At 45.4% G+C, this 71,241-nt stretch overlaps 4 protein-coding genes and 1 pseudogene across 5 annotated transcripts; 4 read left to right on the top strand and 1 right to left on the bottom strand.

Annotated features, from left to right (window-relative positions):
* Positions 1 to 9,361: 9,361 nt before the first annotated feature.
* LOC147957238 (disease resistance protein PIK6-NP-like) lies at positions 9,362 to 10,343 on the bottom strand (annotated as a pseudogene).
* Positions 10,344 to 25,806: 15,463 nt separating this feature from the next.
* Positions 25,807 to 30,645, top strand: LOC125525669 (protein FAR1-RELATED SEQUENCE 9). Its single transcript, XM_048690665.2, has 4 exons — positions 25,807 to 26,054; positions 26,281 to 28,625; positions 29,469 to 29,577; positions 29,670 to 30,645. The coding sequence occupies exon 2, from the start codon at positions 26,284 to 26,286 to the stop codon at positions 28,459 to 28,461; it is 2,178 nt and encodes a 725-aa protein (XP_048546622.2). The 5' UTR covers positions 25,807 to 26,054; positions 26,281 to 26,283; the 3' UTR covers positions 28,462 to 28,625; positions 29,469 to 29,577; positions 29,670 to 30,645.
* A 2,313-nt stretch (positions 30,646 to 32,958) lies between these two features.
* Positions 32,959 to 41,016, top strand: LOC125523166 (protein argonaute 1B). The gene is made up of 23 exons (XM_048688223.2): positions 32,959 to 33,197; positions 34,513 to 35,522; positions 35,603 to 35,823; positions 35,897 to 36,046; positions 36,129 to 36,262; positions 36,474 to 36,583; positions 36,663 to 36,769; positions 36,859 to 36,997; positions 37,086 to 37,202; positions 37,642 to 37,749; positions 37,832 to 37,903; positions 38,350 to 38,472; positions 38,569 to 38,734; positions 38,812 to 38,933; positions 39,006 to 39,143; positions 39,260 to 39,402; positions 39,485 to 39,547; positions 39,617 to 39,680; positions 39,783 to 39,918; positions 39,997 to 40,070; positions 40,144 to 40,238; positions 40,330 to 40,361; positions 40,469 to 41,016. The coding sequence occupies exons 2-23, from the start codon at positions 34,521 to 34,523 to the stop codon at positions 40,675 to 40,677; spliced, it is 3,525 nt and encodes a 1,174-aa protein (XP_048544180.2). The 5' UTR covers positions 32,959 to 33,197; positions 34,513 to 34,520; the 3' UTR covers positions 40,678 to 41,016.
* A 1,191-nt stretch (positions 41,017 to 42,207) lies between these two features.
* Positions 42,208 to 44,493, top strand: LOC125525770 (transcription initiation factor TFIID subunit 8). The gene is made up of 5 exons (XM_048690781.2): positions 42,208 to 43,715; positions 43,787 to 43,867; positions 43,941 to 44,036; positions 44,125 to 44,156; positions 44,241 to 44,493. Exon 1 carries the CDS (start codon positions 42,501 to 42,503, stop codon positions 43,551 to 43,553), a length of 1,053 nt encoding a protein of 350 aa, XP_048546738.2. The 5' UTR covers positions 42,208 to 42,500; the 3' UTR covers positions 43,554 to 43,715; positions 43,787 to 43,867; positions 43,941 to 44,036; positions 44,125 to 44,156; positions 44,241 to 44,493.
* Positions 44,494 to 45,137: 644 nt separating this feature from the next.
* On the top strand, positions 45,138 to 51,193 carry LOC125525769 (putative disease resistance RPP13-like protein 3). 2 transcript variants are annotated; one of them, XM_087537787.1, is made up of 5 exons: positions 45,138 to 45,324; positions 45,922 to 47,492; positions 47,728 to 50,603; positions 50,731 to 50,923; positions 51,056 to 51,193. In XM_087537787.1, exons 2-4 carry the CDS (start codon positions 47,377 to 47,379, stop codon positions 50,820 to 50,822), a joined length of 3,084 nt encoding a protein of 1,027 aa, XP_087393913.1. In that variant the 5' UTR covers positions 45,138 to 45,324; positions 45,922 to 47,376; the 3' UTR covers positions 50,823 to 50,923; positions 51,056 to 51,193. The 2 variants fall into 2 exon arrangements, with proteins under 2 accessions (XP_087393913.1, XP_048546737.2); XM_048690780.2 differs by having other exon boundaries at positions 45,138 to 47,492.
* The last annotated feature ends 20,048 nt before the right edge of the window (positions 51,194 to 71,241 follow it).

Genomic DNA, 71,241 nt, shown 5'->3' with positions numbered 1-71,241 from the left:
GAAAATATGAGCAAATTACTACGAGATTTAATCCGAATAAATAGGAAATAGATCATGACAGCAATAGCAGAGATTAAACTAATCATGCGAACTAGCATAGTAGATGAACAGATCACATCTAGGGCACATACTAGAAACATGAATTCTACCACGATCTCGAATAAGAAGGATAGAATCACACACGGTGCAGCGGGTGTAGCACTGCCGGCGTTGACGTTGTCGCCCATGTCGTCGAGGATGAGGTTGCCGAGGTCGGGGAAGAAGTCGTCGTTCGCGAAGTCATCGCTGCCAGCAGTCGCGCGAATGCGCTCCCCAAAAACCTGATCGCCCCTCTCCCGTACAAGATCATGAGAGGCGGGGTTCCGGAGGCCTGCTGTCCCTTCTCCCGGTGACAACGTGCATAGCTCTGTCCTCGGCTCGGCTCAATCCCGCAACCCGCGGCGCGGCGCGGCGCGTCGTGACGAGGCGAGGCGAGGCGAGGCGTGGCATGGCGAGGCGAGCGAGGAGGAGGAGCGCGCGTGTAGGTCTCCTCTTCTCATGCTCATACAAGTGGTAGAAGAGCTCACCTTATAAAGAGGTGCAACTCTCTCTCAACTTCCGGGGTGGGGCTAAACTTTAGCCTCACTCACTCCACTCACATGTGTGCATGAATGGGCCAAGAGAATTTCAGAATTTTAGTTGGGCTTTGGGCCAAAGGTCTACTAGCAAAATTTCAACAATCCCCCACAAAGTCTCATTGGCACATCTTATCATTTAGTTCCAAAACATTGTTTATATACCAGTGCTTAGTGGAGACTGTGAAGTTGAGCTTCCACTTAGAGATTTATGCTACACTAGATCACAACTTGAATAGTGGACTATGCCTTGAACTACAAGTTTTCTACGAGACTAGTTTCACACAAATTTTTGACCGATACTGGGCTGCCGCAAGGCTTCCCCGCGGGTGGAGCGTATACGTCATACTCCAGGGCCTTTTCATGAATTTATTAAAGAACACCCAATTCTCACAGACTGCGAAGTTAACAGTCAAATTCATATAGGTGTGTTCCTCAGAAGATGTTCTGCAGGACAACATCTCTGCTTACCCAAATAAGCCACTTGGAACACATTAAGATAAGTATCAACCTGCCATGCAGATCAGGAGAGTATTGCATCTTCATGGAGTGGGATAGGTAATATAGGGATACTCTCCTCTCAACTGACCAACAGCTTGTCTCCCACTTCTACTTCACGGGATCTCCGATCACATAGATTGGGTTACCACTATGGACAACTCACGCGGTGGGTCTCAGACCCATCTCCATCGATGAATTATCTATCACATTACGTGATAGACCCTTTTTGAAGGGATCTGCCAAATTTTTCGACGTTTGGATATAATCCAACGTAATAACTCCGGAGTTCCTCAATTTTCTGACAGATTTCAGTCTCCTCTTCACATGCCTTGAGGACTTCATATTGTCCTTTGAACTGTTTATCTTGACGATCACAGTTTGATTATCACAGTTCATCGGGATAGGGGGTATTGGTTTTTCAACCATAGGTAAGTCCATCAAGAGTTCACGAAGCCACTCTACTTCAACAGTGGCATTGTCTAATGCTGTGAGTTCTGCTTCCATAGTTGACCTCGTTAAGATGGTCTGCTTGCAAGACTTCCAGGAAACAGCGCCACCACCAAGTGTAAAAACATAACCACTTGTGGCCTTAATCTCATCAGCATCAGATATCCAATTTGAGTCACTATAACCCTCCAGTACCCTTGGATACCCGGTGTAGTGAATCCCATAGCTCGCGGTGCCTTTCAAATAGCGCATAACTCTTTCAAGCGCGTGCCAATGATCATCTCCCGGTTTTGACACAAACCGACTCAGCTTGCTCACAGCAAAAGAGATGTCAGGCCTCGTGGCACTCACCAAATACATAAGCGAGCCAATAATCTGAGAATACCTCGGTTGATCTCTAGCAATCCGTCGATTCTTTCAAAGCAACACACTAGCATCATATGGAGTTGGAGAAGGCATGCAGTCTCTATACCCAAAATGACTCAAGACCTTTTCCACATGGTGAGACTGAAGCAGTGTGATCCCACCATTCTCATCTCTCAACAGCTTGATGTTTAAGATAACATCAGCTACTCCTAGATCCTTCATCTCAAAACAGCGAGATAAGAAATCCTTAACCTCCTTGATTAAATCAAGTTTGGTTCCAAAGATCAGTATGTCGTCGACATACAGACAAAGCATAACTCCTTCGCCCCCACCATAGCGATAGTACACGCACTTGTCACCATCGTTTACTACAAAGCCAGCAGTAGTTAATGTTCTTTCGAACTTCTCATGCCACTCCTTAGGAGCTTGTTTAAGGCCATATAAAGACTTTAATAACTTGCACACCTTTCCTTCCTCACCAGGTACTACAAAACCATCTGGCTGATTCATGTAAATTTCCTCCTTCAACTCTCCATTGAGGAAAGCCGTCTTAACGTCCATTTGATGAACGAGAAGACCATGTGAGGCAGCCAGTGATAGTAGCACCCGAATTGTGGTCAGTCTAGCCACGGGTGAGTAAGTGTCAAAGAAGTCTTCACCTTCTTTCTGGGTATAACCCTTGGCCACAAGTCGTGCCTTGTACTTTTCAATCGTACCATCAGGTCTAAGCTTCTTCTTGAACACCCACTTACATCCTACAGGTTTGCACCCATAAGGACGGTCAGTGATCTCCCAGGTACCGTTAGCTAAGATGGAATCCATCTCGCTACATACAGCTTCCTTCCAGTAGTCAGCATCAGGAGATGCATAGGCTTCTGAAATAGTCCTGGGTGTGTCATCCACAAGGTAGACAATGAAATCATCACCAAAGGACTTTGCAGTCCTCTGTCTCTTACTCCTCACAGGAGTTCCATTGTCACCATCAACAGGATTCTCAACGTGTTCCATCGCAATGGTGGGTTCAGGAATTACAGTGAATTCCTCACTAGATGGAGTAGGTATCTCCTGATTTGATGAACTCGACATATCCTTCATAGGAAATATGTCCTCAAAGAAAGTTGCATCATTCGACTCCATAATCATACCAACATGCATTTCAGATACCTCAGATTTTATTATCAAAAATCTATAGCCGATGCTATGAAAAGCATAGCCTAGAAGAACACAATCCACGGTTTTTGGTCCAAGCTTGCGCTTCTTGGAAATTGGTATATTGACTTTCGCCAAACAACCCCAAGTACGTAGGTAAGAGAGTTTCAATCTTTTCCTTTCCCATTCCTCAAACGGAGTCATGGTCTTATGCTTTGTGGGAACTCGGTTTAGGACATGACACGCAGTCATTAGCGCCTCCCCCCACCATTCCTTGGAAAGACACGATGTGTCTAACATGGTGTTAACCATATCAGTTAGAGTTCGGTTCTTTCTTTCGGCTACCCCATTTGACTGAGGTGAGTAGGGAGGCGTCCTCTCATGGATTATACCATGTTCCGCACAAAACAGATCAAATTCATTGGAAAAATACTCTCCACCATGATCAGACGTAAGCCGTTTAATTTTTCGATCAAGTTGATTATCTGCCTCAGCTTTTATAGTTTTTGAAGAAAGTTAAAGCCTCATCTTTTGATTTCAGGAGATACACATAACAGTATCTAGTGGAGTCATCAATCAACGTCATGAAGTATCTATTTCCACCTTTTGTCAACACGCCATTCATCTCACAAAGATCAGAATGTACAAGCTCTAGTGGCGCCAAGTCTCTTGCCTCTGCAGTCTTATGGGACTTGCGAGGTTGCTTAGCTTGCACACATACTTGGCACTTAGGGCCTTTGATAGTAGAGATTTTCGGAATTAAATTCATAGTGGCTAGCCGCGTCATGCAACCAAAGTTAATGTGGCAAAGTCGTGAATGCCAAATATCAGACTCATTGTTGTGGCAAACATTATTAATAATTTTAGTGCAAATATCTGACAAAGACAGGCGGAACAAGCCTCCGCTTTCATAGCCTTTCCAACAAATTGTCCATACTTAGAAATTACAATTTTATTGGATTCGAAAACCAACTTAAAACCATATCGGCATAAACGAGAACCGCTAACGAGATTTTTATTGATGGACGGCACATGATGAACGTTCTTCAGACGCACGGTCTTCCCCGAAGTAAACTTCAGATCGACCGTACCAACACCTCGAACGATGGCATGTGACCCGTTCATCAGCACGGGTGAAGTCCTTGTTGCCTGGTAAGAAGAAAACATGGAGGCATCAGCACAAACATGTACATTGGCACCGGTATCAATTAACCAATCAGGAGATTGGAATACTGAAAGGATGGTAGGAAAAATACCGTACCCTAATTCCTTCATATCAGTATCACCGATGACAACATTAGCGGACTTGCCGCTCTTCTCATGTTCACGCTCCTCAAAGCGGTTAGGACACTTCGGAGCCCAGTGATTAGGATCACCGCAGACATGGCAAAGTCCCTTCCCCTTCTTATGAGAATTCTTCTTGAAGTTGGTAGAATGTGATGGCTTGTTCTTTGTATCAAATTTGCCTTTGCCCTGAGTTTTGTTCTTGTTATTTTTGAACTTGTTGGGCTGGGAGTTCTTCTTCTGTACCATGTGGGCACTAGAACCTCCCTCAGCAACTCAAGCACGTGTGTCCTTTGCTCTCACCTTCTCTTCAACATCAAGGGTACCAATGAGATGCGCAACGGAAAACTCCTGTCTCTTGTGTTTCAGGGAAGTAGCAAAATTGTTCCATGAAGGTGGAAGCTTGGCAATGATGCCTCCAGCAACACACACTTGAAGTACTCAACTTCTTTTGCGAGCGACTGTATCTCATGAGCCTGTTGTACAACAAGGCACTCATCAGTCATCTTGTAGTCATAGAATTGCTCCATGACGTACAACTTGCTGCCGGCGTCCGAGGCACCAAACTTGGCCTCGAGCGCAGCCCACATGTCCTTGTCGTTGTCAAACGACATATACGAATCCACAATGGAGTCATCAAGAACACTCAGAAGAGCGCCTTTAAAGAGGGTATCGATCTTCTCGAAAGCTTCCAGCTGTGTTGGATTAAGATCGCCCTCAGGCTTGCCCTTGGTGGCGTCATAGCAGCCCATGGTCTGAAACCAGTAGACTGCTCTCGTGCGCCACCTCTTATATTGCGCCCCCTTAAAGGCAGGCGGCTTCAGATGCGCAGTGAAACCACTCAGAGTAAATTGCCTATAATCAGGTTTTTGGATTGTTGAAAATATGAGAAAAATACTACGAGATTTAATCCTAATAAATAGGAAATAGATCATGACAGCAATAGCAGAGATTAAACTAATCATGCGAACTAGCATAGTAGATGAACAAATCACATCTAGGGCACATACTAGAAACATGAATTCTACCACGATCTCGAACAAGAAGGATAGAATCACATACGGTGCAGCGGGTGCAGCACTGCCGGCGTTGACGTTGTCGCCCATGTCGTCGAGGATGAGGTTGCCGAGGTCGGGGAAGAAGTCGTCGTTCGCAAAGTCGTCGCTGCCAGAAGTCGCGCGAATGCGCTCCCCAAAAACCTGATCGCCCCTCTCCCGTACAGGATCATGAGAGGCGGGGTTCCGGAGGCCTGCTGTCCCTTCTCCCGGTGCACGCCGAAAGGAGGGATGGAGAAGACTTGCTCGGCGGCGCAATGATCTGGAACGGTGGTGAGAAACCATACGAAGCGGCGGCGGCTAGGGTAGACGTCTGCCTAACTATATAGTGCGGGCCGGGTAGGTCGAGTCGTGCATAGCTCTGTCCTCGGCTCGGCTCAATCCCGCAACCCCGCGTGGCGTGGCGTGGCGTGACGAGGAGGAGCGTGCGTGTAGGTCTCCTCTTCTCATGCTCATACAAGTGGTAGAAGAGCTCACCTTATAAAGAGGTGCAACTCTCTCTCAACTTCCGGGGTGGGACTAAACTTTAGCCTCACTCACCCCACTCACATGTGTGCATGAATGGGCCAAGAAAATTTTAGAATTTTAGTTGGGCTTTGGGCCAAAGGCCTACTAGCAAAATTCCAACAATGCAGCTCCAGGCGGGGAGCTAATTGATGGAGGCCCTACGCTGAGCGGAAGCAGACCTGGCCAGATCATCTCCAAGGGGCATGAGAGAGGCGAGCTCATGCTGCAAGCTGCAAATTGGGCATCAGGTTGTTCCTGTTTATTTTGTTATTGCCATCGTAAAATGCTGGAAATGTAGTTTGGAGATATAGGGTATTAAAATGATGGAGGCAAGTGAGTTTCTTGGCAGCGATCCCCTCCGTTTCATTTATTTGTTGGTGAGCTGCCTTATTTCTGGATCACATATTGCTCCACACGAGCCCATTTAAGGCTTACCATGTTTATTTGCGATATAAATTATTCATCCCCCAAAAATGGTCAGATGCTATCTTCCAGATTTTAATATCGGCCATTTGCTTATCTACGTCCATGTCCAATCTTATGCGTATTGGATTGATGCTTTTTATTTGATTTAGTTTACCAGCATCATGATTTCTTACTAAGCATAAAACATTTGGTACAAAATAGATTTAGTTTGCCATCTTCATGATCTTCTCATTATATTTAAATCACACTATTACCCTACTGATGTTGGTTATTATATTACCCTAGATCATGTAATTGTTTATCGAACGATTGGTTCTCAATGTTTCATTACGTATATTCTTTCGTTGGTTGTTATATGGCACAACTCTACCTCCTAGCTCCCTTGTGCCAGGTAGTGATAGTATTCTATTGATTGTTTACAAATAGAATTGTCTATTGCTGCTGTTGTTCCTGAAACCAGGTTTCTAATATTAAGCCGAGAAAGACCGTTAATTTTTGTTCCTAGTAAATTTCTTTCCAGCTATTTCATTAATCCTACTTTCTCACTTATAAGCAACAGCTTCAAAAGATCCATTAATTTGCTAAACTCCTTCCTTTATAACATGTATGTTATGTGGATTTGGAGGGCCTTAATTTGCTAATCTTGATGTTGAAAGCATGTTTTATCTTCAGATCAAGATTCGGCAATTTGGCATCTCATGCATAACAGTGATGTTTTTTATGGGAAAGTATTGCAACTACCGATCCTTTGCAGCTCAATAACTATATAGATCGATAGAATCAGACGAGGACAGAATTCTAATATTTATTGTATGTTTGAACTTGTCAAATTTCATCCTCACAAAAACAAAGCCATAAGATATTAAGACCCTTCCCCCAAGTTTTTGCAGCCTGGACAAAACAAGCTGGGTATAAGAAGAGCTTCAGTAGGATGTGTGCATTGCTAATTACCAATGCATCTGTACAGATATTTTTGATCTATATGCATATTCAGGGTAGAGTTCCTCTCCCCCTGTCTCTTGCTCTCCAAACAAAAATGATGCAAGGTCATGATGATTTTGGATAAATGTTTTATGTTTATACCCTTTTTAATAGAATGTCGTTGGTCTCTTAATACAAACATTACAAAGAGGTTTGGAGGTGTACAATTTTTTTAATCTGTATGCATATTCAGGGTAGTTATCCTCTATCTCTCCATCTCTCTCAAAACAAAGATGCATGGGTATGATGATTTTGGATAAATGTTAATTTATACCTTTACTAATAGGAACGTGTTGTGACACTGGTCTCTCAGTACAACATTACGAAGATGTAAGGGTGCATAAAAGGAATTTTTTTTTAATATCTACAATGTGCTGGATGTGATGTTCCTGATAGGTATGAGCACTTCCCTACTGTCCTTATGTGGGAGCAATATGGTTCAAATCTAAGGTCTGAAATACTCCCCTCTACATGGATTGTTCAGGTAATGTTACTTTTTCTTTATGAGCATTTGCCGACAGGAATGCTGACGGTACATTCTCATCCAAATAAGGAAATCATGAATGTTGATGCATATTTGAAAATAATGTGTTATCTATGATATAGCCTTAGAAAACTGATGAGATGTCTGATGTTGTAAATTTGGTTGTTGAGATAATCATCTAGGCTCTCCTTATGCTACTCCAGCATCTGCTTTTCACATCCACTCTGTTTTTTGCTACTAGGAAGCTTCCAGTAGAGGATCAAACCGGTTTGAGAAATCATACTCTTCTAAATAATCATGCATGTATTCTCTTATACAGGGTCCTTGCTTATGAATATATTTGCAACTCATGTGAGGCAATTTGGATGCTTCTAAGCTTCCATATTTTTGGTTGTCCCCAAGCTCAGCGTACGCTGTTGATCCATTGTTGCTGCAGTCGAGTCTCGAGTGTACCAAGCAATGAGCTCTGGTGTGAATTGGAGAACAGGAAGAAATATTTTACCTTATAAGGCTCAAGCCTGCAAAGTTCTTTGTTCATATTCCTAGAAAGTGGAATCATGATACACCAATGAACTGGGAAGCACTGCGTCTTTATGTGCCGTCTCTTTGATATAACTTGCCTTTAGGCCTCAGTGTGACTTTTGGTGTCATGAAATCTATCCCTCCAGAGTTTTTATTTCTCAAGGAAAAGGAATTGTATTGTCATGTAGGTATTTCTGTCTGAGCATCAGCAAAAGCCCAACAAAATTTTCATCGATGGCTCAATGACCTCTACTCCATGATCGTGATGTTTGGTGTTAGCATTAGTAATCCATCATTCATATATAAAAATTGTTTTGTAATATAGCAGAGCATGAGTGATCCATCGCTCATATATATGTACGTTTTAGCAACGCCAAAATGAAAGACTGGCAGGGCGAAGCGTGCGTTTGCCTCTAGTGATCAATATTATTTGTCTTTGGTAAATATCACCTGCACACCATTCACGAGAAACATCCTTCCCTTAGTAAAGTTGGTTCAACGTGTCTATTGCCGAAACGGCTTTGCACGGGTTGTGCTAGACCCAAATTTCTTTTGAATACAGTACAGACGCAAGTATTTATATACATGCGCATGTACTCACCTATGAATGCACACATGCACACTGTATCCCTATGAGCGGATCTGGCTTGCCTGCTGCCTTTCCATGCTCCCATCCGTGCTCCTATCTCATCCTACGGCTGTCCTTTTTCCTTTTTCCCTTCTAATCTAATCAGCTCCCCCCCCCCCCCTGATTTTAAGGGGATGGGGCCGGGTCTTATTTTGTTCCAATCAAATCAAGCCACGTATGCGGGAGCACGGATGGGCGCACAAGCGGGGAGCAGGCAAGTCTCGTAGCGCCTATGAGCACATCATCCTGGGATTTTACGAAGCCACCGTAGCGCCTCGTAGTCGACGGGAACGCCTCCTCCCACTGAACACGCGTCGTCGGAAATCCTAAAATAAATCCAAAATAAATGCGAGCCTCAGGACCTGAACCCTAGCGAGCCGGGGATACCACTGTCCTCCTAACTATCCAACCAAACATGAGTGGGCAAACTCAACCCAGAGCCGAACAAACCGAGAAGTAGCCTCCTAATGTCCTCCCAACAGGCAACCGATATCACATCAAACATGGTCAGACCCAGACAGGAAAGCAACAACACCACCCGGCAACAGAGCAGCAGACGTGCCCAGCATAATTCAAACCAACGCACACAAAAAGCCAAACAAAGAACAACATTTAACTCACAATCATTAAAGGTACACCCCCCAAGTTCGTGGAGTAAACCACGGAGAAATTTTATGATGTCTGGCTTTTGAGATATCAGCACAAAAGCATAACTGTCAAAGTCGCCCTTGAGCCTATCATATACCACGTTGGCAAGTGTAGTTTTATGTAGACCTCCAAATCCCACAATCGATGCCACCTTCAACTGCTTCTCCCTGTCTATGAGCCAACAAAAATTGCAGGGTGTCTTGATCCAATTGATAAGCTCATTGGTGATCCTTCCATACCAACAAGGTTAGCTACATTTTCATATCGTGTCGCAACTCGTGGGTCAATGGCTACATCACTTGACGCTGGAATATCAAGTTTGTACCTTTGGTGTTGTGCACTTGTCTCAAGCACAAGTGACTTGATCTCATTGATCCGTCCGGAAATTTGGTGGTGGGCTCTCAACTTTTTAAGGAGTCGCGCAGTCTTCCTTCCAAACCCATCGGTTTCACTTTTTGCCCCAACGCAGCGCATTAAGTGATCGATGATTTCCTCAATGCCATATGACATCTCCCTTACTTGGTCTCTCCACCCTTTGGTTTGCTTGTCTAGCTCGTCCAAATCTGAAAGTCTCTCAAGGGCATCCTTCATGCTGGTAAGATCCTCACTGATGAACTTACCTCCTTCCGCAAGTTTATGAGCTTGGTGAACTCGTCCGCCATGAAGGTGGCCAGCATACCCAGGAGTTGTCTCATCACTCCAGTAGAAGCACTCACCATTAATCCAGCCATCTATTACTGGTCAAACTTTTACCTTGTGGCCCAGTTAGGCTTGTAAGGTGACTGTAATGTGGGCATTACATACGTCAGAGCTTCCTAGTTAGATAGAATGTTGGAATGGAAGAATATAAGAACGTAAAAAGTAAATCGTTTAGATACTAATTCTACTGCTCATTCAGTAGAGAGCATTCTTTCCTATGATTTCGCAGCAAAAATGTAGGGAGGAAAAACTGAGGTTGGAGAGAGACATGTACCTGAAAGTTGGAGCATGTGCTTGGAGTCGACCGAAAAATCTTCACTTTGCAGCCATTATCAAAGCACGCAGCCCACTGCATTCAGCCTGAGGCCATGCACCAGCCTCGTTGAATTCCGCTTGAGTGCGCGCAGATCTCTATCCCTCCACCAAAAAAATCCTGCAAATGAGTCAATTACACCACCGGTGCTAAAACTTGGCATTAAAATTCACTTTAGTGCCGAAACTTGCGGCATACATTGAATTGGTGCTATAACTTGGCTTTGGCATGCATATACAGTGTAAATGGTGTTTGTATACGGACACAATGCTGACTAGGCACGCCACGTGGCGGGAAGCCCATGACATAAGAAATTTTTATGTTTCTATATATTTTAGTAAATTCTTACATAAGTTTAAAAGTGTTCAATGTTTTAAAGAAATATTAATGTAGTATATAAAAGTATTCATCCTTTAAGAAATTTTTATGTTTCTATATATTTTAGTAAATGCTTACATAAGTTTAAAAGTGTTCAGTGTTTAAAAAAAATTAATGCAGTATATAAAAGTATTCATCCTTCAATAAGTTTTTATATAATTTATAAATGCTTATATAAGTTTAAAAATGTTCAGAATTTTTAAAAAATACTCATGTAGTTATAAAAGCGTTCATGCTTTGAGAAACATATATTCACATGATGTAAAAATAGTTGGTTGGAATTCGAACCAGCTACATGTAGTCAGCAGGTGCACGTGGCCACCGGGGAAATATCTGCTACTCCCAGCGCTCCAAACCTAGTAGCACATTTTAAAATGTTCGAAAAATTCTGAAACAAATCCAGCATATTGACACAATATCAATGCATGTTGTTAAAAAAATTCAAATCAAAATTCAAAATATTGCTCGAGATACAAAAATGACAAAATGTACATCAATATGATAATGGGCCAAATCTAAAGCCCAACTTATGTTCTGTACTATTTACTGTTGAATTTATCATTTATGTTTCTCAAGCTATGGTTTTAATTTTGATTTCTTATTTTTTGACAAGATACTTTGATGTTGTGTCAATGTGCTGGATTTTTTTCAGATTTTTTCGAACATTTTAAAATGTGCTACCGAGTTTTGGAGCACCGGGAGCACCCTAGGGGTGGGAGTACCCGATATTCCCCCCGTGGCCACCACCCCACCCAACAGTGTTAATATTTTTCAGAAACTTTTAAAATATATGTAACTTACAACCTTATGTTATAATATAATACACTATAAATCTATTCATGTATTATTTCAAAATTTATCCATATAATAAAATTATAATTAAAAATTATGCATGTAATAATGTTCATATTTAATTTTCTAAAGGAAAATATATGTTGTATATTTAAGTAAATTAATATATATTTAAAATGTTCACACTTTTAATAAAATAATTAGGTATTATAGAAAAGTGTTCATTGTTAATTTAGAATTTATAATATTGATAGAAATTATAATTTACATTTAATTTATAATTTACTTTTAAAAAACTACAGTGCAAAATGGGACGTAGGGTCTCCAGCACGCTTAGGTTATATATATTAGAGTATCCAAGTAAAACAAAATGTTCTTCTCGGTACATTGGTTAGGCAAACGCCGCTCCACTCTGTAGGTCACATTTTTTAATAGCACCGGCCACTTTTTTTGCAAATAATTTGTGGATTGTGCATCAAGGTCCTTTTCTGTGAGAAAAATATTCTGAGTTGTCTTCCACAAAATAACTGGCAGAATACCCTATCTCTATCATCCAGAGGCTGACAGCGGGTCCCGTGCCACTTGGCGCGCCTTGTCAGCATCATCTCCGTATACAAACACGATTTGCACCGTATATGCATAGCAAAGCCAAGTTGTAGCACCGGTTCAATGTATGCCGCGAGTATTGGCACTAAAATGATTTTTCTCGTCAAGTTTTAGCATTACTGGTGTAGTTGACTCACTAGTACATATTGGCTACTGAGCGGGGTTAGTACTAGTGACAATGGAACCGTGGCAATGTACCATAGAGGGTTGATTACGAGGGTCATTAATCGCCTAGATTCAAGGTTAAGGCCGACAATTAACAGTCTACGAGTTGAGATTTACTACTTTTGATGGGATTCCAAGGGTTAATTAACCTTAAGTGGCCTCTAGATTCACGCTGCATAATTTTAACGACGCTGCAATAATACATGGGTTAGTACACTCTTGCTAGTTAAATTTTATAAATCATCTAAATCCATACGTACGTACATCAAGAAACAAAAACTTGAATAAAAACACCAAAAAAAACAATCTCTTCTCGTTCCCATGTGCAAGCCACCGCGGACAATTATGCACATTTGATAAATAGATGAATTCAAACTAGAGGCAAATACACTAAAATACAGGAAATATTCACAAATTTGGAATAAACTTTGCAAATTTAAAATATGTTCACAAACATTTAAAAAACTATGAACTTTAAAAATATTCACAAATTAAGAGTCATGAATTTAAAAAGTGATCGGGCATTTTTAAAAATGTGCAGAAATTTTATTAAACATTCATGATTTAAAATATGAAAAATAAAATTGAAAATTGAAAATAGAAGAAAAAACGATGGCACACCCTTACAGGCAGGGCCCAGCAACCTCAGAGCTGTTAATGCATGAGGAGGCTCCAAATCTAGAGACCTTAGTATCTTAACAGTGACAATAATTAAAAAATATTCACGAGCGAAAATGTGAAGAGGGGAAATTTAAAAATAGAGAAGAGAAGAGCACGCGCGCGCGCGCACACACACACACACACACTTACAGACGGGCCCCAGCAACCCACGACCCGTGACGTAATAAAAGAATCCAAATCTAGGGAGCTTAGTACACGGAAATTGCTTTTAGAGGACGAGCTCCATGGAGGCCTCCAAATGCAAAATTCAAAATTCATGAAATTCATATTTTTACATTTCAAAAATTTCTGAAAATATATAGAGATAGATGAAGGCATACTGCACAACTATGTAAAATTTCAGGATGAAATATGTTGAAACGAGGGTTGTGCAAAAACGACAAATCTGAGGCTTGTTAACACATGCTACTATTCATCCTCCAAAATCATGATTTTTTCTTTTTTGTACAGATCGCATTTCATCCTGAAATTTTATACACATATGCCTCACATCCTTGTTCACTTGTACAATTTTTTCAAAAAAAATTTAAACCAAAATTTTTGAATTTTGGATTTTTCAAAAAATCGGCCTCCATGGAGGCTGAGAGCCAACCGTCCGTTCTCGCTTAGTACACCAATATATTAATGGACGCAAATACTTAATGCCAGTTCGTGCTACTCACCTTGCCGCCGTCGCCACTTGTAGACGCCAATACAGCAGCTTGACTCGCAATTTGGTTTTTGGCGCTCACCACCGGCCTTAGCCGCAGTCGCTCCATCTTTGGCGCTAACCTCAACACTGCTAAAGATTGGAGTCACTTGCCGATGGTGACAGGTCGCTTGTGGTAACAACAACGCTAAAGTGTCTTGCTAACTGATTCGATTTTAGGAACGGTGCTATAGTACCATGATAAATATACCATGTAGAGGGCAAAGGGCAGTTTTTGGCCGCTCGTGATTTTTTTGGACGTTCCTGAAAAAAATCAGACGTGGGGATCGATTCGGATCCGAGTCAGTGATTATTTGACAAAAGTAAAAATTTGTGCATGGTTGGTAGGATTCATACTCTGGTGGCTTGGTTAACCTTCAGCCAACTAGCCAACTCTTCCACTCTTGGAAGAAAGTCCAGCTATTTTGAGTGATTGGATGCACTAGCATGTCACACAAGTGATGAAATATATGCCTACTCGAGTGATGAATTCTATGGAACGATGACAATCGGTGTGAATCGGACCGACTTGATAACATAGCCTCGCGTTGTGTTTGCCCGGAAAGTGAAAAAAGTTGCCAGCATGCAGCTACGTACTAGCTTCATCGTTTTCCTAAGATCCATGCTTCTATGAGTGCCCTCGACTCAAATTCCCAATACATCTCATCCCTTGTGACAGTCCTTGCTATTCACTCTGCTCATTATTGTTGTTCTCCTCCCACACTTTGATATTCTCCTCTCTAGCAGCTAAATCTGAACCTGCTACATAGGGGAAGAAGCTAGTTCTTTTATAGGATTCCAGCTAGTGATCAATGTGATGTGTGGCCTTGATATCATCATTGCTTCACCAAACATCACATGCCAATTAATATTATTGTGGTCTTTTATTTCCACAATGAAAGGTTTAGCTGTTGGAATTTGTAACACTCGTAGCATATCTAAACATGAGCAGCCATAAAATGGAATGCTGCTAACAAGCCACATGTTTATATACTTCTTATTAACAATTTGTTTTTAATCCGGTTTAGTTAACTCCAAGACTTATCTGCATCTTTTATTTTATGCGAAAGAATACTTACCTACATCGAGAGAAACTGTGACCTTTTTTATGATTTATCCAACTTCATATTTTTTTTCTTTTAAGAAGTGTTATAATCATAGGTTATTGAATGCTTATAACGCCACAGTTGTCCTCAGTTTTATGTGTATACACGCCAATACACTGCACATACCGTATAACTCTGATGTACATGATACATTTTCTCACTAAAATAGTTCTCAGGACAAAACCACTCATAGTATAAAAATAACCAAAAATGATATGTCTGCAATCTGCATTTTATGCAAAAATCAATCGAACAAAATAGCCCCAACTGCCAGAAGAGTGAAACTGTTTGTTTCTCCAGAAAATAATGGGTTGGAGGGGCTACCTACTGCTTGGGCTTCATTTGCTGGGCCAGCTTATACTGTTGGTGTCTACCCCTTGCCCTAGCTCGGCTCTACCTCTCTCTCTCTCTGCACTCGAGGAAGAAGAGGATAGGAAGAAGAAGAATGACACAAAGACACAGGTATTTTCCGGCGCACGTACGCCACCCGCCGCACGAACGGCGTCCTTTTCTTTGAGCACGAACTCAATACCTGGTTGGCCTGGCTACAACGATCACCTCAAGGCTTTTATACAGCCGGGCCTGCGCTGGGCACGACCCACGCGCTCCCACCCTGGCTGGCGCTCCGATCGGCCCGCTCCGCTCGCGGCCATTACGCGCACGGACGCGAACGGCTCGCGGCGAGCCCGCAGCGATCACGCCCCACCTTGCGATCCTAAACCACCTAGCCCTATAACTATGCACTGGTGTGCGCACACGCACGCACCCACCGCGCCACACCGCACCACACATGCACACAACACAGACCTAGCCTATACACTAGTCAGACACGAGTCGGACTATGCCCAGACCATCCAACAGTCCGATACTACCCAGACTATGGTCAGGCAAGTGCCTCACCGTGGCTTATTCCTACATATACTAATCAGTCTCAAGCTCGACAATATACAAAACTTGCCCATTTTCTGCACAGAGCACCACCATAAACCTATCCCGACCAAGTTGACCTGACTGGGAAAGCGAGGGACCAAGACTGGCGGGCGGGGAGACCGTGAGGCATGTGTGACGTATGTTTTCTTTGTGCCCCAACTATCCCTGCCAAAAATAAAACATATATAGCCAATGTAAGAGCATGAACAAAAGTTTGCTGTGTTAGTAGTACGTTTTTTGGCAAGATGGTTGGGCCTCAATTTGGCTTGTAGACAACTGATAACATGGCAAACATCAGCAACTAAGATAGTAAATTAAAAGTTGTATACGAGGAGCCCATGAATCATCATGAGCTAACATTCAAGAAAAGATAATAAAAAACTTGAGAGTGAAGCAGCAAGTATAAGCGTTTGGCCGAGTGAAGCAGCAGGTACAAGGTAGCTATATCGAGTGATCCGGTGCAAGTACACGAGCTAGCTAATTGATTTTGTTGCTCACGTAACACACAAGCATAACACACATGACTAGATTAGCCAAGCTTCTAACCGGTCACGACAAGGAGGAAAACTGAGACATGATTGGATGCACTAGCATGGCACCCGTATAATGAAATATATTCCCACTTGGGCGATGAATTATGTAGCTAAGCGTCCTCCAGACGGAATCACATCGACTTTGCAACATAATGCCACGATGTGTTTGCCCGAAAAGTCAAAAGAGCCACAAGTGTCCTGATGCCTACTAGCTTCATTGTTTGTCTAAGAAATATGCCTTTATAGGTTCCCCCGACTCAAATTCCCAATATATCTCATCCCTATGATTGTCTGTGCGGTTCACCCCTACTCATCATTGGTACTCCCCTTCCACACTTCCACATTCTCCTCCCTAGAAACTAAATATGATGCTGCTGCATAGGAGAAGAAGCTATATTTATTTATAGGAAGTCAGTGAGTGATCAACGTTATGTGTGTCCTTGATATCATCGTTGCTTCACCAAACACCACATCCAAACTGGCGTGGTCATTTAATTCCACCACAAACGGTGTAGTTTTTGACATTTGCAGCACTCGTAGCATATCTAAACATGAGGAGTCATACAATGTAATGTTGCTAGCGAAGCACATGTATGTACTGCTCGTTAAGAATTTGTTTTGATCCGACTGAGTTACTTTTTTTATATGCGGTTAATTACCTTTTCTGGAATAATAGTTCAATTAGCTTGATCTCAAAGACTTATCTACATCAACAGAGATTGAAACTTTTTTATGATTTATTACACTTCATAATTTTGTTTTAAGAAGTGTGTTACTCATAGGTTGTCGAGTGCTTAAAACACATGGGTGTCCTCAGTTTTATGCATATGCATGCTAATGCCTCACCTACCCGGGCCTTCTGGACACCCGCCTGCTCGGCTGCCCTGCCCACGCCGAGCCTTCTATCTATCTATCAAGGCCCTATGGCTAGAAGGTTGCAAGGCATTGGCGAGCCTTCTGCCCGGATGCCACATTGCTTGTCCTTCTGTACTTCCTTGGTCGTTCGATATAAGGTTGTCATGTGGTTCGTAGGTAATGTCAGTGGCTAACCGGCCATTTATCTGCTTACGGTTTGCATCCTTCATGCTTGGTTCTTGGTCGTGAAGTCGCCCATGCCCTTCTTTGGCCAGCAAGGACAATCCAATGATCTGGTTGATGGAAAGGCCGACCACCCCCGCACGATAGGTTCGAGAAAACCACGAAGTCCAACTAGTGGGAGGGTGAAATAGAATAAAGTCCCATTAACCGACTGCGAGGCACTTTCCTGTTATCGACGACCCAGGCTGTCTACGGCAGCTTCCTATCGTCACTAAGTGGTAGGCAGATACACATATTTGGGCCGAGCAGCCGATTACAGCGAAAGCCATGCAACACTTTGGTGAAGCTGGCGTACGGCATTGCCATATGGGTCGAGCACATGCGTCCAGGTTCCTTCTGTGTGCCGACCTCGCATCCCATCATGGGCCCTCTAGATTTGCAGGCAGCAGGCAAGCGTGACAGCGGCAAAGGAAAAGTGCGAGTGCCAAACAAGAGAGCATCGTCCATCTCATTCAACGCGAGTTAATGGGCCTGTGATTGGACGGGTAACGTACAGACTTTTTCCCGATAAATGGTGCTTCTTACTGACTCATAACATAGCATCAAGCAAATACAATCATTATAAGCATGCATTCGGCCTCTGCACAACTAAAATGAACACAACCAACATTAACACACACATGCAAAGAAAAGATAAAAGCGAGCTCCGAAAATCCTGTCAAAACGAACTCAAACTTGAAACAGCAACCATGCCATGCGCAACCGGTTGCAGCCGGCCTCATCCTGCAGGTAGATATTCAAAAGCGGCATCCTTTAGCAAGCCGGGGCACCTAGAACACGGCAACGGCCAAGCCGGCCAGCGACGACGCCGGCAAGAAACGGGCACACAGGTGCGTTGAGTGCCCGAACAGTGTTGTTCCCGAATGGGACGTGGCGTGCGGTACTCTGCGATTTGTCTGCACACAGGCCACTCAAAACCACACCTATATCTACCGCCAGCACACGATGGGACGTGGCGCATCAGCTGGCACACGACATCGCTTGAACCAACGAAGACCCGAATGGCAGTATTCGTTGGACTCACTCCCGACCTAAGAGCATCTACAGTCGAACTTCTCAAAGCCGTCTCATATGTTTGAGCAGGACGCCCGATTACTGCCCGGTCACAATTTTTTAACCCAGACAGGCCCTTCAAACGGCCCTCAAACGTCCGGACTGACCGGCACCCCACATATCCAGCCCAAATGTGGGACAGATATGGGTGCGCCCGGGCACGGCCGTCACATCGGCCTGACAGCATGGCCCCACACGGACTCGCCGGAAAACCCGACGGTCTGACGGGCGCCTCGACCGTCGCCTCATGGCGCCGCTCCGACTCGCCACCCGAGTCCGTAGCCGGCTTTTTAAGCCGGCCGGCGCCCCCAGCCCTAGCACATCCGCCTATCCCCTCCCTCTCCGCCGCCACTCGAGCCCGTTAGCCATGCCCTCACACCGCCGCTACTACACGATCCAACACCGTCTCTTCCTCCTTGAACAGGTCGGGATCCGTAGGAAAGTGAGGCTACCTCTAAAACCGGAGGAGGAACCCGAGGAGGTTCAGTCGGAGGAGGAAGATGAGGAGGAGCAGGAGCGGGCGGAGGAGGAAGAGGAGCAGGAGGAGGAGTCGGCGGACGAGGAAGAGGAGAAGGAGCAGGAGCCGGCGTAGGAGGCGCCGCCGCTGGATGTGTGGGGGGGGGGGGGGCGCCGGCGATGAAGGAGGACGTGGGTGTGTGGCCGGAGCAGCACGCCATCCTGAACTACATCCGCTTGAAGTCGGCTGCGGAGGCCAGGCGTCACCGTCGGCAATAGATGGAGGCGGCCCAGGCGGCTCCGGCGCAGGCGCAGGCGACTCAGGCCATCTCCGACAACGACGAAATTTGAGTAGTATAGACGTGGTACGTACCTATATATTCTGCACGCTTTTGTATTGATTTAAGGGATGAATATGAGAGAAATGTATGTGAAGAAGGAAATATGAGACGTGCCCGGTCAATGTCTGTGGATGCGTCCTATCGTGTTCGCGGGCGTTTGAGAAGTCGGATTTACCAAGTGTGGTTGTAGATGCTCTAAGCGTACGGAACACAACGTGCCTTTGCCTTCCCGGGCCGGCTGGCCAGCGTGTTCTTGGACTCGGTCAGCTGCCATCGCACCATTTCTAAAAATATTGTCGTGGTAGCAAAAATGGTTGCCACTGCCGGCAATGGATCAGACATGGAGATGACTAGTTGGATGTGATTGTACACATTACATAGGTACGTGATGAGGAACAAAATGTAATAAATAAGAACACGTAATATGCAAACATCATAATATTTCAAGTTTTTAACCACTCGTACAACCCGATTATGCAGAAACAATAATGGCGAATTATCATACATGACTTCATCAATCATGCGGTCATGCCATCTTCATCACCACTGAGACCAACGAACCCGGGACGGGAACCTGCAACAACGAAGAAAGCAAAGGATGGTGATCTAGAAAAAAGAAATGACATAGCCAAGAAGAAAAAGATAGCCATCGCGAGGAAGCAAAGGTGTGATGCGGCCACCGACAATAGACCTGACCCCGAATGAAAAAGCCAAAGGGACGCCGGGCTCCAGCGCCGCCAAATAAATCATGGACGACACTGAGGAAGCTCGAAGAAGCCCCTGCAAAGCAAAACGTGAAGAGGGCCGCTGGGTGCGCGCCCAACCTGCAACATAAAAAACGGTGGATTTATAGAAAAACACAACCGACATAATGAAAATACCATAATGCCCATGAATCATCCGACTAGGCACCACTCTTGTACCACTAGGGAAGCTAGTGGTCTCGGTGTTAGAAATTTACAAGCAAAGAACCATAATCTCTCTATTTCATGCTAGCTTCACCATTCGTCTGTGGACTGTGGTTCTATGACCATTTCCAATGCACCCCACTCCCCTCTAGATTGGGCTATGTGACACTTCATGTCATTAACCATGATAAATACTCATTGCTCTGGCCTTCCAATCTAAATTGATTGGACTGTGACGATCCTACTACATGTGGAATAAGCTAGTTATATATAAGAGGTAAATGAGTTACAAATGTTGTGTATGGCCCAGATATCATCATTGCTTCACCAAACATCACATGCCAACCATTATGAATGCTTAATTTTGCGTCCGATGGTGTAGTTGTTGCCATTTAAAAAAATGTGAACCCATATAATTAAAAAATGTTAAAGTGTATAAAAGATATTTTAGATGTATATTAAAAATGTACAATGCGTGTGAAAAAAGTAGACATAAAAATATTTATTTTGCATAAATGTTAATCATGTCTATTTGATAAATGTTAAATGAATACAAAAAAATGTTCCTACTATACACAAAAAAATGTACAACACTGATGAAAAATATTGAAATGTGGTAAAAAATGAAAATAAAAAAAACTGAAGAAATAAAAAAAATACTGATGAAATCCAATGAAAGGAAAAAAATAAAAACGAAAAAAATAATAAAAGAAACAAAAAACCCGAGAGAAACCGTACTACAAGGGAGCTCCTGGTTAGCGCTACAAGCGCCCGTTAGAGCTGCTGGCGCTCGCAGGAGACACATAGCGGGCCGGCCCAGAAAACTGCTAAAAGAGCAAACACGTAAAATGGAAGTGCCCAAACAAAAAGGGAGAGCTGTGAATCAAACTCAGGACACCAAGGTCAACGGTGCGCCGAGACAACCACTAGACTGAGTAGGAAACACTACTGTTTATCTAAGTATGAATCATTTAAAAAAAACGTAAATTTCAACAGAAAAACTCCTCCTAGCTCGGGCATCAGTTGAACGTTGAACCTTTGACCTATCGTAGTTAACGGTGTTGACTTTTCAAAATTTGAAAAAGTTCATCGTTTCTGAAAGAAATCACAAATTCGAAAAAAATCATAAATTTGACAAAAAGGTGAATGATTTTGAAAAAAGAGTTCATCAATATCTGAAAAAGATCATGAATTAAAAAAATTATCGATTTTGAAATAAAAAACTTCATCAACTTTTTAAAAAACTCACAGATTCAAAAGGTTCATCAATTTTCAAAAAACTGTTGGGGAACGTTGCAGAAAACAAAAATTTTCCTACGGTTTCACCAAGATCCATCTATGAGTTCATCTAGCAACGAGTGATCGGATGCATCTACATACCTTTGTAGATCGCGAGCGGAAGCGTTCAAAGAACGGGGATGAGGGAGTCGTACTCGGCGTGATCCAAATCACCGGAGATCCTAGCGCCGAACGGATGGCACCTCCGCGTTCAACACACGTACGGTCAGCGTGACGTCTCCTCCTTCTTGATCCAGCAAAGGGGAAGGAGAGGTTGAGGAAGATGGCTCCAGCAGCAGCACGACGCCGTGGTGGTGGTGGAGAAGCAGTACTCCGACAGGGCTTCGCCGAGCTCTACGGAGGAGGAGGAGGTGTTGGAGGGGAGAGGGAGGCGCCAGGGGCATGGGGTCGGTTGCCCTCCCTCCCCCCCTCTATATATAGGGTCCCCAAGGGGGGGGCGGCCCTGGAGATCCAATCTCCCAAGGGGGCGGCGCCCAAGGGGGTGGAGTGCCCCCCAAGGCAAGTGGGGCGCCCCCCCCCCCACCCTAGGGTTCCCAACCCTAGGCGTAGGGGAAGGCCCAAGGGGGCTCACCAGCCCACTAGGGGCTGGTCCCCCTCCCACTTCAGTCCACGGGGCCCTTCGGGATAGGTGGCCCCACCCGGTGGACCCCCGGGACCCTTCCGGTGGCCCCGGTACAATACCGGTGACCCCAAAACTTGTCCCGATGGCCGAAATAGCACTTCCTATATATAATTCTTTACCTCCGGACCATTCCGAAACTCCTCGTGACGTCCGGGATCTCATCCGGGATTCCGAACAACTTTCGGGTTACTGCATATTCATATCCCTACAACCCTAGCGTCATCGAACCTTAAGTGTGTAGACCCTACGGGTTCGGGAGACATGTAGACATGACCGAGATGGCTCTCCGGTCAATAACCAACAGCGGGATCTGGATACCCATGTTGGCTCCCACATGCTCCTCGATGATATCATCGGATGAACCACGATGTCGAGGATTCAAGCAACCCCGTATACAATTCCCTTTGTCAATTGGTACGTTACTTACCCGAGATTTGATCGTCGGTATCCCAATACCTCGTTTAATCTCGTTACCGGCAAGTCACTTTACTCGTACCGTAATGCATGATCCCGTGACCAGACACTTGGTCACTTTGAGCTCATTGTGATGATGCATTACCGAGTGGGCCCAGAGATACCTCTCCGTTATACGGAGTGACAAATCCCAGTCTTGATCCGTGTCAACCCAACAGACACTTTTGGAGATACCCGTAGTATACCTTTATAGTCACCCAGTTACGTTGTGACGTTTGGTACACCCAAAGCACTCCTAAGGTATCCGGAAGTTACACGATCTCATGGTCTAAGGAAAAGATACTTGACATTGGAAAAACTCTAGCAAACGAACTATACGATCTTGTGCTATGTTTAGGATTGGGTCTTGTCCATCACATCATTCTCCTAATGATGTGATCTCATTATCAATGACATCCAATGTCCATAGTTATGAAACCATGACTATCTGTTGATCAACGAGCTAGTCAACTAGAGGCTTACTAGGGACATGTTGGTGTCTATTTATTCACACATGTATTATGATTTCCGGATAACACAATTATAGCATGAATAAAAAACAATTATCATGAACAAGGAAATATAATAATAATGCATGAGTTTATTGCCTCTAGGGCATATTTCCAACAAAAACATCCTTTCATCTTGAGAAACGTCCATCAATTTTTTTAAAAGCTCGCCAAGAAATGGGAAAAGGTTCATCGAATTTGAAAAAATCACCAATTTTGAAAAAATTCATTGAATTTAAAAAACATTAATTTTGGTAAAAATTTCATCCATTTAAAAAAAGACCAGCGAATTTGAAAAGAGTTCATCGGATTTGAAAAAGGTTCATCAAATTTGGAAGAGTTCATTGAATTTGAAAAAAGTTCGCTGTATTTGGAAAAATGTTCATCGATTTTGAAAAATATCATCAGGTTTTTTTTAATAAAAAATAATTTATTTTCAAAATGTGCATTTAAAAAAAAGAAAACAAAACTCCGTATAAAACCGCATAAGAAAATGACCCGCGAATCAAAAAAGGCCGTTTGGGAAGCTTCGGAAGCTTCCCAAAACTTGAGGATTTCCCGCGACTGAAGAGGAAAATGAAAAATAAGGAAAGACGCTACAAAACACAAGTCATTGCATGGCTTAGTGGTTGCGGTCGTTGGAGTAGAAGCAGCAGATCGTGAGTTCGAGTTCTCTCACTTTCTTTGAGCTTTTAAAGAGAAAAAAGCAAATGCATGGGCCAGCCTAGTCGTATCAGAGGGTGCTGCACTGCAGGCACCGGTTTGCAGACACTAGTAACCGGTGCTACAGTTTTGGGCCGGTTCGATAGTAGTCGGTATGGGTGACATGGCCCTCACCCACAGTGTTGCTTCACACAGACCAAACCAAACATGATCGAGCATTCCTGACCCAGATTTGGAAGGCGACTGACCACGACTCTCCGGCTAGCTCGGGCGAGGCAGCTAAAGCGTGCGGCGGAGGCGGCCTTATCAGTGCCATCAAGCTATAGGCGGGCTCCGGCGCCGCGCTGCAGTTGCTCTGCCGTGATTCTGGCCACTGGTCTCTACTGAGGTATGAGCATTTCGTCGTCCATCAAGGATTTCTCCCTCAACTAAGCGCCGCTGACAAGGTCGAGAAATTCGCACCATCTAGACTAGATCTGCCCCCGTGGAAAGTGGATTGCTTAGCTCTGATGATGTTTAGTAGCTTTTCCCTTTAATGAGGCTAGGTTTCAGATGTTGGCTAGGGTTGATAGCATTTCCTTCCTAGTCTACTACTACCGACAATTGATCGAGCTCATACGTCATTGTTCTGATGCATCTCATTCCCGTTAGATCATGCTATGTGATCGTCCACCTCATTCACCATGCTCGTCATCGTTTCTTCCCTCCTACACATTTGTCGTTCTTTCTATATCAACTAAGTGCGATCATGCTACACTAGGAATAAGCTAGTTATTTATAAGGGCGATCAGTGTTGTGTGTAGCTTTGAGACATCATTATTACTTCACCAAACATCGCATCTCCACTTATGTGATCATTTTATTCTACTGCAAATAGTGTGGTTGTCCATATTTGTAGCATCAATGACGTATACATATGAGCAGCCTTGCGCAGGATGTTGCTAGCAAATCATGACAAGAAACTCTTCCCAAACTCAACCTATTATACAAAGTAGGATAAGGGGTTACTGAAATAAGACATTGCTAAATCCGATTTTATTTACCTTTATTTATATGAAGTTAAACATGTGAGGTGGTTGCCATGAAATTTGACTATTTCCACTTGGTCACCACTAATCTAATGAACATTTCAATTGCAATAACAACTTTCTTTGGAGAAACACCAATTACAGCATAGATACACAAACACTCACACCACCATACACGTACTCACACATCGCCTACTAAAGATCGGGTCGTCATTGCAGAACTTCAAGATTGACGAAGCCATCATAGATGTCGCTCCATCGACAGGAACGTCGCCACACACCGAAAGAATAATTCTTATTAATGAATAATGAGACACAAAAGCGCCAGACATGAGATTTGACGCTTATTGGGGTGTCATCATCCTCCTAACCATCCAACACGTGTTGATATTCAATAATGACATAATTGCAGTAGGGCTTCCAAATTAACCAATACAAACTTGTTTTTAAGGCATTATCACACTTCATACATTTCGCCACATTTGTCTATGCATGTCAACACACTACACCTAGCTATAACTCTCGGAGCATATGATGTAGTTTCTCACGAAATAGCTTTCGCACAAAATCACTCATGATATAAAAATAACGCAAAATTTAAGTCCACATTTTTACTACATTATTTTTAGAAACTTTTACTGCATTTGTGACTGCCATGAGTAGCCTCAATTGCCAACCATCTTTTTTAGTAAAGTTTTTCCATCCCGCGAATACTTGTTGGAGAAATGCATGTATCTAGATGGATTTTAGTTTTAGATAAATTTATTTTTATTCATTTCCGCGACGAGTAATTCCGGACGAGTAATAATCTTCATTTGGGCTCCTCTGACCTGGCCGGCCCATACTCATCGGGCTCGGGCTCGAGCACACACACACAAAAAAAAATTTGCTCCACACAGACCAAACCAAACCCGAGCGAGCGCTCCCGATCCCGAACCAGATTGGGAAGGCGACCGACTACAACTCTCCGGCGGGCGGCGCGACCGGACTCCGGCGAGCCCGGGCGGGGCGGCTGAAGCGTGCGGCGGAGGCGGCCTTCTCGGCGCCGTCAAGTTATAGGCAGGCTCCGGCGCCGCGCCGCGGCTGCTCCGCCGCGATTCCGGCCACTGGTCTCTTCTGAGGTACGAGCATTTCGCCGTCCATCCACGATTTCTTCCCGGCGACGAGGTAGAGAAATTCGCACCATCTATACTGGATCCGCCCCCGCGTACAGCCGATTGCTTAGCTCTGATGATGTTTAGTAGCTTTTCCCCTTCGTGAGGCTAGGTCTCAGATGTCGTCTAGGGTTGATAGCATTTCCTTCCTTCAACGGTTCGCCTGATCGATCTCCGATGTTTGACTTTGTAGGCCATGGTGAACACTGACGGTGAAGGTGCCGATGCCGGGGGAGGAGACCCAATGAGCGTCGATGAGAGCGTCGGTGTCGTTGGGGCAGACCAGTGTGAAGGAGCCAGGTTGCAGGACAGCGGTGCTGCGGTCAGCGTTGAAGGGGCCAGGGAAGGACAGACGCCGGTTTCTCACCCTGGCGGCGGAATGAGGGTGCGAGGAGCGACTGTGGAGGAAGCCGAGAACGAGGAGGCCCCTACGGTGCAGGGCAGCAAGGAGGGGGCCGAGGAGCTGCTCCTGAAGGTGGTGTACAGTGAGGAGGAGGCGTACAAGCTGTACTGTGACTACGGGCACCGCACGGGGTTCAGCGTCCGCAAGGGCAAACAGTCCTACTTCACCGGCACCAAGAGGATCAGGACCAAGGACTACTTCTGCTCCAAGGAGGGCCTCAAGGAAGCAGAGAAGCTTACCGACGAGAACTTCAACGACCCGCACACCAGGACCAATTGCAGGGCCATGGTTCGCTTCAGAGCAAACAGCCAGGGCGAGTGGAGGGTAATCCGACTCGTGTCTGATCACAACCACAACTTGGTAAGACCTGAAGAACGGCACCTTCTGCGGTCTGCCAAGTCACTTATAGCTGGGAGGTCATGTTCTGCTGCGGATGCGGTGTTATATGGTGGGTACCAGTTAGGGGGTGTACCTTCCCAAATGGCTGCAAGCACTAGCGTAGCTAACAATGCAGAGACTCCGAGGCAAGATTTGCTCCCTGGTTTTAGCGGCATAACAAGGACATCAGCCGTAGGGACCGGAGAGTTGCAAAGCATTGTAAGCCATCTAAAGAGCAGAGCAAATTTAGATGGAATGTTTTACTGGGATGTTCAGTTAGACCGAGCTGGTCGGATGAGTAATTTCTTTTGGCGAGATGGTAGGAGCAGAATGGACTATGACTGTTTCGGTGACGTGGTTGTCTTTGATTCAACTTACCGCTTAAACAAACAGAATTATATAGTTGCTCCTTTTGTTGGTGTGAACCACCATTGGCAGACCACTATGTATGGCTGTGCATTATTAGCAGATGATTCCATGTCATCTTTCACGTGGCTGTTCAAGTCTTTCTTGGAGGCAATGGGAAACCGGCAACCACGATCTATTTTCACCAACCAAGACCAAGTTATGTCAAATGCAATTGAGGAAGTGTTTCCAAATACATGCCATCGCATTGCTCACTGGCACATTCAAAAGAATGCCGCTTCTCGCCTTGGTGCACTTAATGCTTCTAAAGCATTTAATAAGATGATCACCAAGTGTATGCAGGGATGCGACTCAGAAGCAGAATTCGAGGGAACATGGGCTGCGATGCTCCGTGAGTTTAAGTTGCAGGATAATAAGTGGCTGAGCAAACTTTATAAGCTCAAGCAGAAGTGGTGTGGTGCTCTGAACAAGTGCACTTTTGATGGTGGGGTCGAAAACGAGCCACAATGTGACAGTTTGAGTAACATATTCACTTGCATTGTTGATAAATCAACTTCTCTTTCCACAATTGTTGCTGCTGTGGATAAGCTGACTGAGGATTGGCGCGAAAAAGAGTTTGATGAGGATGTGCGGTGTTGTCAAAGGCCACTTTCTTGTATTATAAAGCACAGTGATATTTTGAATCATGCAGCAAAAGTTTATACACACAGAATCTACAAGCTATTCGAGACATATTTTCTTGACGGTTGTGGGGCCACAAAATTCAAGGCACTTCCGTGTGAAGACAGTGACACATATCGGTTTGAGATGACTATGCAGGGTAGAGGGTCAAGAGTCTGCACAGTTCATCTGAATATGTCAACAATGCAACTCACTTGCAGCTGTAGTCAGTTTGAGACAATGGGTTTACTTTGTCCACATACTCTGAAAGCTCTTAGTATCAAGAATGTGGGCAAAATTCCAGAAATATATATACTGAAGCGGTGGACCAGAGATGCTAAGCAGTGGGTTTTCAACCCAAAGCAATATGAATCATCATATCAGGAGTGCATGGATGATGAAGCTGGATACTGCAACCATGCTATGAGGTATGCTTATGACCTTGTGATGAAGAGTGAAGGGCAGGAGGAATTGAGAAGATCTCTTTGGGAGGCTCTTGAGGGTGGAGAGAAAGAATTGGAGAAATACCAAAATGCTACACAGTATGCACAATCTTATGCCACTTGAAAGAAGCATCGATAAAGCTTTTTGGTGTTACTACTGAGGAACGAAAGATATACTTAGGGATAACTGGGTCTTTTACAACATATATGTGCATACCTTCTTTTCTGCTGACTCAAACTGTAATCTAAAAGTGGAAATGGAAACCTGTGAAACGAGATAAAGTTTGAGTAAGTCATAATTCTTTGCTTTTGATCGTTACTACTCTGATTCCATGTGCTTTGCTGGATACTACTATCTTTGTTTCCACATATTTGTTAATTAGCATGAGTCCATGATGTTTGTTAAACTGTTATATGATGAAGTTTCACCAGTGCTATTTTTAAGTTTGTGTGGGTGGCAGTGTATTGGGGTCAACCGGCCAGTTTGAACCATGCATGCTATTAAGCTTCATGCACTAGCAAACGCAACCAAAAGTCTGAACTTATGGTAAGGGCTAGGCAGTCCACATATACACTTCAACACATGCCATCTTGATGCAAGTGTAGGATTACTATGGGTGAATATAGGTCAGCTAAGTTGGGGTCGGCTGACCTTTCTAAAAATCACATATTAACGTTTCAGAACCATGCAACAAAAAAAATAAAATAAACAAGGTCATGGGTTTTTCTTAACCGTTGTTTTCGGTGGAAGTTGGTTGTTCAATAGCTGGTTTCTAACTGAGACATTGGCATGTGACATCAGCATTTGTCTCTGATTTTAAGGTGTGAACTCATGAGGGTAAGACTGTATGCGGTTGCTTTCTTACATCCATATGTTGTTTCCAGAAATTCCTTCTGCTTAATAAGAAAACATCAGAGTTTGTTTCTTGAGCATGAGGCACTATTCCAAAGTTTATTTTTGGCTTTTACACACTATTTCTGGCATGGTCTTTGTTTGCTATGTGCACTGTAATATCTGTTGCCTGTAGTTCAAGTCTGCCAGAACACAAGTAGCTCGGTCACTTGTTCGCTCTGTTGTACTCACCTGTTTTTACATAGTTTGAAGCAGCTATTTATTGCCAACCCTTACAGAAACTCTTAAGACTTTCCTAACCTGGGAGAAGCTGGAGCATATGGCATGTGCAACTTGACTTGTTGCAATACTATCTGATCCGTTAAAACTCCTACCCTTTTGATGAAGGTAACTCTTGTTTCTGAACTTATTTCATTGTATACATGACAAATGGAGAAATTAGTGTTCAGAATGCCATCATGTTGTCTTTCAAATGTCAGGAATAGTGGCATTCTTGAGGAGCTGGAGCAGTTCTGGGAGATGAGGTTCGAGCAGGGCCCCTTCCGAGGCTGTCACCGTGATGAGGTTCGATCATTCTTAAATGATGCTTCTCAAACGACGAACACCCCGACTGTGCCACCGTGCTGCCATGGGGACTGAACTGAATGATCTGAAACCGTCTTGAGCTTCGCAACACATGTTCTTGCTGGTGACATGAATCAATGCTGTACACATGTGGGTTTGGCTGGGAAGAGCCAGTGTGGCACTCTTTCCTGCAGACGCCGTGACGAAGTTATGTCAAAAGCAATTGAGGAATTGTTTCCCAATACATGCCGTCACTGGAACATTCAAAAGAATTCCACATCTCGCCTTGGTGCATTTGCTGGGGGTTTGAAAGCTTTTAATAAGATGTTCACCAAGTGTATGCAGGGATGCGACTCTGAAGTAGTATCCGAGGAAACATGGGCTAATAATAAGTTGCTGAAGCGGTGGACCAGAGACAAGCTCTTAGTATTAACTATTAAGAATGTGTATACTGAGGCGGTGGACCAGAGATATCCAAGCAGTGGCTTTTCAGTCCAAAGCAATATGAATCATCATATAAGGAATGTATGGATGATGAAGCTGCATACTGCAACCATCGTATGAGGTACGCTTATGGCCTTGTGATGAAGAGCCGAGGGCAGAAGGAATTGAGAAGATCTCTTTGGGAGACTCGAGGGTGGAGTTTTTTTGGGGGAAAATACCTAGAAAATGTTACCCAGCATGCACACACATTCTTATGCCACTTGAAAGAAGCATCATTTGAGCCTTTTGGTGTTACTGCTCAGGAAGGAAGGCATACATGGGTAACTGGGTTCTGTATACCACGTGTGTACAAATCTTCTTTTATGCTGGCTGAAACTGTAATAATCTAATAATGGAAATAAAAAGCTGTGAAAAAAGGGACAAGTTTGAGTAAGTCATTACTGTTTACTCTTGATTGTTATTGTGATCCCGTATGTTTTTACTTGATAGTGCTATCTTACTATCTTTGGTTCCACGTTGTTTTTTCAGTTAGAATGAATCAATGATTTTGTTGAGCTGTTATGAACTTATGATGGAGTTTCACTAGTCCTATTTTCAAGTTTTGATTTTTATGGCTGGGCTGTCCTGCGTGCCATCTTTTGAGGAAAATGTAGGATAAATATGTGTCAATTTAGGTTTAACTGACATATGTAAAAAACACATGCAAGAAAAAGATGATCAGGATCATAGTTATTTTAAAAAAAGAAAATCCCAGCTGGTGTTGGTCGTTCAGTAGCTGGTTTGTGAAGGGAGATATGCAGTATCATATGGCTACTCGTAATGGAGCTTCAGTTATGGCAGTAGGGGCACGCTACCTGAAAACCTTGCCCTTCTGCTGAAGGTGACTCCTGTTTCTTCCTTATTTCGATCTATGCATGACCAACAGAGAAACTAGTGTTCGGAATGCGAGCATTTTGGGGCTGTTTGGATCGCTACCAATACTAGCCCTACCAAAAAGTTGGCTCGCCCACGTATTTTGGTGGCCGTTTGGACCGGCGCCTGAAAATTGGCTCGCCCAGCGCGCCCTGCGCCCCTCCATGTTAATCGCGCCGATTCGTTGGCGAGTCGCGGGCACGGAAAGGCTTCGCCAAAATATTGGCGCGGTTGTTTGGTGGGCCCTGCCCAGTGCATGCAGTAGAATATGTTGATTTGTCAGCAACCAGCAGCGCTTTTCCACTACAAATACATAGACCCGTGCGTGATTAGCAGCATGCATCAATCTAGATTAAAAAAATGCATGATGTATGCTGCTGCGGACAATTAACTACTAGCGGCTTACAAGTGCAACAATGACTTACACTGTTATTTTGACGATTTCATTTTCACATAATTTCATCTAAGTTTTGATCTATATTTTCTTAATTTTAAACAGTAGATGCATATAACTATTTTCATAACTAGTATGATCATCATGAGGTTCAGATGATCGCAAACCAAACAAAATAAAGATCCCATTTGCCAAAATTTTGGTGGATATAATGGTCGCAATCCAAACAAAAACAACTTGCCAAATTTTTGGTCATGCCAAAGTTTTGGTGGGGCTAGCTGGGGCTCAAACCAAACAGCCCCATCTCTTCAGGCAGGCTGTTTTCAGCTCTACCAACAGGTAATGGAGGAAGTACGATGACACACATCACCTCGTGACTGGAAGACTGACGTGGAGATGGAGGGAGAAAGCACGCGTCGCCTCGCGAGTGGGGCATGGACGTGGAGTCAAGTTAGAAGCCACGCGTCGCCTCGCTACTGGGGCGTGGACGTGGAGGCCGAGAGAGAGGCCACGCGTCGTCTCGTGATTGGGGGCACGTACGTGGAGGTCGAGGGAGAAGCCATGCATCGCCCCATGACTAGGGCACAAACGTGGAGGTCGAGGGAGAAGCCACGCGCCACCGCATGAGTGGGGCACATACGTGGATGTCGAGGGAGAAGGCACGCGTCACTGCTTGAGTGGGGCACGGACATGGATGTCGAGGGAGAAGGCACGCGTCACTGCTTGAGTGGGGCACGGACGTGGAGAACGAGGGAGAAGGCACGCATCGCCCCTTGAGTGGGGCACGGACGAGGGAGAAGGCACGCGTCGCCCCATGAGTGGGGCACGGATGTGAAGGTCGAGGGAGAAGGCACGTGTCGCCTCGTGATTGGGGAAACGGATGTGGAGGTCGAGGAAGAAGCCACGCGTCGCCTTGTGAGTGGGTGAACGGACGTGTCGGTCGAGGGAGAAGCCACGCGTCGCCTAGTGAGTGGGGGAACGGACGCGTAGGGCGAGGGAGAAGGCACGGGTCACCTCGTGATTGGGGGAACAGACGTGGAGGCCGAGGGAGAGTCCACACGTCGCCTCGCGAGTGGGTGCACGGACGTGGAGGCTGAGGGAGAAGGCACGCGTCGCCTCGCGAGTGGGTGCACGGACGTGGAGGCCAACGAAGAAGCCACGCGTCGCCTCGCGAGTAGGGGCACGGACGTGGAGGCCGAGGAAGAAGCCGCGCGTCGCCTTGTGAGTGAGGCACGGGAGTGAAGGGTCGAGGGAGAAGGCACGCATCGCCTCGTGATTGGGGCACGGACGTGGAGACCGAGGGAGAAGCCGCGCGTCGGCTCGTGAGTGGGGGCACGGACGTGGACGTCGAGGGAGGAGCCACGTCATCATCATCATCATCATCATCATCATCATCTATAAAGCGGGTTTAACCCATCCGTGGAGCGTGATAATGCGGCGGAGTTACGGCAGGCAGTCGATCGATCTCACGCGCAGAATCCAATCTAGAGCGCAGAGAAGAGAGAAGAGAGAGAGGGTGGGGGGAGGGCTGCCGTCATCCGCCCGCAGGCGCGCGTATTACTACGGGCGAGACCCGGTCGCCACGTGCTCCCACTCGTCCACTCCTCCACCCCACCCCCACCCCCCTCCGCCCTCCGCGCCCCCTCCCAGATCTCGCGACCCGCCGCCGCCGCCGGGCCTCGCCGCCCCTGAGGTATGCCTCCCGCTCCTTCTCCGGCCCGCCACGCTCCCTCCCCCCTCCCGCCCTCCCGCGTCGCACACATCCCCGCCACGCCCCTCCGGAGATAGATCGCGTCGCGCGGCAGAGCCTCTCTTCCCTCCCTTTTGCCCCTGGGGCATCGGGGCGGGATTCGCTCCGGCGCGGCGCGAGGCCGGCCTCCTGCCCGTCCAAGGGAAGGGCGCCCCCGGAGCTCCCGCGCCTGGGCCGGCCGCATCGGTGGCCCTGTCCGCTTGCTGTAGCGTCCTGTTCGTTCGGCGCCTAGTGCGTGCGTGCGCGCGCTTGCGGGGCTGCGCAGGCTGCTTGCCGGAGTGACCGATTTGTTTTGTTACTCTGTTCGTCGCGCGCTTGCTTGCTGGTGGCTCTGGCTCAATTGGTCTGTTCATGCCCACGGCGTGGTTGGTCGAGGTTTAGGATGCTGCTGTCTCCCGTCCTTGGGGAGGTAGTCATGCGCGGCTTGCCTAGATGCGCCGTCAAGCCAGCCAGGGTCAAATAAATTCTAGGTTACTTTTCGGGTCGACTCCCGTCGGGGTTGTGTGCATCTGTTACAGGCGGGGAATGCGCCTTCCTTCTCCCATGGCGGGCTGCAGGCTTGTTGTGTAGGACTGTTGTTCGTGGCGGTGTCCATAGGTTTCTGGGAGTCATATATGGATGTTTTTTTTTGCTTCGTTCCAAATATTTGCTGCCCTTGACTGAGCAGCAACACGTATAAAGAAAGAAAGGAAGTATGATGACATTAGTGAAGGCATCTTTGAAAGTTTCCGGTATGGTCTTGCAGTCATAGGACTTGCATTGGTATAGTCTGTAGTGTGGTATTCGATTTCTAGTGCCACTTTATATGCAAACTATGCTGCCTACTCCTTATCATTATGCTCGGGTGACATTTTTCTAAAGAGTTTTCGGTCCTTGAGGAAAGGTTGCCGTGCATGGTTTGCCTAGACATGTTGTTGAGTCAGGGTTAAATCGTAGCAGATTCGTGAGGACCGAGCTTGTGTGTTCTAGCCTTCCTTTTCAGGTCGAGTAGAGCGTCTCCCGAAGGGGTTGTGTACGTTTGTTACAAGCACGGAACGAATCTTATCCCATGATGGTTTGCAGACATGTTATTGGGCCCATCTGGTTGATGGGATGCTAAACTGAGAAATGCACCAATTTCGTTTTTCTCGCTAGGCTTTTGCTCGATTATGATGTTATATGTCTTTCTGCTTCAAGTTATACCTGAGCAGTATCTTTCCATCTTCGATACTTCATAATTTCTGTAACCTAACATTTTGGTGCATTCTTGTCTTGGCAGAGCCCATCATGGTTAGGAAGAAAAGAACCGGCACTGGAGAGAGTTCCGGAGAGGCTTCGGGAGCTCCTGGACAGGGTTCATCGCAGCCAGCCGAGAGAGCTCCTCCTCAACAGCATCAACAGCATGGTGGTGGACGTGGTTGGGTGCCTCAACAGGGTGGCCGTGGTGGTGGGCAACACCTAGGCCGTGGTGGACAGTACCAGGGCCAGGGAGGGCCAGCTGCCCACCGTCCAGGTGGCCCACCCGAATATCAACAGCGTGAATATCAGGGCCGCGGACATCCAGGTGGTGGTCCACCTGAATATCAACCACGTGACTATCAGGGCCGTGGACATCCAGGTGCTAGGCCACCTGAATATCAACCGCGCGACCCTCAGGGCCATGGACATACAGGTGGTGCTCCACCTGAATATCAACCGCGCGGCCCTCAGGGCCGTGGACATCCAGGTGGTGCTCCACCTGAATATCAACCGCGTGGCCCTCAGGGCCGTGGACATCCAGGTGGTGCTCCACCTGAATATCAACCGCGTGACCCTCAGGGCCGTGGACATCCAGGTGGTGGTCCACCTGAATATCAACAGCGTGACTATCAGGGACGTGGTGGTCCACGCCCTAGAGGGGGTGGAATGCCGCAGCCATCCTATGGCGGGCATAGGGGAGGACATGGAGGATACAATGTTCCTCCAGGTCAGTCAAGAACAGTTCCCGAGCTGCACCAAGCCCCAGATGTCCAATATCAAGCCCCGGTGGTTTCACCATCCGCATCGGGAGCTGGCTCATCCTCTCAGCCTGCGGCGGAGGTGAGCAGTGGACAAGTCGAGCAACAGTTTCAGAAACTTGACATCAGTGATCAAAGTTCGACCAGCCAAGCCATTCAACCGGCACCTGCATCAAGCAAATCAGTTCGATTCCCATTGCGCCCTGGAATGGGTAAATGTGGGGATAGGTGTGTGGTGAAAGCCAATCATTTCTTCGCGGAGCTCCCTGATAAAGACCTTCACCAATACGACGTATGCCCTTCAGATGAAATTTTATTCCCACACTGGACTTATCATTTTGCAGTTTCTGATCATCAGTCTTGTTTCATCAGGTGACCATAACGCCAGAGGTTACATCGCGAGGTGTTAATCGTGCTGTGATTGCAGAACTTGTAAAGCTGTATAGACAATCTCATATGAATGGACGTCTACCTGCCTATGATGGAAGGAAGAGCCTTTATACAGCTGGGCCATTACCGTTTACTTCGAGGACATTTGAAATCGCTCTGCAAGATGAAGATGAAGGCCTTGTTGGTGGGCAAGCCACGCCAAGGTATGTTGTTGCTGTGATATTTGTACTTGAACTTAGTCATAGTTTTGTACTGACATTCCCCTTTGTTTTTAAGGCGTGAGAGACAATTCAGGGTGGTGATCAAATATGCTGCCCGTGCTGATCTCCATCATTTGGCTATGTTTCTAGCCGGGAGGCAACCAGATGCACCTCAAGAAGCTCTTCAGGTGCTTGACATTGTGCTACGGGAATTGCCTACTGCCAGGTAAATCTTAGTTAACCATGTCTCATGTTATTATTTTTCATGTGGCATCGGTTAAAATTTGTTTGAGTTTTTTCTTCTGTAGGTATTCCCCAGTTAGTAGATCATTTTATTCTCCCAACCTAGGGAGACGTCAGAGACTTGGGGACGGTTTGGAAAGTTGGCGTGGATTTTACCAAAGTATAAGACCTACACAGATGGGACTTTCGCTGAATATTGGTTAGATGCCCCCCTCCCATCTTGATTTCTCCTTGTGTATCACTGTTCATTTGTTGTCTTCTCAGTTGTGATAAATGTGGTCGGTGGGTGGCCTGAATGCTCAGTAATACATAGTGTCCAAGTTCGGTTTTACAGAGCATGCAGGTGTAGGTTGCTGAATGCTCATTTGTCTTGCTGAAATAGTGATTTTATACGGTGTTTCTTCTTGCAGATATGTCTTCTACAGCATTTATCGAGCCTCTCCCTGTGATTGAGTTTGTTGCTCAGCTTCTGTGCAGAGACATCTCAGTTAGACCGCTCACTGATTCAGATCGTGTGAAGGTTCGATTCATTGCTTGTCTCGCTGTTGTTCACAGAGACTTCTGGTTATGCCTAGTTATCATTATTCTCCCTCCTGCAGATTAAAAAAGCCCTACGAGGTGTAAAGGTTGAGGTTACACATCGAGGAAACATGCGTAGGAAATACCGTATATCTGGCCTCACATCACAAGCAACACGAGAGCTATCGTATGTGCCTCTTCCCTGCTTTATACACAGAATGCTCTTATGCTCCTGCAGATTTGTGGGTGATTCCTTGTTGGGTTTTCATGTGGTAGATTCCCTGTTGATGATCGCGGTACTGTGAAGACTGTGGTGCAATACTTCCTGGAGACGTATGGTTTCAATATTCAGCACACCACTTTACCTTGCTTGCAAGTCGGTAATCAGCAAAGACCGAATTATCTCCCCATGGAGGTTAGTATATCTTCAACAACCTTGCTTTCTTTAACACCTCAGTATGTTGGTACAAGTTGTTCATCAATTTCTCACATGGAAATATCAGGTTTGTAAGATTGTTGAAGGACAACGCTACTCAAAACGATTGAATGAAAAACAAATAACTGCTCTACTGAAAGTGACTTGCCAGCGCCCTCAAGAGCGTGAGAAGGACATCTTGCAGGTGATTGTTAATTACTTTTATCATTTTGTTGCAAATTGCTGTAACATTGTTGCTGCAAAATTATGACATGCTGTGTCTGTACGCTTGTATATATGTGTTTATGTAGCTGTTTGATGTTTTCCCCAGTCAATCATGTTTACAGAGTTCTTCCCATTTGATGTTTGGAGTATTTAGTTTATGCTATTGCAGTTAAAGCATCTGTATGTTTTTTAGGATTCCTGCACAAGTATAGTTTAATAGATGGTAGTTTCTTGATGAGGATGATAGTTGTTGATGCCTTGATGGGTCAGTTGTTATGGTGGAAACTATTATGAGTTTATGACCCTTTATATCTGTCTTATGTCAAATGCTTTAGGTATTATCACTGATATCTGCACCAGGATTATCCTCTTAAACTTAAGCGTTTAAATCTCTTTTTTGTCTGTCTTCATTTAACCAGACTGTGCATCACAATGCATACTACGAAGATCCATATGCACAGGAATTTGGCATAAAAATTGATGAGCAACTTGCATCGGTTGAAGCTCGTGTTCTGCCTCCGCCAAGGGTAAGTCAATTTTCTATTGCGATTAGACAGCAGTTGATTTCATATCTGTGCATAGCAGCTGATTGCATGCTCTTTTTTATAGCTTAAGTACCATGATAGTGGCAGAGAGAAGGATGTCTTACCCAGGGTCGGCCAATGGAACATGATGAACAAGGTAGGTCTTGGTGATGTAACGGAAGAGTTCTACTGAAATAATTTTTAAACAAAGCCATGCATAGATAAATAAATGATGTGAAATAAAAATAGAAATGGCAACGAACCAAACAACTGGTAAACAATTAACCATCTGAGCTGGAAATTATTTCTGCAATTGTCTGCTCAATGAATTATCAATACAGTAGCAAGAATATCAACCTCTTTGCAACATGCAGCTTTCATAAATACTAATTGTATCATAAGTTTGCTGCTGTTCTTCTTTCTCACTTTTTAGAAGACTGTCTAGGTTCACATGGGATAATTTTAACAGAATGTGCACATCTCAAAACCATACTATATGGGCGGGATGCCCTCCATTAGCATTGTTTCTTCAACCCATTTACCCCCTCATCTTGTGATGTTATGTTTTAACTAGTTCTCATACTTGTTCATTTTGGTGAGTAGAAAATGGTCAATGGTGGTAGAGTCAGCCACTGGGCATGTATTAACTTCTCCCGGAATGTGCAAGATAATGCTGCCAAGGTTTTCTGTCATGAGCTGGCTATAATGTGCCAAATATCTGGAATGGTATGGTTCAATCATGCAACTACCTTCTCATATTCCTCTGTCGCTTTGGTTATTTTGCATTCTGTAGTCATCAACTTCTCTTTTTCTATGTCTTAGAACTTTGCACCTGAACCTGTGCTGCCCGTACTTAGTGCGAGGCCTGAACACGTGGAAAGAGCACTGAAGGCACGTTATCATGATGCCATGAACGCAAGCAAACCCCCGGGCAAAGAACTTGACCTGCTAATTGTTATACTGCCGGATAATAATGGTTCTCTTTATGGTATGATCTCTTCCAAAGCACGTTTGAAGATTCCAATGTGCATACTTTTGCTTATTATTTTTTTGTTTTTTCTCCAGGGGACCTTAAAAGAATTTGCGAGACTGAACTTGGATTGGTATCCCAGTGTTGTCTTACAAAACATGTTTTTAAGATGAGCAAGCAGTATCTTGCTAATGTAGCTCTCAAAATCAATGTTAAGGTATTTCACTGACCTCCAACCATTCATTCTCTATAATAGACCTTGTTGTTTATATGTTTTCCTACTTTTCAGGTGGGGGGAAGGAATACTGTTCTTGTGGATGCTTTGGCAAGGAGGATTCGCCTTGTTACCGACAGACCGACCATAATATTTGGTGCTGATGTTACACATCCTCACCCTGGAGAAGATTCTAGCCCTTCCATTGCAGCTGTAAGTGACTTGTCATTATAAAGATGTCTTGAGATGTAATTGAAGGTCCACAATTTTCTAGGTGTGTTGGAAGTTCTGTAGTTTTATTGATTGTTTGATAATATTCTTTTCTCTAGGTGGTTGCTTCTCAAGACTGGCCTGAGATAACCAAGTACGCAGGATTAGTGAGTGCCCAAGCCCATAGGCAAGAGCTGATACAGGATCTTTTTAAAGTATGGCAAGATCCCCAAAGAGGAACTGTTACTGGCGGCATGATCAAGTAAGCTCTTAGTGAGCTAAGGAAACATACTAACTCTATACTTGGATGCTGCTAAAAGTGTAATTTCTGTTAAATTTTGCAGGGAGCTTCTCATATCTTTCAAGAGGGCGACTGGACAGAAACCTCAGAGAATCATATTTTACAGGTTCATAGCCTTTCTTGTGCATCTTTGCTAAAACGTGGTTGCCTATTATTAAACAACTGGTATTTTCAGGGATGGTGTCAGCGAGGGACAGTTCTACCAGGTTCTGTTGTTTGAACTTGATGCCATTCGGAAGGTACAATTGCTTTGACTACATTTCTCCTAGGGGTTTAACCATACTTTGGTTGGTAATATTCCACATTTTTCTCTGAGTGACATTTCTTAACTATGTTGTTAGGCCTGTGCATCCTTGGAGCCCAATTATCAGCCTCCAGTTACCTTTGTGGTTGTCCAGAAGCGTCATCACACTAGGCTTTTTGCTAACAATCACAATGATCAGCGTACTGTCGACAGAAGCGGGAACATACTGCCTGGTTAGTTTCTTGTGCAAACAAGGTTTTTGTTCTTGGTTGAGATTTGAATCTGACCATTTTTATGCTTCCTAATTCCAGGCACCGTTGTTGATTCGAAGATCTGCCATCCGACAGAATTTGACTTCTACTTGTGCAGCCATGCTGGCATTCAGGTTAGCTTTCATTTGCAATGTGTTCATTTGACAAAATGTGCAGATTGCTGATTCGAGTGTGGATTCATTTCAGGGAACAAGCCGGCCTGCTCATTATCATGTTCTGTGGGACGAGAACAAATTTACTGCTGATGAGTTGCAAACTCTCACAAACAACTTGTGCTACACGTAATTTTCTGTTCTATCATGCACTTTTATAATAATTAAAGCTCACTACTGTTACATTGGCTGATCAAACATTAACTTTTTCCTGTTTCAGCTATGCTCGATGCACCCGCTCCGTGTCAATTGGTAAACTCCCCTATCTATTGCGAGCAACATTTTCCTCAAGCTTCTCGTACTAGATTCAGTGCTGTTAAAAGTCCAACTCTAACCATCGGTTGTTTGCTTGCCTGCAGTTCCTCCTGCATATTATGCACATCTGGCAGCCTTCCGGGCTCGGTTCTACATGGAGCCGGACACCTCTGACAGCGGGTCTGTGGCTAGCGGTGCACGTGGCGGTCCTCCACAGGGCGGTCCACGCAGCAGCACCAGGTTCGGGAATGTTGCTGTCAGGCCTCTCCCTGCCCTCAAGGAAAACGTCAAGCGTGTCATGTTTTACTGCTAAGATAAGATCCGGGTGGTTACCGTGAGGGTACTTGAAGCACCTGTGAGTAGTATTGGTGATGATGTTCAACGCCATTGTGCAAACCTATATCGAAGTATCTGTTGTACTCTGTTTTATTGCTTGCCTAGGGTATTCTAAGTACTTGCACCAGCTTGGCGACCGGTGCACAAACCTTTTAAGCTATTTGACTGGATTGGGTGTCATTTACCTGTTGTGCTGCTCCGGTGGTGCTGCGAGAAGCTTTCGCTTTCGCGGCTGTGCCTTGTGAGATATCTGCGTAGCCATCTACATTTGTATGACTGGTGTTTGAAATATTTATGAACTTGTGTCATGGAATCATTTGCTGGCATGTGTCTTCGTTGTCTTGCATGGTTGCATACAACGGTAGATTCTTAGGGTTGTCTGTATGAAGTCATTTCTAGTGAAAGAAGAGAACACTGGCAAACGACTGCATACTCTTGATAATTTTGTAGGCTTATATTTCCAGAATTGAAGTTAGCATTGGTGAAGATAGATACAATGTTAGCAAAATCAGAAAGGAGTACATCTTTACACTGACCACCACTGGCATTGCGTGTATAATCCATGCCAATGATTACCACCTGTGGAGTAGCGATTTTAAGTGAAGAACCCCTGTTGGCTTTACATGCCATGGCATCATGTTTTCACATCCAGCTAGGATCCTGTGTAATATAGAAATTATCTTTTGTGATCCTATGAATCAATTCAACTAAAATCTTAGATTCATACTAGAGCCATGATGATTTAGTCTTGAGCTAAACAAAAGGCAAGGGTTCTTCGAATAAGAACTGCTTACCTAGTAGGTACCATAAAGTGCAGCCCTCAATTTCACCCATTTGTCTTCGCCCATTTTGGTCAACTGTAGACACACCATAGTTCATCACCAATTTCGACAAATGCTTACATTTTCGTTGCCAACTTGAGCAAAGTACATAGTTCAGTACATTTCATCAAAATGTCAGCCTAACACTAGCTATGGAACATGTTCGTTATCCGGCAACATGTAGACGGGTGGGGTGACCGCGACTGGGCTAGGAGGAGCTGGCTTCATCCGACGGGAGATCTGCGGCTCTGGGAGGGTCAGTATCATTGGATGGGGAAGAAAATGGGGGAGACTAGAATATAACCTAATATTTAGACAGTTTATAAAATTCTGAAATTATTCGACAACATACTAGTTGCCCCAAGAGAGGGGAGACTAGAAAAGAATCTTCTCTTAACTTCACACATCAACCGTCTATGTTAGCACGAACCAACCTTTGTTTGGGTGGTTAGGAGGACAATGATATCCTCAGCTTATCAGAGTTCAAGTCCTAAACTTGACATTGTTGCTCGTATTTTTCTAAATTTATTCTAGGCCCGTGGCGATGTGTCTTCGGTAAGAAGAGACGTTTCATCGATAACAAAAATATCTACTGCGGCGACGTCGTCAAGCTCAGACTCAGTTCCTCGAAGGTGCTCAATGTGCGGGATTTATGCTAAAACCCGCCGACGTCAGGAGGTCGGTGTCCGCACCCCCTCCGTGTCGGCTCACATCTCCCGCAGGCCGCAGGTGCACGACGGGGAAAGGAAATCATCAGCCCCCAACGGTCCAAACCCTAACTAAACCCACCCACCCACCCTCGGTCGATTCCCTACCAAATTCAGGCCACTGCCTTCAAATCCCCCTCCCCCAAACCCCTCGATCATCAATCAATCCGATCGATGCGACCTCCCTCCCCCTCGATTCGGCGGAGGCGGCGGCGCGACCCGCAACCCTAACCCTAGCCAGCCCCGGATCCGCCCGCGCGGGGCGTGGAGGCATGGGCGGCGGCGGCGCCGACGAGTTCGGGCGGGCGGCGGCGAGGGCCGCGGTGGCGCGGATGCTGCAGGCGGCGGGCTTCGCCTCCGCGACCCGCTCGGCGGTGGACGCGCTCGCCGACGTCCTCCTCCGCTACCTCCGCCTCCTCGGCGGCGCCGCCAACGCCCACGCCAACCACGCCGGCCGCTCCGCCCCCAACGAGCTCGACGTGCTGCAGTTCCTGGAGGAGACCGGCGAGGCGTACCAGGGCTTCGAGGGCGCCTCCTCTACCCGCGGCTGCCTCGTCGGCTCCGGCGTCGTCAAGGATTTGGTCGCGTTCGCTGGTGATGCCGATGACAAGCCGCTCTCCGTGAGGCAGCGGCTGCCCAGGTTTCCGGTGCGGCATGATCCGCCGCCGTCGCGGCCGTGTGTTAGCTTTGCGGCGCTGGGCCGGGGGAGCGGGATGAGGCATGTGCCGGAGTGGCTCCCGGCCTTTCCGGAGCCCCATACGTATGCGATGGCCGAGGAGTCGGGCGAGATGGTCGGCGGGTCGTCGGCTGTGGTGGATGAGGTTGAGCAGGTGCGGCGGCAGAGGAAGGCCGAGAAGTCGCTGCTTGGTTTGCAGCGGCAGCTGGCGCTCGCGGGTGGCAACGGGATCCGCCCGGCGATGGTGGTGGAGGAGGGTGCTGGCAAGGGGAAGGAGCTAGATAGGGCTGTGGTCAAGAGCAATCCGTTTATTCAGTCGGCACTGTGTTATGGGGAGAAGGAGGTGCCAGAGGTTGCCGTGCCAAATTTGGGGAAGAAACACTCTGCCCTCGAGAACTTTGCACCCACTTTCACACAATCAGAGGATGAAAAACTTGATGAGGGGAGGAGGGACCAAGGTCGATGTCGGAAAAGGATAGTTCCAAAGGAGAGGCCACCGGTGTATTTTAGGATAGGGACTGATAGGAAGTCAAGGGTGATGGCGTTGAATTCGAGAGCCTTGGAGGACCGTGAGGGCCCCTTGTTCCTGGAGGATGATCGGAAGCGGAGGGCACTGTCGATAGCAGAACCAATGGAGAAGCCTAGCTGATCTGCTGTGCTCCTACCATGCTGATGCTGCTCGCGTCTTTCTTGCCGGTGATGCTCTCCAATTCTTATCCTCTTACCGGTGCCGACCTTGGAGATCCTTGCCGGCTTTCACTGCCATTGATGGGAAACATATTGTTGATAGAAGCAGGAAACATGCTGCCTGGTTAGTTGCTTGTGCAAACAAGTTTCTTGTGTTTAGCTCAATTTTGAACCTGACCATATTTATTTTTATAGTTCTATGCACTGTTATCGAGTTGGAAGATTTGCCATCTGTTGGATTTTGATTTCTACATATGTAGCCATGCTGGCATTCAGGTTGGCCCTTCTTTATTTGCAGTTCATTCGATGGAATGAGCAGATTGCTGATTCAAATGTCGATTCCTTTCAGGGGACCAGCTGGCCTACTTCATTATCATGTTCTATGGGACGAGATCAAATTTACCACTGATGAGTTGGAAACTCTTACAAACAACTTGTGCTACACGTAACTTACTGTTCCATCTATCCTTTTGATAATTAGAATGTAGTGCTGTTTATCCGGCCAATTAAATAGAAAATTCCTACTGTTTCAGGTATGCTGGGTGCACCCGCCCTGTATCGATCGGTAAACTCCCGATGCGAAAAGTTTTTCCTCTTTAGCTTCTCATGCTAGACACCTTGCTGTAAAACTGAACGCTGACAATTGCAGTTCCTCCAGCGTATTATGCACATCTGGCAGCCTTCTGGGCTTGACCGGTCTGTTGCTTGCGGTTCATGCGGCGCCAGGGCTTTTGGGAATGTTGCTGTCGGGCCTCTCCCTGCCCAGAAGGAAAGATGCCAAGTGCGTCATGTTTTACTGTTAAGGTTGTGATGATTCCATTGATGGTATTATAAGTGCCTGCGAGCTGTATTGCTTTACACCATTGTGCAAACAATAACAATTTTAAGGGTTATTAGTTTTAGATAGCATGCAACACCGTGTTTCGCATCCAGCTAAGATCTTGCTTGACAACAGCTAGGGGTGTGAGAACATAAAAAATGTTCAGATTTCCTACTTGTTCTAGCCCTAGCGTTACGGATACTACCTATCATCCTGCCAATCTAAGGTTCACGTTTCTTCCACAAACTCTGCTCCATCTGGTCATTGGTGCACAGATTAAACTCAGTTCCGTGTGCTCCTATTGGTGCAGTAGGCAGGTGTAGAACTGAGTATTATGCCATGACACATCAGAATTTTAGTTGCGGGAGACATCCGGCAGCGTTCAGCTTCTGCTTCTTGGTCTCATGTGGAAGATGATGTAAGGGCAGATAGATGGGACTTGTTTGCTGCAGTCCATACCAGGGAAGAGAATGCTCTACCTAGCATGGCGAATTACATGTGCCAATAAAGTTTATGTTTCTTCTTAGTTTTAGCTTGAAGAGATGTACTACTTATCTATATGCTGCAATACCTCAACCCACATGCTGCTGCATATTAGTTGTGTTTATTTATGTTGGGGGTTCAGAACATACTCATGTTAGAGGAGAAACAATGGACGGTGGGTGTATTGTATTGGACAAGAAGTTGCAAGCTTCTGAAAATACACAAGCTACTTCTTGAACAGAGGTTTCAGGGAAAAACAGAGTGCTGGCAGCTCCACAAACAGAGGTTTTTTCCTCTGTTTTTGCTCGACCGCTAGCTGCATGCTCTGTTTAGTCGTCCCCTGCCGTCGAGGGAGGGGCGGCAGAGCAAAGCTCTCAACTATGCCAGGTATTGGTTGGATCGAATGACTCGGCTGCGCTGCCGCCTCAAGGTACTAAGATTTTGGCTCTGGAATTCCTTCTTAATCCCCAATAGGACACACTCCTACTCTAGAAGACATTGTATGTATCTCTTGCCTGTCATAATTAAGTGGGCATATTTCGGCAAGCAGCAGATCCAGTCAACGAATACTGGGCCTACTTGAACAGAATCCCAGCAAATGAATTCTTTTATACAGTAGCAGTCGTTAGTTGAGGATTTATCGAGTAAATCTTAGGAATTGCATTCTGAATTTGCGATTCTTTCGCGCCACAATCCTGCACATCCTTGCTGCCTTTTTGGAACAAGTACTCTACTGCTGCTGTTACACTATATCATATACTGCCCTCCACTAATACTATACAACAAATGCTGTATTTACATGACCATCTTGGCCTCCTGTCCACCTAGAGATACATACATACCCTTATTTTGTCCAAAGTGCTGTATATACATGACCGTCTTGGCCTCCTGTCCACCCAAAGATACATAAATACCCCTGTTTCGCTCAAGGCACTGGTCCTAATAAGTGTTGATTAAGTACTTCATGTTATACCCGCAATTCAAATTGCATATCTCAAATTCTTGCTTGTTCTTTGGTTACATGCAGGGATTGATTTTATAACCAGTTTGTCTTAACCATATTGGAGTTGGTTTAGCGATTGTTAAGGCGCACCATGTTTGAAGTTTTGGGACGAAGTGAGCTATGTCATAGTACTCACGTTTAAAAGTTTCGGGGCGAAATGAGCTATGTCGTATTCTGGGCGGAAAAAAAATATGAAAGGGCAGCTACAAAAATCGTGAATAGTAGTGTTTATATAGTATTGATTCTTTCATATTTTGTTGGGATACGACGTAAATTATTTTGTCCCGAAACTTTTACCGTGAGTATTATGCTAGACCATGCATGTTGCCCAAAAGTTTAAAAAATGTTTGAGTGTTTTTTTTTTTTCAATTCCATCATGCCAACGTCATCGCCCCTTCCTCGTCATAGCAGGACAATTGTAGTAGACAATTGGGAATTCGTCATGCTAAAGTCTCATAAGACCAGCGCAACGGAATAACGATCGTCGCCCATTAATGATAGAGTAGATCAAACCTGAAGACATACGAACGTAGATGAACAATGACCAGATCCGAGCAAATCCATCAAGGACAGATCCGTCGGAGAGAGTATATGATCATATCAATTGGGTGTATTTGTTCCACGTAAGCTAACAAGTCCATCTTTGCCATTTAATTTTCATCTTTGGCTGGTATTTCCTTGATGCAATTTTAGTGTGCAGCTTTCTTGCAATTATTTCTCCTTTTTTCGTGGGACAACAAATAGACATACACGAAAACACGAGCCACAATAATTCAGCGGAAGTATTTTGGGGCAAACAATAAAACACACGTCGCTCGTGTGTCATAGTCCAAAGGATAATTATTGCCTTAAAGATTGGCTCGTTTCAGTGCTTGTAGTCGTCGCTAGATGGTCTACGGATCTGGATGCAATTTTTATTATTTCTAGTGTTTGTTGTATTACCATGATTGAAGCATGATCGAAGATGAATGGATTGAAAGTTTTCTAAAAAAAAAGTCAAAATTTCAAGTTTATATGAAAAAATGGACACCCACAATACCAAGTCAATGTTGTTAAATGATTACTATGCTTTTTAATTAACATGTTCCCTCCCCTTTCGCTTCTAAGCGGCGGCTTGGGTAAACTCGTTCCCGCGCGCATAGCAAAGAGTAGATATATAGGGGAACAAAAGCCACGTGTGAAAGAATTTTGAAACAAATGAGAAAAGAAAATTACATGTCGCTCGTGTGTTGCCGTCCAAGGACCATTATTGCATACTCGGATGAAGATATGCGTATTATCGCATAGGCTCATTCATTAGTGGAGTGCAACGGCTACGGGTAAAGATGACAAGATGAGACCTGGTTCACAGCCAGGGCTCGGTCGATTTGCTATATAAGCGCCTCCCCCTACCTGTGATCTGCAAATAGTAGTTCCAACTTAAGCAAGAGAGCCTTTGAAAAACAAAGACACAAGAGCAAAGAGAGAAACCAGCCGGACATGGCAGGGACGGCGGTGAGCATGGCGAGGTCCATGCTGGGGGGTGCCATCTGCAAGGCCGCCTCCGCCGCCGCCGCCGAGATGAGCTTGCTGATGGGTGTGCGGAAGGATATCTGGTACTCCCTTCAATTCATATTATTTGTCGCCGCTTTAGTACAACTTAAGGGAGTAATTAAGTTTGTAGTTGCTTAGACCTTTAGACGTCAGCATTGCTACATTTATGTTTGGCGGGTCTAAAGTCTATTCACTGAGCTACTGAGGTGCAAATTTCCCTACACGTTGCTGCATAATACGAGCTCTTGGACGACACCAACTGTTGTCCTACATTTCTTATGCATGTTTGTTTGGCAGGTTCATTAAAGATGAGCTAGAGACGATGCAGGCATTTCTGCTGACTGCTGAAGCGATTGAGATGAAAGACATTCTGCTGAAGGTGTGGGCGAAGCAGGTCAGAGACTTATCGTACAATATTGAAGATTGCCTTAGCGAATTCATGGTGCATGTGAGAAGCCAAAGCTTGTCGCGGCAGCTGATGAAGCTCAAAGACCGCCATCAGATCGCCATGCAGATCCGTGACCTCAAACTCAGAGTTGAAGAAGTAAGCATTAGGAATACACGCTACAACTTGATCAAGACGGAGGCCTCCAACAGCGTTGGGGAGGTGGATTCCTACAGCGAAGATGTCCGCAATCACGCGGCTAGCAACATTGATGAAGCAGAACTTGTGGGCTTTTCCAAGCCTAAGGAGGAGTTGATAAACCTGATGGATGTCAACACTGAAGATGGTTCTCCCAAGGTAATATGTGTTGTCGGCATGGGTGGTTTAGGAAAGACTACTCTTGCAAGGAAGACATATGAAAGTAAGGAAGATATTGTGCAAAAATTCTCTTGTGTTGCTTGGATCACAGTATCACATTCAATTTTCAAGATAGAGATGCTCAAGGATATGATCAGGCAGCTTTTGGGACCCGAGTCACTGAAGAAATGCTTGAAAGAACTTAAAGGGAAGGCAGTGCAAGTGGGTGACCTCTCCAAGTACCTCATGGAAGAGCTCAAGGATGAAAGGTATTTTATTGTTTTTGATGACTTGTGGACCATAGATATGTGGAGGTGGATCCAAGAATTTGCGGTTGATAGCAATAATAGGAAAGGCAGTCGCATAGTAGTAACAACACGAGATATGGGCTTAGCTAAGGAGTGTTCTCGTGACTCACATATCTACCAACTCAAACCTCTACAATCAGTTGATGCTACAAATTTGTTACTAAGAAAGAGTAGGAAAAGGCAGGAAGACATGGAGAGAGATGGGAACATAGTTGAAAAATTAGTTAAAAAGTGTGGTGGTTTACCATTGGCTATACTCATGATAGGTGGCGTCCTTGCCACAAAAGAGGTAGCCGAGTGGGGACAATTTTATGATCATCTCCCTTCAGAGCTTGAGACTAACCCAAGCCTTGAAGCAACGAGGAGGATGGTTACTTTGAGCTACAACCACCTACCATCTCATCTAAAGTCGTGCTTTTTGTACCTAAGCATCTTTCCTGAGGATTTTGAAATTAAGAGAAGGCCTCTAGTAGATAGATGGATAGCTGAGGGGTTCATCAAAGCTAGGGGTATGGTAAACATCGAGGATGTTGGAAAAAGTTATTTCATTGAACTAATCAACCGAAGCATGATTATACCATCAAGAGTGAATGTGGAAGGAACCGTTAAGAGCTGTCGAGTCCATGATATCATGCGTGATGTCATGGTTTCAATTGCTAGGGATGAAAATTTTGTGTACTTGACCGCGGACGATAATGTAACTAGTGTGACAGAGGAGAATTTTCGTCATGTATCATACCATGGTAGAAAGTTCCTAAAGGAATGCATAGATTGGAGGCATGTCAGGTCATTAACTATGTTTGGTGAGAGACCCATAGAGCCACCAGCCCCCCCTTTTTCACCTAGCACGAGAATGCTTAGAGTCCTGGATCTACATGGTGCACACTTCGGAATCACAAAGAAAGATATCAAGGACATAGGATTGTTACGCCACTTGAAGTATTTGAATATTGAAAGTGCTAAAGCATATTCAAAGATTTATAGAATTCCGAGATCTATAGGAAAATTAAAAGGTTTGCAGACTTTGGAGATAAGAATGACAGATATATCAGTGATACCAAATGAGATTTGTAACCTTGTGAGTCTCCGTAGCATCCGGTGTAGAAAAACATATTGGTTGTATTATCTTGGTGAGCCCTCTATGGGATGTTTGATGGACATGATGTATCATCAGATGATTACTGATGATTCTCATGAAAAAGCTTTGAAGCCACGCATGCCTTGCTTTAGGCATTGGTCAATATACAAAGGTGTAAGTGTGCCGAGAGGGATTAGCAAGTTACAAGAGTTACAAACACTAGAGGTTGTGGACATCAAACGGAGTGATGCCAATGCAATTAAAGAGCTAGGTGAGCTTGTGCAGCTAAAAAAACTTGGGGTGGTAACGAAAGAGGCTACCGAGCAAAAATGCAAGTTACTTTGTGCAGCTATCGAGAAGTTCACTTCCCTATGCTCTCTTAAGGTGAATGCGAGCCAAAATGGCTCTCTCGAGTGGCTGCATTCTGTTTCTTCTCCTCCCCTATCCATGAGGAGCCTCAAGCTGGTTGGACGTCTTGAAGAAATGCCAGACTGGATTGGAAGTTTGATACATTTAGTGAAGATTTATCTAGGGCATAGCGAGCTGAAAGGTGATAAAACCATGGAACTATTAGGCACACTGCCCAACCTTATGCTCCTTCGTCTTCGTCAGAATGCTTATGTTGGGAAGAGTCTAGTCTTTGGAGCAAGAGCATTCCCAAATCTCAGGGAACTAGATATTTTTTACCCGGGTCGAGTGAGAGAGGTGATATTCGAAGAGGACACCTCGCACCAGCTGGAAAAGATACAATTCCGTGGCGGCCGATGTGTGGAATTTATTGGCATCAAACATCTCCCAAGGGTCAAGGAGATTTCACTTGGTTTGAAGGCTAGAGTGGCGAAGCTTGGTGTGCTGCAAGGGGAAGTGGAGGCACACCCCAACCATCCCCTGCTGCGACTAACAGAGGTCTGGAGAATGCATAACATAGACCCCTCTGTATATGAAGCGCGGGAGGAAGGATTGGCTAATTTTCGAAGGCAGCAACAGCAGGAGAGATCCGCTCATAATCGCAAGTGGTGGCCATGGCGACGACGGGCGCAATCAGGTCAGCTAATTAACTTGCATTCCGTTCAGCTAGTAGTACTAGCATATAAGTAGCTATCAACCGATTGAGATGATAATTGGTACTACTATACATATACACTCACAAGTTACAATTCATGTCTATGTAGTTTTTATTTTCCACCACATCCAAGGCTCCAATGTAGAAGATGATGGAGATGATTTCTTCTCTTGCACTTCTCATGACGAAGATGCTTGCTGAAGATACAACTCATGGTGCGCTGCCTTATATATGCCTTATATATTGGTTCAGAAACTACTCCTATTGTTGAAGGCAACTGGCAAGGATCAAATGGGGCGAAGGTAAATCTTAACCCTTCCTTATTCAACATATATGCCATGGAGAAAATTGTGTGGACTGGATACTCGAAGCGCTTTTCAATGCATTTGCTGATGAAATAAACTCCTCTGCTCTGTTGTATGCCGTGTACTCAGCTTGGGGAAAATGCCATGGACTACCCCACACAAGATGCTACTACGTACTACAAAGCTGCATATGATGTTATGCTGCACTTGGACATCACGTTCAACTTCCTTACAAGTTTCGGGTTGATTATCTCCTCTCCGACGTTATACAGGTACCACTCAAATCTTGTTTTACTTGGGGGATGATTGGTACCGTCGAATTTTTTTTCAAAATATTATTTTATTTTTAAGAAATTGCAAAACTACATACTCATTTTAAGATATTTCAGTTGTATTACCCTGTCGGCCATGTGCTGGCCGAAGAGTGACTCTTCAGTTGAGCCCAGGCCGAAGAAGTACTCTTCGTCCGCTTCCCGGCCGAAAACCTTCTCTTCGTAACACATCTGGCCGAAGTGTTTCTCTTCGTTCGCCTGTTGGCCGAAGACGTGTTCTTCGTTGCCGGCAGAAATGAAAAGCACAGTGCCATGCAAGCACGTAAAAACCTAGTCAAGATTAGCTTTAACGTGGATGATATCCGTAAGTATACCAGTAAACTAGTTGGGTAGACGCACACAGGCAGACACTAGTGCATCTGTACATGCATTGTTCAGATTAGCAGGCCACGACTGCCTACGTATTTCTAAGTGCATGCATGCAAAGAGCATGTGTTTCTACGTACTTTGCATACTCATATGTCTCGGCCAGCATGTATATCCTCAAATGCCCGGGCTAACCGGCACCCCCCATATCCAGCTCAAATATGGGGCGGTCGGCGTGGCCCCACACCGAAACGCCTGAAAACCCAGCGGTTTGACGGACGCGCGTCCGTCGCCGCGGTGTGAACGCTGAGTGGCGCCGCTTCGGCTCGCTACCCAAGACGAAATCCAGCTATGTAAGCCGGTCGGCCTCCCGCAACCCTAACCCACCCCCTCCCCCTCTCCGCGCCGCCAGTCCGAACCCATCCACCTCCTCCCTCTCCCGCTCCGGTGCTCTGCCCATGCTCCAACACTCCATCATGGTCCGGAGCAAGATCACCTACTATGCCATGCTAACGCCGGAGCGCCGCTACGAGATCCAGCAGCAGATCCGGGCGAGTGAAGCCGCACGCGCCGCCCGCATCGCTGCCAGGTTGCCTCTGGACTCGCCGGAGCCGAGGGAGGAGGAGGAGGAGGAGGAGGAGGAGGAGGAGGAGATGTCTCCGATGGAGGTGGAGGAGGCGGAGGAGCCGGACCAGCAGGTGCCGACCTTCAACAAGGAGCAGGCGGAGGCGGAGTTCGTCGTCGCCCAGTCCGACGAGATGGCCGAGCAACAGGCCATTCTGGAGTTCATCCAAGATGAGGCCTATGTGGAGGGCCAACCAGGCGTTCCTCTGGTGAGAGCAGGCGGAGACCGACACGCTCTTCGCCGAGTTCGACGTGGAGATAGAGGCGGAGGAGCCGGACCAGCAGGTGCCGACCTTCAACAAGGAGCAGGAGGAGGCGGAGTTCGCCGTCGCCCAGTCCGACGAGATGGCCGAGCAGCAGGCCATCCTGGAGTTCATCCAGGATGAGGCCTATGTGGAGGTGGCTGGAGCGGAGCAGCCGGAGGAGCCAGAGCTGCAGCTGCCGCCCATGCTGCCGGAGCCGGACACGGAGATCGTTGTGATCTCGGACGAGGAGTAGTTAGGATCGATGCAGTATGTAGATTCTATTTCCTTTTGCATGTCGGGCATTTGAGGGGCCGAATTTGCCATATGTGGGTGTAGATGTTCTAAGTGCATGCATTGCGAAGGTTGCTTACCTTTTTTTTTTGCGTATTCCTAAGTGCATGCATATAATGAATCGGTGTGGCCGATGGGTACGTATTTTTCAAATACCAATACACCTACATACTTGATACTCATACACCGGCCGGCATGTAGACATGGATAGCCACGAGCTGAAAAAATCGCTGAGATAAACACGAAATGGCTCTCTTCGGCCTAGTGGAGTACGAAGAATAGCTCTTCGGCCAGGGTAGAAACGAAGAGACCGCTTCGGCTTTCGCGCGGACGAAGAGTACCTCTTCGGTCACTGCTCAGCCGAAGAGTCACACTTCAGCCTGGACGTGGACGATAGGGTAATATAACTGAAATATCTTAAAATGAGTATACTGTTTTGCAATTTCGTAAACATAAAATAATATTTTTAAAAATTACCGACGAGAGATGGAACAGTCCTTAGATTCCAGTTCAATGTTGTGTTGTTACTTGTTAGGTGCATTCCTATTTATGTTGTGCATATAGAAGTTATATTGTTTTCTGTAATTTGAATTTGCCATACTTAGCAGGAAGAAATTTGTGTTTTCATAATAATCTGTTAAATCTTTGTACATATTTATTCCACAGGGGAGAAGATGTGGAGATCCAATACACTGTACTATACAAGATGCTACTGCTAAGCTGCTTATGTTGTTATTCTGCAATTGGTCATCAGGTTGAACCTTGCAAGTTTGCTGCTAGTTACCTCCTGATGTTTTTACGGTCCAAATGGAAGAGGAGTGACACATATCTTATGGGTATCGGTGGAACAGAGGCGAGCAAGATCTCTGATCGAAAGTACAAGTGGCAACTACTAGCCCAAATAATTGTAAATTGTTTGGAAAAGATCATGGAACGGATGATCAATCTGATGAGAAGACCTGCAATTGTGAATACATAGTACTTGCTTCCTTTACTAGCTAGAGTATTTAAGTACCCGCAACCTGTATTGGCGATTCTGTTTTACAACACCATCGTGCAAACCTAAAGCTATATTGTACTGCTGATTGGGGTGTAAATTATTTGCTGTACAGCATCGTTAGTGTGTTGTGAGAACACCGCCCGGCAAGCCTTCGTAGTTTCTTTTGCTGTATGGCCGCTGTTTAATTTGTTATGAGAAACCTATGTTATGGAATCGCCTGTAGCCTTTGCCCACTTGCTCGGTTTATGGGGCTGTGTTTTCGTTGTCTTATATACATGATGCATATAGTGTAAAAGTTCTTTGTCAATGAACAGAATGCTGGCAAACAACAGTATATCTGTCCATCATTTTTCTCACCGACGCAATAGTTCTGGAAGTGGAAAGGGAGAAACGTAGTGCAGGGAACACAAGAGCAATGTTGAAAACATGGTCCATTAGCTGGCATACTTATAGCATAACTAGCAAGCCTAGACGCAAAAAATGTTGATGCTCAATTGCTTGCACTTGGCTACACTGCAGACATGAATAAGTACCATCTTTAGAATGTTCACCACTGAACCTCTCAAAGATGGTTGAAGCTGGAACCGTGCATACGATCCAAGTCCATGATCACCATCACCCCAATAGCATTTTTTAGCACAAAATCTCAACAATTACCCAACTACCACTTCCTCCGTTTCATAATGTAGTGCATATAGTTTTAAAAAAAAATCAAACATCACAAACTTTGACCAAGATTATGGAGCAAAATATTTACATCTATAATGTCAAACATATATCACTAGATTAATGATAAGACGTAGTTTCATCTTTCAAACTTGCGGCACTTATTTTGGATTGGAGGAAGTACTAGTTATTGAGGTAACTTGGCTACCAAATAGAGTAGCACACACGAGTAATAGATAATACTGATGGACTCACGCCGGCGATGCCACACTCACATATTCAACGGCGTCGCTGAAAGCGATCAGATGCGTGATGGTGATGTTGTTCCCTGCGCCGGTGGCGGCAGCGGAGCGGCCACCCCTGCCCTCGATGCCTAGGCGAAGCTGCCCGGAACAAAGCAAAGCGCACTCACTTAGACCAAGAACTTAGACACCCTCGTAGAATACACTCAATCGACTGCTGCACTCGTTAACTCGAAACCCTCGATCGCAAGGGAGTCTACTGGTGTGACAAGGTCACACTCCCTGGCAGCCCCGTTACTCCACTGCCCCCCGCCGGCCGCCGCGTTTGCCGACCACACCGCCAAACCTCAACTGCCCGTCCGGGACACTTTTGTGTTTTGATGGATATCGACTGGAAATCTAAACCCCCCATGGTAACGACGCACACGCTAGAGCAGATTGAGTCGCTACCGGTTCATGCACCAATTGTTCTCAACTCCAAATTCTGCATACGGTCCACCTGCACGATGTCCATTTAAATACGCATTGGGTTGGCTGCAGCGAGATGATTTTCGCAGACCTAGTAAAGAGCACTTGGGAAAGGCCAGCCGTTGGTCAAACACCAATCTGCTTGTGTTTTGATTTAAAATAGTAGCAAGAACAAGGAAAAGAACAAATGCCACCCACTTTCCTCAATTCAATTCACGGGGATGTAGCCTTCACTGATCTTGGTTTGGTAAGACGAGCATGGCAGCACCACCCACTAGTGCAGAACCGGGCAATAGCACCGGTTCGTAAGGCCCTTTAGTGCCGGTTTCGTAACCGGCGCTAAAGTGTAGGCACTAAAGGCCCCCCCCCTTTAGTACCGGTTTAGCACGAATCGATGCTAAAGGGCAACCACGTGGCACGAGCCAGCTTCGGGGGCAGGGAGCCATTTAGTACCGGTTGGTGTCACCAACCGGTATTAAAAGGTTGGGGGGTTTTGGGTTTATGATTTCTTTTTCATTTAATTTTGTGTTTTCCATTTAATTCTTTTTCGTTTGCTGGTGTTTTAAGATACTACATATTGTACACGTTATGCATATATATATATATATATATATATATATATATATATATATATATATATATATATATATATATCATCGAATGGTGGTTGTGAGACATTCGATGATATATATGCGTGAATTATATATGTGTGAATTAATTAATGGTGGTTGTGAGACATTCGATGATATATATGCGTGAATTATATATGTGTGAATTAATTAATGGTGGTTGTGAGACATTCGATATAGCCTAATTGGTGCCTTCGGAGTACGATAACAATTGGAAGTGGTTCATGGGGGCGGTAGCGGGTAATAGTATTCTCCTTTGGGATCTATAACCTGGTCGAGCAAAAATCCCGCTATTTTCTCTTGAATTGCTTGTATGCGCTCCTCTGTTAGGAGCTTCTCCCGCACCTCTTTAAACTGTTAAGAAGGAGATCAATATGCATGTGAATTAGTTGTGTGACTAGATATCGATAATGGTGTAAAAATTGTGAAGTGTTCTGACAAACGTACCCACTCTTGTCTTTGAGATTTGCTCCTTTCGGACGCCATCATGCGAATGTTCTCGCAAACGTAGTATGCACACAGATTATTCCCCGACGCCTGCTTCAGGGCCTTTACGAGAATGGAATTTGATCAGATAATAATTAATCAAGCATGATAATTAAAGAGATGGCAGCTAGTTAGTACTACTTAATTACTTACCTGGGGTCGATACCATTTCAGATTTTGGTTCCATGGGTCTGGAGTGGCTCTGATGAACTTTGCCCAAGCCCTGCCCGCCGACAAAGAAAATGAATAAATGGGTTATTAAATAGTTGTTATCAGGAAATGACGAACTAATTAAATAGGCTGAGATATAGTTAATAATGATTGAAATTACATGTTGACTATCCCCTTCACGATGGTGTAGTCACTTGCTTTCTTAAGTAGTGAGTCTAGTACTTCAACTGTTCCTTCATCAACTTTAATGATTAACAAGATCCAGTGAAATCTGCATGCACACACGTTTGCATGTCTTAATTAAGCGGGCATATGTAAGCAAAAACATGTAGCTAGCTAGTAGGCAAAAACAGAATTTGTAGTACAAGATAGTGTGACTCACTCGAAGTTGTAAGGAAGTAGTATATCTTCATTGTATTTGAGGCGCTTGAAGAACTCTAGCATGCTTTCCTCTACACTTTTTTCGTAATATGGATCTAATTTCCATATGTATTCATTAATGGTATTTGGGTCAACGAACCCAATGCCACAGCGTCCACCTTTTTTCATTTCATAAATCTTCATCCTGCATAATACCATAGAAAAGAATATAGTGAGGATAATTACAGGTAATGATTGATCAAAATGATCACTACAACTAGCTTGAGACTTAAATTACAGAAAAAAATCACTTACAGACAATAGCAACTGACGATAGATTTGTCGAGTGCGTCTTGATTGTATAACTGAAACAGTTCTGAATACTCAACGGCCAGAGCTTTCTCATGGTATTAATGCTCCTCCTTGACATTCACCATGAGGGACTCTCGATTGGAAATCTTGGTAATGTCCATGTACCATCGATGCAATTCATACATTCTCGTTGGGAGGTTCTTAACCTCGTCTGGCTCGACCAAAGGTTGGCCCTGGACATATTTCCGTTTTATTTCCTCCTTTCTAGTCAGAGACATGGGCTCGATATCGAGGAGTTGTCCAACAGTGATCCCAATCGTTTCAGCCTGCGCAATATGCTTCTCGGTTATTACCACATCACCCACCCTGGGAACATTAACGGTTTGCCCACAATAATATTGGGCGCGCCTACTCTCATGTGTTGTTGGCACAACAAGCGGGGGGATTGATTGCGCCGCCTGTTCTCCCAGCTGGGGAACAGTTTTACCGCTCCTTTTGCCAGCTGATTTGCTCGAGCTCGCCTCTTTCTGTAGACGTGCTCGATTTAACTTCTTGATGTGGCGCTCATAGTCTGTGTCAACAGGCTTGGGAGCTGGTGCTCTAGCCATACGAATGAAGTGGTCAATATTTTCCACAGGCACTTTCTCCCTTGGCGGCGATGGCGGTTTCGGTGCAAAATGGGCTTCCACCTCGGCCTTCGATATGGCTACGTTTTCTTCCTCGGACTTGTCGTAAGGCCTCTGCGGAAGAGGCACGAGGCTTGGACCATATTGAAATCGCTTGCCTCCGCCTGTACCTCCAGTACTACCTCGACTTGTACCGCTACGCACCATAGCTGAGGCGGCTCTCTTCCGTGATTGCTGAGGCGGCGAAGACGGCTGATGTGGCTGAGTTGGAGGAGGAGGAGTGGCCTGAAGATGTGCTGGACTTGGAGGAGGAGTGGCCTGACGCTTTGCTGGACTTGGAGGAGGAGGAGTGGTCTGAAACTGTGCCGGACTTGGAGGAGGAGTGGCCTGACGCGTTGGTGGACTTGGAGGAGCGGGAGTCTGCTGACTCGGTGGCGGACTTCGACGAGGAGTCGGATGACGCGGTGTCGGTGGCCTTCGAAAGATGATGCAATACTTTCTCCATAGGATGATACGATGGTTGGCCTCTCCCAGTGTGTGCTCATCGTCACCTCCAGGAATGTCAAGCTCTAGCTCGAATATTGGTCCACCACCTCATCAACCAAGACACGAGCATAGCCCGCTGGAATCGGGTTGCAATGGAAGGTTGCCTCGGGGGGATTTGTAAAAGCAAGGGCGTCTGCCACCTTCATGGATATGTTCTTCATTTTGAAGTGTAGCTCGCAGTTAGTGTTCTCCATGATGTCATCCACTGGGTAGCTATCCAGCAATGCGTCGCCCGGGGCGGAACCCATGCTGCTTCTCGGCATGGATGGGACGGTGCTATCCAATGGTGGATCATCCGCTAGCTGCTGAGACCCCCTTTGCTGGCTAAGTGAGTCGATCTGCTCCTGCTGCCGCTGGAATTTGACTGCCAAGTCCGCGTGCGCTGATTCTAGGCCTTGAAGGCGTTCATAGTCTAGCTTCCTCTGCTCCTCCTCCATCTTCCTCTTCTTCTCCACAATCTTCTTTCTCGCACGGGTTCTATTGTCGGCGTTCCAGTCCGAAAACCCCTCATACCACGGCATAGCGCCCATGCCTCGTGTTCTTCCAGGGTGTTCAGGATTTCCCAGGGCACGTGTAAGCTCGTCGTTCTCTCTGTTGGGCTCGAACACCCCCGATCGAGCCTCTTCTATTGCAACAAGTAGCTTATCTTCGGCTCCGTCCAGACATGCCTTCTTCGAAACTTTGCCTGTCTTCGGGTCCAACTCCCCCCATGTGCATAGAACCAAGTCCCGCACCTAGGGGGCCAACTCAATGTTTCTGGAGTGACACCTGCATCCAGCATCTCTTTCTCAGACTTATCCCACTTAGGCATTCCCACTGCATAGCCACCTGGCCCCAGCTTATGGAACTTATCCTTTTTTTGCGGCATTAGCCTTGTTTATTCTCGACCATTCTTTAGATAATTCTGAATCCTTGAATTTCACGAAATCGCCCCAATGAGCACTTTGCTTCTCTAGTGTTCCCTCGAGTACTAGAGTCTTCCTTCCTCCCTTGACGTACTTGGCCCATTCACGAATCTTGTGGTTCTTGAATGCAACCGCCATCTTCCTAAGAGCAGCGTCCTTGACTTTCTCCACATCTGCATATGTGAAATGATCTGGTAGGGTGAAATGTTCCATGAGCGTTTCCCAAAGCAGAAGTTTTTGTCTGTCGTCGACAAAAGTAACTCCTGGACGTGGCTTTGCTAGCTCTCTCCATTCTTGAAGGGAGATCGGGAGTTGGTCCTTCACAAGAACTCCGCACTGACGAATGAACTTGTCCGCAATCTTCTTAGGCGCTAATGGTTCGCCATTAGGTTTGATGGCCTCGATATTGTACTTTACGCCTTCCTTCAACTTTTTGTTCGGGCCTCGTTTCCTGTTGCCTGAAGATTTGCTCGATCCGGATGGCTGAAAGAAGAAAGATCGATTCGTTAATATATCTTCAAGTCATTTAAAACATGTGATGATCACCAGATGCCTGCTTATATAAATATATATACCTCGCCGGTCTTTGTTGTTTCAAGATCAACATTTTCTTCGTCATGTTCATAGTTCATGACTTCATCAATTCGGTTGTCGCGATCGAATATCATATCACCCTCCTCGGTGTTGTTTAGATATTCGGAGCCGTCATAATCTTCTTCATTCTAATCATCATCTGGCCCGCGAGGATTGCGTATGATATTGAACAGGTGTTACGGCATATCTCTCTCAAGGTAGTTTTGGTGATTGATGACAACATGTTTGTGAAGGAAATATGCCCTAGAGGCAATAATAAAGTTATTATTTATTTCCTTATAATCATGATAAATGTTTATTATTCATGCTAGAATTGTATTAACCGGAAACATAATACATGTGTGAATACATAGACAAACAAAGTGTCACTAGTATGCCTCTACTTGACTAGCTCGTTAATCAAAGATGGTTATGTTTCCTAACCATGAACAATGAGTTGTTATTTGATTAACGAGGTCACATCATTAGTTGAATGATCTGATTGACATGACCCATTCCATTAGCTTAGCACCCGATCGTTTAGTATGTTGCTATTGCTTTCTTCATGACTTATACATGTTCCTATGACTATGAGATTATGCAACTCCCGTTTGCCGGAGGAACACTTTGGGTGCTACCAAACGTCACAACGTAACTGGGTGATTATAAAGGAGCATTACAGGTGTCTCCGAAGGTAGATGTTGGGTTGGCGTATATCAAGATTAGGATTTGTCACTCCGATTGTCGGAGAGGTATCTCTGGGCCCTCTCGGTAATACACATCACATAAGCCTTGCAAGCATTACAACTAATATGTTAGTTGTGAGATGATGTATTACGGAACGAGTAAAGAGACTTGCCGATAACGAGATTGAACTAGGTATTGGATACCGACGATCGAATCTCGGGCAAGTAACATACCGATGACAAAGGGAACAACGTATGTTGTTATGCGGTCTGACCGATAAAGATCTTCGTAGAATATGTAGGAGCCAATATGGGCATCCAGGTCCCGCTATTGGTTATTGACCGGATACGTGTCTCGGTCATGTCTACATTGTTCTCGAACCCGTAGGGTCCGCACGCTTAAGGTTACGATGATAGTTACATTATGAGTTTATGCATTTTGATGTACCGAAGGTTGTTCGGAGTCCCGGATGTGATCATGGACATGACGAGGAGTCTTGAAATGGTCGAGACATAAAGATTGATATATTGGAAGCCTATGTTTGGATATCGGATGTGTTCCGGGTGAAATCGGGATTTTTCCGGAATACCGGGAGGGTTACCGGAACCCCCCGGGAGCTATATGGGCCATAGTGGGCCTTGGTGGAAAAGAGAAGGGGCTGCCCTAGATGGGCTGTGCGCCTCCCCCTTCCCCTAGTCCTATTAGGACTAGGAGAGGTGGCCGGCCCCCTCCTCCTCTTTCCCCCCTCCGCGAATCCTATTCCGACTAGGATTGGGGGGGGGGGAATCCTACTCCTAGAGGGAGTAGGACTCTCCTGCGCCTCCCTCCTTGGCCGGCCAGCCTCCCCCCTCTACTCCTTTATATACGGAGGCAGGGGACACCTCTAGACACACAAGTTGATCCACGTGATCTATTCCTTAGCCGTGTGCGGTGCCCCCTGCCACCATATACCTCGATAATACTGTAGCGGAGTTTAGGCGAAGCCCTGCTGCTGTAGTACATCAAGATCGTCACCACGCCGTCGTGCTGACGGAACTCTTCCCCGACACTTTGCTGGATCGGAGTCCGGTGATCGTCATCGAGCTGAACGTGTGCTCGAACTCGGAGGTGCCGTAGTTTCGGTGCTTGATCGGTTGAATCGTGAAGACGTACGACTACTTCCTCTACGTCGTGTCATCGCTTCCGCAGTCGGTCTGCGTTGGGTACGTAGACAACACTCTCCCCCTCGTTGCTATGCATCACATGATCTTGCGTGTGCGTAGGAAATTTTTTGAAATTACTACGAAACCCAACAGTAGCATCCGAGCCTAGGTTATTTATGTTGATGTTATATGCACGAGTAGAACACAAGTGAGTTGTGGACGATACAAGTCATACTGCCTACCAGCATGTCATACTTTGGTTCGGCGGCATTGTTGGACGAGACAACCCGGACCAACCTTACGCGTACGCTTACGCGAGACCGGTTCCCTCGACGTGCTTTGCACATAGATGGCTTGCGGACGACTGTCTCTCCAACTTTAGTTGAACCGAGTGTGGCTACGCCCGGTCCTTGCGAAGGTTAAAACGGAGTCTATTTGACAAACTATCGTTGTGGTTTTGATGCGTAGGTGAGATTGGTTCTTACTTAAGCCCGTAGCAGCCACGTAAAACATGCAACAACAAAGTAGAGGACGTCTAACTTGTTTTTGCAGGGCATGTTGTGATGTGATATGGTCAAGGCATGATGCTGAATTTTATTGTATGAGATGATCATGTTTTGTAACCGAGTTATCAGCAACTGGCAGGAGCCATATGGTTGTCGCTTTATTGTATGCAATGCAATCGCGATGTAATGCTTTACCTTATTACTAAACGGTAGTGATAGTCGTGGAAGCATAAGATTGGCGAGACGACAACGATGCTACGATGGAGATCAAGGTGTCGCGCCGGTGACGATGGTGATCATGACGGTGCTTCGGAGATGGAGATCACAGGCACAAGATGATGATGGCCATATCATATCACTTATATTGATTGCATGTGATGTTTATCTTTTATGCATCTTATCTTGCTTTGATTGACGATAGCATTATAAGATGATCTCTCACTAAATTATCAAGAAGTGTTCTCCCTGAGTATGCACCGTTGCGAAAGTTCTTCGTGCTGAGACACCACGTGATGATCGGGTGTGATAGGCTCTACGTTCAAATACAACGGGTGCAAAACAGTTGCGCACGCAGAATACTCAGGTTATACTTGACGAGCCAAGCATATACAGATATGGCCTCGGAACACAGAGACCGAAAGGTCGAGCGTGAATCATATAGTAGATATGATCAACACAAAGATGTTCACCAATGAAACTACTCCATCTCACGTGATGATCGGACATGGTTTAGTTGATTTGGATCACGTGATCACTTAGAGGATTAGAGGGATGTCTATCTAAGTGGGAGTTCTTAAGTAATATGATTAATTGAACTTAAATTTATCATGAACTTAGTACCTGATAGTATCTTGCTTGTTTATGTTGATTGTAGATAGATGGCTCGTGCTGTTGTTCTGTTGAATTTTAATGCGTTCCTTGAGAAAGCAAAGTTGAAAGATGATGGTAGCAATTACACGGACTGGGTCCGTAACTTGAGGATTATCCTCATTGCTGCACAGAAGAATTACGTCCTGGAAGCACCGCTGGGTGCCAGGCCTGCTGCTGGAGCAACGCCAGATGTTATGAACGTCTGGCAGAGCAAAGCTGATGACTACTCGATAGTTCAGTGTGCCATGCTTTACGGCTTAGAATCGGGACTTCAACGACATTTTGAACGTCATGGAGCATATGAGATGTTCCAGGAGTTGAAGTTAATATTTCAAGCAAATGCCCGGATTGAGAGATATGAAGTCTCCAATAAATTCTATAGCTGCAAGATGGAGGAGAATAGTCTGTCAGTGAGCATATACTCAAAATGTCTGGGTATAATAATCACTTGATTCAATTGGGAGTTAATCTTCCAGATGATTGCGTCATTGACAGAATTCTCCAATCACTGCCACCAAGCTACAAGAGCTTCGTGATGAACTATAATATGCAAGGGATGAACAAGACTATTCCCGAGCTCTTCGCGATGCTGAAATCTGCGGAGGTAGAAATCAAGAAAGAGCATCAAGTGTTGATGGTCAACAAGACCACTAGTTTCAAGAAAAAGGGCAAAGGAAAGAAGAAGGGGAACTTCAAGAAGAACGGCAAGCCAGTTGCTGCTCAAGAGAAGAAACCCAAGTCTGGACCTAAGCCTGAAACTGAGTGCTTCTACTGCAAGCAGACTGGTCACTGGAAGCGGAACTGCCCCAAGTATTTGGCGGATAAGAAGGATGGCAAAGTGAACAAAGGTATATATGATATACATGTTATTGATGTGTACCTTACTAATGCTCGCAGTAGCACCTGGGTATTTGATACTGGTTCTGTTGCTAATATTTGCAACTCGAAACAGGGGCTACGGATTAAGCGAAGATTGGCTAAGGACGAGGTGACGATGCGCGTGGAAAACGGTTCCAAAGTCGATGTGATCGCGGTCGGCACCCTACCTCTACATCTACCTTCGGGATTAATATTAGACCTAAATAATTGTTATTTGGTGCCAGCGTTGAGCATGAACATTATATCTGGATCTTGTTTAATGCGAGACGGTTATTCATTTAAATCAGAGAATAATGGTTGTTCTATTTATATGAGTAATATCTTTTATGGTCATGCACCCTTGAAGAGTGGTCTATTTTTATTGAATCTCGATAGTAGTAATACACATATTCATAATGTTGAAGCCAAAAGATGCAGAGTTGATAATGAAAGTGCAACTTATTTGTGGCACTGTCGTTTAGGTCATATCGGTATAAAGCGCATGAAGAAACTCCATACTGATGGACTTTTGGAACCACTTGATTATGAATCACTTGGTACCTCCGAACTGTGCCTCATGGGCAAGATGACTAAAACACCGTTCTCCGGTACTATGGAGAGAGCAACAGATTTGTTGGAAATCATACATACCGATGTATGTGGTCCGATGAATATTGAGGCTCGTGGCGGATATCGTTATTTTCTCACCTTCACAGATGATTTAAGCAGATATGGGTATATCTACTTAATGAAACATAAGTCTGAAACATTTGAAAAGTTCAAAGAATTTCAGAGTGAAGTTGAAAATCATCGTAACCAGAAAATAAAGTTTCTGCGATCTGATGGTGGAGGAGAATATTTGAGTTACGAGTTTGGTGTACATTTGAAAAACTGTGGAATAGTTTCGCAACTCACGCCACCCGGAACACCACAACGTAATGGTGTGTCCGAACGTCGTAATCGTACTTTACTAGATATGGTGCGATCTATGATGTCTCTTACTGATTTACCGCTATCATTTTGGGTTATGCTCTAGAGACGGCCGCATTCACGTTAAATAGGGCACCATCAAAATCCGTTGAGACGACGCCTTATGAACTGTGGTTTGGCAAGAAACCAAAGTTGTCGTTTCTTAAAGTTTGGGGCTGCGATGCTTATGTGAAAAAGCTTCAACCTGATAAGCTCGAACCCAAATCGGAGAAATGTGTCTTCATAGGATATCCAAAGGAAACTATTGGATACACCTTCTATCACAGATCCGAAGGCAAGACTTTTGTTGCTAAATTCGGAAACTTTCTTGAGAAGGAGTTTCTCTCGAAAGAAGTGAGTGGGAGGAAAGTAGAACTTGACGAGGTAACTGTACCTGCTCCCTTGTTGGAAAGTAGTACATCACAGAAAATTGTTTCTGCGACACCTACACCAATAAGTGAGGAAGTTAATGATAATGATCAGGAAACTTCAGAACAAGATACTACTGAACCTCGTAGATCGACCAGAGTAAGATCCGCACCAGAGTGGTACGGTAATCCAGTTCTGGAAGTCATGCTACTAGATCATGATGAACCTACGAATTATGAAGAAGCGATGGTGAGCCCAGATTCCGCAAAGTGGCTTGAAGCCATGAAATCTGAGATGGGATCCATGTATGAGAACAAAGTATGGACTTTGGTTGACTTGCCCGATGATCGGCAAGCAATTGAGAATAAATGGATCTTCAAGAAGAAGACTGACGCTGATGGTAATGTTACTGTCTACAAAGCTCGACTTGTCGCGAAAGGTTTTCGACAAGTTCAAGGGATTGACTACGATGAGACCTTCTCACCCGTAGCGATGCTTAAGTCCGTCCGAATCATGTTAGCGATTGCCGCATTTTATGATTATGAAATTTGGCAGATGGATGTCAAAACTGCATTCCTGAATGGATTTCTGGAAGAAGAGTTGTATATGATGCAACCGGAAGGTTTTGTCGATCCAAAGGGAGCTAACAAAGTGTGCAAGCTCCAGCGATCCATTTATGGACTGGTGCAAGCCTCTCGGAGTTGGAATAAACGTTTTGATAGTGTGATCAAAGCATTTGGTTTTATACATACTTTAGGAGAAGCCTGTATTTACAAGAAAGTGAGTGGGAGCTCTGTAGCATTTCTGATATTATATATGGATGACATATTACTAATTGGAAATGATATAGAATTTCTGGATAGCATAAAGGGATACTTGAATAAAAGTTTTTCAATGAAAGACCTCGGTGAAGCTGCTTACATATTAGGCATTAAGATCTATAGAGATAGATCAAGACGCTTAATTGGACTTTCACAAAGCACATACCTTGACAAAATTTTGAAGAAGTTTAAAATGGATCAAGCAAAGAAAGGGTTCTTGCCTGTGTTACAAGGTGTGAAATTGAGTAAGACTCAATGCCCGACCACTGCAGAAGGTAGAGAGAATATGAAAGATGTTCCCTATGCATCAGCCATAGGATCTATCATGTATGCAATGCTGTGTACCAGACCTGATGTGTGCCTTGCTATAAGTTTAGCAGGGAGGTACCAAAGTAATCCAGGAATGGATCACTGGACAGCGGTCAAGAACATCCTGAAATACCTGAAAAGGACTAAGGATATGTTTCTCGTATATGGAGGTGACAAAGAGCTCACCGTAAAAGGTTACGTTGATGCAAGCTTTGACACTGATCCGGATGATTCTAAATCGCAAACCGGATACGTGTTTCATTAAATGGTGGAGCTGTCAGTTGGTGCAGTTCTAAACAAAGCGTCGTAGCGGGATCTACATGTGAAGCGGAGTACATAGCTGCTTCGGAAGCAGCGAACGAAGGAGTCTGGATGAAGGAGTTCATATCCGATCTAGGTGTCATACCTAATGCATCGGGTTCAATGAAAATCTTTTGTGACAATACTGGTGCAATTGCCTTGGCAAAGGAATCCAGATTTCACAAAAGGACCAAACACATCAAGAGACGCTTCAACTCCATCCGGGATCTAGTCCAGGTGGGAGACATAGAGATTTGCAAGATACATACAGATCTGAATGTTGCAGACCCGTTGACTAAGCCTCTTCCACGAGCAAAACATGATTAGCACCAAAGCTCCATGGGTGTTAGAATCATTACAGTGTAATCTAGATTATTGACTCTAGTGCAAGTGGGAGACTGAAGGAAATATGCCCTAGAGGCAATAATAAAGTTATTATTTATTTCCTTATAATCATGATAAATGTTTATTATTCATGCTAGAATTGTATTAACCGGAAACATAATACATGTGTGAATACATAGACAAACAAAGTGTCACTAGTATGCCTCTACTTGACTAGCTCGTTAATCAAAGATGGTTATGTTTCCTAACCATGAACAATGAGTTGTTATTTGATTAACGAGGTCACATCATTAGTTGAATGATCTGATTGACATGACCCATTCCATTAGCTTAGCACCCGATCGTTTAGTATGTTGCTATTGCTTTCTTCATGACTTATACATGTTCCTATGACTATGAGATTATGCAACTCCCGTTTGCCGGAGGAACACTTTGGGTGCTACCAAACGTCACAACGTAACTGGGTGATTATAAAGGAGCATTACAGGTGTCTCCGAAGGTAGATGTTGGGTTGGCGTATATCGAGATTAGGATTTGTCACTCCGATTGTTGGAGAGGTATCTCTGGGCCCTCTCGGTAATACACATCACATAAGCCTTGCAAGCATTACAACTAATATGTTAGTTGTGAGATGATGTATTACGGAACGAGTAAAGAGACTTGCCGATAACGAGATTGAACTAGGTATTGGATACCGACGATCGAATCTCGGGCAAGTAACATACCGATGACAAAGGGAACAACGTATGTTGTTATGCGGTCTGACCGATAAAGATCTTCGTAGAATATGTAGGAGCCAATATGGGCATCCAGGTCCCGCTATTGGTTATTGACCGGAGACGTGTCTCGGTCATGTCTACATTGTTCTCGAACCCGTAGGGTCCGCACGCTTAAGGTTACGATGATAGTTACATTATGAGTTTATGCATTTTGATGTACCGAAGGTTGTTCGGAGTCCCGGATGTGATCATGGACATGACGAGGAGTCTCGAAATGGTCGAGACGTAAAGATTGATATATTGGAAGCCTATGTTTGGATATCGGATGTGTTCCGGGTGAAATCGGGATTTTTCCGGAATACCGGGAGGGTTACCGGAACCCCCCGGGAGCTATATGGGCCATAGTGGGCCTTGGTGGAAAAGAGAAGGGGCTGCCCTAGATGGGCTGTGCACCTCCCCCTTCCCCTAGTCCTATTAGGACTAGGAGAGGTGGCCGGCCCCCTCCTCCTCTTTTCCCCCTCCGCGAATCCTATTCCGACTAGGATTGGGGGGGGGATCCTACTCCTAGAGGGAGTAGGACTCTCCTGCGCCTCCCTCCTTGGCCGGCCAGCCTCCCCCCTCTACTCCTTTATATACGGAGGCAGGGGACACCTCTAGAAACACAAGTTGATCCACGTGATCTATTCCTTAGCCGTGTGCGGTGCCCCCTGCCACCATATACCTTGATAATACTGTAGCGGAGTTTAGGCGAAGCCCTGCTACTGTAGTACATCAAGATCGTCACCACGCCGTCGTGCTGACGGAACTCTTCCCTGACACTTTGCTGGATCGGAGTCCGGGGATCGTCATCGAGCTGAACGTGTGCTCGAACTCGGAGGTGCCGTAGTTTCGGTGCTTGATCGGTTGAATCGTGAAGACGTACGACTACTTCCTCTACGTCGTGTCATCGCTTCCGCAGTCGGTCTGCGTTGGGTACGTAGACAACACTCTCCCCCTCGTTGCTATGCATCACATGATCTTGCGTGTGCGTAGGAAATTTTTTGAAATTACTACGAAACCCAACAGTTTGTGGACTAATCTTGTGCTTTGAATAATTCACAGATTCTCCCCTGGCACGAGACGCCTTCTTCCCCTCAGAGTGTATTTCAAGACGGTGTAGCTCTTTAGTTTCTTTCTCGGTGGACTAGTTGCGTGGAGGGCACCATACTATCAAGAGGGGGTCCGCTGGGGTTTTGCATGGGTGGAATCATCATGTACACATCAGCTTCTCACCCTCCGAGCATTTCCTTTCCATTGAAGAGATCTCTCCTCTCTCTTCCTTGTCCCGTCTGGGTCAAAGCGGTAGTACCGCGCACCCAGCGGTAGTACCGCTGAGAAGCCACAAGCGGCAGTACCGCTCCGCAGCGGTAGTACCGCCCATGGCTCCACAGCAGTAGTACCGCTAGGGGCCTGGCACCTCCGCCTTGTCCTCAGCTTCTTTGAGAGATTTCTTCTCTCTCTCTCGCGCCCCAGCGGTAGTACCGCACTGCCTGAGGTACTACGGCCGAAGGGTCACAAGCGGCAGTACCGCTCCACAGCGGTACTACCGCCCTTGACCCCACTGCCGTAGTACCGCTGGGCAGTCTGGTTCCTACCGCCTCGATTTGAGAGGTCTTTTTCTCGTGTCGGGTTTTGCGACACTAGTCACGGTTGTAGTGGCGGTAGTACCGTTCCAGGAGCGGTAGTACCGCCCTACCACCGCGGTAGTACCGCATTTGGGTCCGTTCCCTACTAGTCTCCTCAGCGCGGCAGTACCGCTGGCTGGCGCGGCAGTACCGTTGTCCTGGCGGTAGTACCGCCTCCTCTCAACGGTAGTACCGCCCTGTGCGGGGCTGGTTGGTGGGGGGCAACGGGATTGTTGCCCCCACTATAAAAGGGAGTCCCCTCTTCCTTCTCACCTACCTCTTCTTCCCCCAAGCTCCATTTATTGCTCAAGCTCCATTAAATACTCCAAGCTTCATTTTCGCCCGATCTATCTCTCTAGCCAATCAAATTTGTTGATTTGCTCGGGAGCTGTTGAGAAGGCTCCGATATACACTTCCACCAAGGGATTTTCGATTCCCCCACTCATCCCTAGCGGATCTTGTTACTCTTGGGTGTTTGAGCACCCTAGACGGTTGAGGTCACCTCGGAGCCATATTCCATTGTGGTGAAGCTTCGTGGTCTTGTTGGGAGCCTCCGATTAAGTTGTGGAGATTTCCCCAACCTTGTTTGTAAAGGTTCGGTCGCCGCCTTCAAGGGCACCAATAGTGGAATCACGGCATCTCGCATTGTGTGAGGGCGTGAGGAGAATACGGTGGCCCTAGTGGCTTCTTGGGGAGCATTGTGCCTCCACATCGCTCAAACGGAGACGTACTTCCCCTCAAAAGGAAGGAACTTCGGTAACACATCCTCGTCTTCACCGGATCCACTCTTGGTTATCTCTTACCTTTACTTGTGCGAGCTCTTTAGTGTTTCTACCCTTGCTTGCGTGTATGCTTGTTGTTATTGCATCATATAGGTTGCTCACATAGTTGCACATCTAGACAACCTACTTTGATGCAAAGTTTAATTTGGTAAAGAAAAGCTAAAAATTGGTAGTTGCCTATTCACCCCCCCTCTAGTCAAACATATCGATCCTTTCAATTGGTATCAGAGCCTCGTCTCTTTATTAAGGACTTCACCGTCCAAAGAGTATGGTTGATACCGCAGACAGTGTGGAGGAACACTCCGGTGTGAATCCGATCTCGTCTACGGGAGATGGGGGAACTTCGGTCTCTCGTGAGGAGTTCAATGTGGCCTTGGAGACATTGAAAACCTCCATGACGACCGAAGTTGAAAGCATGTTTACTAAATTTCTTGAGGGGCTTAAACTATCCACCGCACGGTTGAAAGTGGGTGATCCCGCCAACAAGATGTCGGATGCTATCCCCGACAAGGGGGAAGCTAGTAGTGAAAAGGCTCCTTCTTCTAGTGGCAAGAATGGCACCGGCATCTTTGCCCATGTGGAACCACCACTTGTTTATGATGGACCGGTTCCTTCCACTCATTTGAATCATGCCGGTCCTCCCCCTAAGATTGTGAAAAATGAGGATTTTGATTCTTGGGTTTACCGCTTTAAACGTCATTTAAATCATCTGAACACTAACCTTTGGAGAATCATTGAAGAAGGTTTCTATCCACATGATCCAAGCAACTTCACTCCTCGAGAAGCCGCGGACAATCAATTCAATGAGAATGCTCTCTTCATCATTCAAGATGCAATTCCACCCAAAGACCTACCTCATCTTCGTCCCTTCGCCTTGGACAAAGATGCATGGCATTGTGTCGTGTCTCTCTACCGGGGAAGCGCAAGCATTCAACGCTCCAACTATGATGTGGTACAAGATGAGGCCGATGAGTTTGCAATGAAGGAAGATGAAGAACCTCGTGAGCTTTATCGGAGAGTAACCAAACTCGCGGTCTCACTACGAGATCACGGGAGCAAGGGCACGGATGATAATTGGATCAAGTGCAAATTCCTCAAGGCAATGATGCCCTACCACAAGGCCATGTCCTCCGTCATTCGTCAAAGACCGGACTTCCACACTTTGACCTCAAGTGAAGTGTTGGATGAGTTT

The sequence above is a fragment of the Triticum urartu genome, chromosome 7A (assembly GCF_056163025.1).
Source record: "Triticum urartu cultivar PI428250 chromosome 7A, HENAU_Tu73, whole genome shotgun sequence".
NCBI classification, from domain to species: Eukaryota; Viridiplantae; Streptophyta; class Magnoliopsida; order Poales; family Poaceae; genus Triticum; species Triticum urartu.
This window is presented reverse-complemented; position numbering and strand designations above follow the sequence as displayed.

Excerpts from the sequence above, each read along its gene's own strand:
- LOC125525669 (XM_048690665.2), top strand. The coding sequence starts at position 26,284 with ATGGTGAACACTGACGGTGAAGGTGCCGATGCCGGGGGAGGAGACCCA.
- LOC125523166 (XM_048688223.2), top strand. The coding sequence starts at position 34,521 with ATGGTTAGGAAGAAAAGAACCGGCACTGGAGAGAGTTCCGGAGAGGCT. Across the intron at positions 37,750-37,831 it reads GTGTTCTGCCTCCGCCAAGG|CTTAAGTACCATGATAGTGG; the intron begins GTAAGTCAATTT and ends TCTTTTTTATAG. Across the intron at positions 39,681-39,782 it reads AACTTGATGCCATTCGGAAG|GCCTGTGCATCCTTGGAGCC; the intron begins GTACAATTGCTT and ends CTATGTTGTTAG.
- LOC125525770 (XM_048690781.2), top strand. The coding sequence starts at position 42,501 with ATGGGCGGCGGCGGCGCCGACGAGTTCGGGCGGGCGGCGGCGAGGGCC.
- LOC125525769 (XM_087537787.1), top strand. The coding sequence starts at position 47,377 with ATGGCAGGGACGGCGGTGAGCATGGCGAGGTCCATGCTGGGGGGTGCC. Across the intron at positions 47,493-47,727 it reads GGTGTGCGGAAGGATATCTG|GTTCATTAAAGATGAGCTAG; the intron begins GTACTCCCTTCA and ends TTTGTTTGGCAG. Across the intron at positions 50,604-50,730 it reads GCGACGACGGGCGCAATCAG|TTTTTATTTTCCACCACATC; the intron begins GTCAGCTAATTA and ends ATGTCTATGTAG.